General features: G+C 42.9%; 1 long non-coding RNA gene across 3 annotated transcripts; it reads left to right on the forward strand.

Annotated features, from left to right (window-relative positions):
* The first annotated feature begins 3,708 nt into the window (after window positions 1-3,708).
* On the forward strand, window positions 3,709-52,080 carry LOC138921527 (uncharacterized). Of its 3 annotated transcripts, none has more exons than XR_011434162.1 (4): window positions 3,709-3,841; window positions 4,201-4,435; window positions 10,025-10,134; window positions 10,523-11,456. It is a non-coding gene; the product is annotated as an uncharacterized lncRNA (long non-coding RNA). The 3 variants fall into 3 exon arrangements; XR_011434164.1 differs by lacking the exon at window positions 3,709-3,841 and adding an exon at window positions 4,836-4,962 and having other exon boundaries at window positions 3,979-4,435; window positions 10,523-10,805; XR_011434163.1 differs by lacking the exons at window positions 3,709-3,841; window positions 10,025-10,134; window positions 10,523-11,456 and adding an exon at window positions 51,393-52,080 and having other exon boundaries at window positions 3,963-4,435.
* Window positions 52,081-72,089: the final 20,009 nt, after the last annotated feature.

Here is a 72,089-nt window from a genome sequence, read left to right on the forward strand (position 1 = left end):
TAGTGAAGGAGGGGTGCTGTTGATAATCACGCTAGACCAAAACTGCCACCTATGGCCACACAATCTATCACTCATATTCAAAGCTCAAAGATAAGAGGGAGGTGCCCTCGGTATTGAAATTCTTCAGGAATCCTTGGAAGCTAGAAGAAAATACAGAAAAGGAACATCTGTTTTATCAAATGTGTATTAGTTATCTATTGCTGCTTAACAAGTCTCTTCCCCATATTAGTGGCTCAAAGCCACATTCATGATGTCCTGCAGGTTCCGTGGGTGGGGAATTCGGGAGCGGCTTAGCCAGACCGTCGGCCTCCATCAGACACTGCCCTGGCTGCCACCATCTGAAAGCTTGACTGTGGCTGGGAGGTCCACTTCCGAGCTGACGCACTCTCGGGGCTCCTTGGCAAGAGACCTCGGCTTCTCCCTCAGTTCTTCCCCACGGGGCTGCTTGAGTGTCCTCACCACAGGGCTGCTAGTGTCCCCAGAGACAGTGACCCGAGTCCCTCAGGCCTGTCCTGATCTCGTCTCAGACTCATGCACTGCCACTGTGGCCACTTTTCCTTCATTGGAATGCGCCACTGAGCCCAGCCCACACTAAGAGGCACGGAGGTGAAGCTTTCCTTGTGGAATGAAACACAGTCTTCAAGTGTTTGGCCATTGTTGTGAGGTCCCGTCTGCCTTTCTCCGAGCACTGCCTTTTCATTCAGCCTGCACCAGGGATCCCGGAAAAGCACGGGCGTGTGCAGCCAGGAGGGCTGTCTCAGAAGCTGCTGTTCTGGCCATGCTGGCTCTCCGCTCCTCCCTGGGGTTTTCAGTCACTTGGGGTACTTCAAAGATGGGCTCTCTTGGGAGGTAATGAGTTCCCCATCACGGTAGGTATAAAAGGGGAAGTGGGATGGTCAATCGGCAGGTGACACAGATAAGTAGAGATGGGGAGGATTTAGCCTAAGCGACCTCCCGTGTTCCTCCTGACCGAGAGCATCCATGAGTTCCTGATCCCCCCAGGAACATGCTTACTTTGGCATCTGGATGGGCCACATAAGTACCGAGTCTGTGCTGTGTGGTAACGGAGGTGTCAGAGCCAAGAGGGGTTAATCGGCCCAGAGGAGGCTCTCAGGAGCAGGTTTCTGAGGAGGTGAAGGCATAGATTCTTGAAGGGAGAAGATCTGGGAAAAGAAGTGGGTGCGAGGATCAGGAGCTTCAATCTCCCCAAGAGATGGAATTGACACGATTTCCAAAATGGTAATCATGGGGGGTTGTCCATTTCCTTTTGCAGCAAGCCTTGGGAGCTGTGCTTGGAGAGGTCAAAGCTGTTCTAGGAGCCCATGTCTGAAGCTCCATCAACAGGTGGAGCTACAAGGAGGCCGGCCCTTCACTTACACAGAGATCAGCATGGGCTGCCTGTAAAATCCTGGCTTAGGAAAATCGGCCTCCATTTTCCGCCTGCTGGTACTCAGAGCAGATGGAGCCAAATGTGAGCTTGGGTAAGAGATCAGTGCCCTGTTCGTGGTGAATGCCCAGGCTGTTGAACAAAATAGCACACAGGCACAGGGCAGTTCTGGAGAGGAAGGGACAAGGAGCCACCTATCTGAGATTTCAGGGAGCAGATCCTGGCCTCCGACCCATACCGTCACCTACCAGTCCAGGACCGAATGCCATGCCGGCTCTCACTTACTGTGAGCGAGGAGGTGGTTCCCACGCAGGGGCCCACCATCTGCCCCAGGGGAGGTCTGCTCTCGGCCCCGCTGGCTGTTACTGAGGAGCGTGGAGTCCTCATGGACATAGCGCCAGCCCGGGCTCCCTGCTGCACGGAGAGGGGGACTAGAAGGCTGAGGAACCAGGGCTTGTGGGTGGATTTCCCTTCCTGTCCTCTTCCCCTTGCACTGGCTCTTCTGTTTCATTCCATCAGGAACAAACCAAGGTCAGTGCTGGGGCACATTTAGCCCCTTGGAAAGAGCTCTGTAACTTCCAGGTTTAAAAAAAGAAAATTGGACTCCTACAGTCAAGGCTAGCAGCTGGATATTAAAGATGGAAAAGAAGTGGGTCTTTAGGAGGGAAAGTGTGTAATGCCCAGCACCTATCAGGTCCATTACGAGTGGACAACGTGACCAGTCAGGAGGATTCAAGGCGCCGGAGCTGGACTGTCCCCAAGCTGGTCCGTCCCCTTGACTTCAAAGGAAACAATGTTTAAGTTTCAGGAGCAGCGTTTCTGAAAGTTCTCTGGAACACAGGGATCAGAACCACCCCAGTCCCAGTGAAACTGTCCTTCTCAGGCCACCCTTCCTAGGGAGAATCACCACTGCAAACGCCAGGGCGGGAATTCTCATCACAGCTCAGGCGTCACATCAGCCTTCCATGCTCACAGCCCCCTGGAAGGTTTGCCTCTTACTTTCCCCTAACAGATGTGTCCCTGAAGTCTGGCAGTCAGAAACACACAGGCTGTGTCTGCAGACAGCTCTGGTGGGGGCTCCGACGTACCTCCTAGCTGTGTGACTATGGGAAAGCTACTTAACCTCTCTGTGCTGCAGGTTCTCATTCGGATAGTCAGGATTTTAAAATGAAATAATGCATGGGAAGCACTTTAGCACAATCCTACAATTATTTGAAGTACATAATAAATGATGTAGCAGTTAACAAACAATCGAATGCTTATTAAAAAGTTTAAGTAGCCAGCTCACACGGTTCGTTTGATAGTCGTGATTTGTCAGTCTGTCCTACCAGACAGAAAAGTCTCTGAGGCAAGCGGGGGTTCTCATTAGTTGGGTTTCTCAAGCCCCTAACACAGCGTTGCTAATTGCTGATGGAGCAAACGAATGAACAAGGAAAGGGTGTGCAGAGCAGGTATGTGGCAGGGCTGGACTGAAGCTGGGGCTGGACCCTAGCCTTGCTTCCAGGAGTGTTGAGATGCCCTGGCACTGACGGGGGCCTCTGGGCCAGTGGGTCCCGCTTTTGGATTGTGAAGAAGGCCTGCACCTTATTGAGAGGGTTGAGGGTTCCTGGGCACTGCAGACACGTGGGGGCAGGAGGCAGATGGAGCAACAGCCACTTTCCAGTAGGAAGGAATGGTGAGGGAGGGGGTTTCCTGAACTGCGGGCTCTTGGCCCCTGAGACTGGGTGGGAGGGCACAGGACAGACTGCGGCGGGGCGCTTGGTCCTCTGGCCTGCCTGCACAGTGGAAGCACCTGGGGTTTTGACTCAGGCTCTGCCCATTTGCAGGGATTCCGAGTTAATTAATCTGGGTGGGGTGGTTTTATCTCAACTCGCTTCCTTCTAATAAGTCGCCAAGGTTGGGGATCGCCATAGCCCCCCAAGGTGGGTCGCAGCCCCCCTTGATACAGCCAGCCAGCCCCTTGAGTCTGCGTAACCCCCTCGCTGAGCTCCGGATGGTCCCCAGAGGGCACTGGAGTCCTGACTTCACAGCTCAGGGAGGCTGCAGTGGAGGAGGCGGGGACGCCAGGAACCAGGATTGAGGGCAGGGCCCTCCACGCGCGGCATGCTGCCCACCCCCACCCCCAGCGGTCCCCTGGGTCCCCGGCCTGGAGAGTCCCATTCCAAGGGCGTGGGAGGGCGCCCGGGAATCTGTATTGCTCACACACAAACCCAGATGCTTCTCTGGATCAGGCAAGTTTGGGAAACATCGCCATGCGCTCTTTCCTGGGTCCAGGCCACGGGAAGGATACGGGAGTCAACCCGCCCCCGGAAACCTGAAGCACTGCGTCAGAACCGAACGCCCGGAGCCGCCCGCCCCTGAGTCCAGGCTGATTCCTCAGGCCGCCGCCGTCCGGGTCGGTTTTGAGACGTGGGCGGTGGACCGCTTCTCAGACCCGCCACCCGCCTTCTGCAGGTTCGCCGGGAGTGGGGGAGGGATCCGCGAGCCACCGCTCCCCGCCTCTGACTGGGAAGCTGGGCCGGGCCGCGGACCGTGCCGCTGGCAGCCAGCGCCCGCCCCCGCGGCCGCATCCTCCAGGGTGGGATGCGAGCGCTCTGGGCGCCCGCACCGCCACCAAGCCGCGTCTGCGACGCTGGGCGCGCCGCCCCAGGGAGCCCCGCCCCCAGCCGCCCCGGGCGGGACCATGTGCCCTCTCTAGAGCCCGCGGGACGTCGCCGGCAGCTGGGTGCGGGGGAGACGATCGTTTGCCCCTGGTAATGAGGCCGGTGACTGTTGGCGGGGGATCCAGACCACTGACCTCCTTCTCTCACCAGGGATCTTCCTCCTCCCGGGCTAAGGCTCAGGCTGGCTCCTGCCAGCACAGCGCGCGCGCACACGGGGGAAAGCTTTGAAAAAATGACGGCGTAGACGAGCTCACCGGCGGCGGGGCTGCGGAGCGGTTGGAGTTGACTCCCTGCAGCAGGGAATCCCTCGGTCCCACGCCCGCTCCCCGCCCGCAAGCTGCGGCACTGAAGGGCAGGGACGAGGGCAGCGAGCGCGCCGCCCGAGGTAAGTCGCCGAGCCCAGGCGGCTCCCCGCCGGCGCCCAGCTCTCCTCTCCCGCCAGCCGCCCGGGATCGTCCGCTGCTGGGGACCTCGCCCCGAGGGGCACCACGCGCAGCACTGGGGCGACGCCAAGTGGCGGGGCTGCCCCGCGAGGGGGCGCACTGGGGCGCAGCTGGGGGGGGGGCTGAGGCTCCTGGCGGAGGGGACAGCCCCCCACCAGATGCCAATTCCCGGCGGGAGGAGGAGCGCTTGAGTCGGGCCCAGAAGCTGCCTGCGGGTAGCCGGATGGCACAGCCTCGAGGCTGCTGCCCCATTGCTTCCCAACCCAACCCCTGGGGGTCATTTGCTAGGGTGTCTGTCTATGTCTTGACAGTTATAGTGTTGCCCTGGCTGATGCTCCTCAGGTCATCTTACTGACCCTGTCCCTGAGTGAACGCCCCGCCCCCCAGGCTCTGGGTCGGCCCTCTGGAAGTTTCCTTTCCACCCGTCTCCCCCAGAGATACACCTGGGGGACGCGCAGTAGCCACGCAGGTGAGCAGTCCCCTTCTCCGCAGGTATGCCAGGTGTGTTCCACGCTATTTGTAAAATAGACACTTTGGTCGACTTCTTTAGTTTTTCTTTCTCTTTTTTAAATTCCGAATTGCTCCCTAGTTGTCTGTGGCGGCCAAATTTAGCAGATTTTTCACGCCTGCCTCCACGCCATCAGTTTCTCACCTATAAAGTCAAATCAGCCTTGTGTAAAGCGACAGCTCATTTCGAAATTAAACTAAAGTGTGGCTATTATAGTTATTTTATAGATCTAAATTTTCCCGAGTTGTATCTCCTTAAAATTGGGCACCCGTGGATCCTTTCTTTTTGCATAATGAGCACTGACCCAGCAGGTGCCTTTTTAAAAGTTCAGAAGCTTCTCTGGATCTCCGCCACCGCCGCCATCGCCTTTCTGCCGCTAGAGGCGCTGTCGGTCTACCTACGAATGACTTGCGTTGGCCTCCAACTCTCAATTTCTGTGATTCTATGTAACAGGCGTTTATTTTTCAACGACAGGCCTCAGTCGCGAACTGTACCACTTTATGATACATTTTATTTTGCAATTGCCATTGCTGCCCTCCGCCCCCACCACACGTACAGTAATGTGGCTAAAACCCAGCTCTCATTAAAATCCACAGGGCAGTGAAGACTCACTTGGGAATTAATGATTAAGTAAGACTTGCACAAAGTAATGAAGGAGCAGTAAGAAGGCCAAGAAAGAATACTGCTGGCCATCAAAGAAGTCGATGACCTGCAAATGGAAATAGTGGTAGTCCAAAGTGTTTTGAAAGACTTTTCCACAAATTGGTCCTTTTGAAAGTGTTTTCAGAGAGACCTTTTCAAAACCTGGAACTGAATCTCAGAGTGTGCCTGAGGGATCTCCAACCGGGCACAAGCTCTCCGTGTAAACAGAAGTCCACTGACCATGGACGGTATTATCTGTTAGAGCCAATGTTTACTAAATCAAGCTAATAATGGGAAATTATTTAATAGAGGGGGACTTTATTATTTTACGACTGCAGCTTTGGTGGAGAGAGCTTTCCCTTAGGATAAATATGAGTCGAAATAGAAAACCAGTTGGGCCTAAACGTTTTGAGTGGGTCACAGTTTGTGACATCCCGGGATTCACTTGGATTCTCAGTATCAGCTCCTAGTCAGTGCACCAGATTGTAGCACTGAGATTATTTCAGAATCCAAGCATTTCATGAGAGATTCTTCATGTTGGCCAGAGACAAGGGAGGAGGCTACTTGTTGAAGGCAGAGCATATTCCTGGGTTTGTCTCTCTGTGTGTTACCCTGAGTCCAGAACATTCGCCTGCCTAGTGCCCTTCAGTGGCATCTCAGTCCTAACAGGTCCAAAACAGAACACTGGATTCCAGACCCTCCGTTCCTGAACCCGTTCCTCCCCCAGAGTTTGCACCTCAGTAACAACGTCCTCTGCCTCCTCAAGATGCCTCACAACACCTGGAAAGCCACCCCCGGGAGGCTCCCCTTTCCCTCTGTAAGGCACTAACCTCCAAAATGTGTTCTATCTACCCACCTTCCCCCATTTCTCCCATCTTGGCCACGTTTTTTTCCTTTTCCTCTCTTCTGCAGAAGCCTCTTACCCCTGTTGTCGTATCCTCTTAACTGGTCTGCTGGCTTTCTCTCTTGCCCTGCCCAGCGCATTCTTGCCAGCACCACAGCCAGCGTCATCATTGTCCATCATGAGTTGACTCTTGCCGGTTTCTTGTTTAAAACTCCCCGGTGGCTTTCTGTGGTTCTTAGGGCGATCCAAACCTCTGGATAACCCAGTCTCTGTTCTCCTCTATGATCTGCTTTCTGATCATTCTCCCCCTTGCTCATTCTCCTCCAGCCACACTGGCTTCTCTTCTTTCCAACTTTCCAGAGTAATATTGCCAACATTTTAAAAAAGTTCCATGTTTGCACTTGAACACTTTGCACGTACTGTTCACAGTTGAGCTGCAGTGTTCTATAATTATACTTCATCCCCTTACAACTTGTTGTTTTTCCTACAGTTAATAATTGCTTTCTGTTTTTGTTTTTGTTCCTGTTTGGCTTTGTTTCCTGTGTCCCAATCTTTACCTCTGGACTTTCTGGGAGAATTATTAAACTCTTTTCAGTGTGATCAGACACACAGGGAATTACCCATTATCTGTTTTCCTTGGCGGTCTCTCTCCTGGAGCCCTTTATCCACCTGCTCCAATATAAAACGGGGACTTTCAGGCACGCCATACAGCTGCCCTCTCTGGACTGCCCTGTCTCCGAGGTGCTAGGAATGCCTCTGTGTCCTTTCTGAGTTGCATCACCTGTTTTCTGAGCATCATAATTTTCTTTTTCTTAGTTTATTCCTTAATTTTGTGGAGCACATCTTCTAGTAACTACCTGAGGTGTGAAGTGTGTGGGAGATAAAAATTTTTGATAACTTGTTTGGAATGACTTCGAATGGAAATAATAGAAAACCTGACTACAGCAATTTTCGTTCCTTTTTTTCTTTGCCTTTACGTGAGAAGCAGTTGTGAAGTAAGCAGTGTGGAAGCTGGTGTAGTGAGTCAGGATCTGATAATAGCAGGGACCCAGGATCTTACTTTTGTTTGCATCTGCCATACTTACATGTTGACTTTTGCCTTTCTGCTTACTGACTCCTGGTGTCATGATGGCTGCTGTGGCCCTTGGCATTATATCTGTATTCCAGGCAGTAATAGGGCAGAAGAGGCAAAAATCAGAGTCAGTGAAATCTATTTTATCGGGAGAATAAGAACATTTCAAGAAAACTTCGTAGCAGATTTTTCTCTTGGCCTTACTGTGGCACAGGGCCACTGCTACCCACATGGGAAGATAGGAAAGGAAATAGCTGTACACATTGTTGTTTCAAACAAAACAGGGTTCTGCGAGTAAGAAAGAAGGTTGGGATGTGTGTCTGCTATACTTTGCATGCAAATATGTCTGTGTGTTGCACCCTTGACAGCTGGTTTGTTTAGGTATAAAATTCCAAGGTGGAAGTCGCATTTCCTCAGTATTTTATGACATCTCTTCATGGTCTCTAGGCCCATTGCTGCTTGAGAAGCTGGTGGCACTCTGCCAATCCTTGGAATCAGCCTGTTTGTTTCTTCTGGAAGCTTTTCTCCTCTTTCGATCCCTGGTATTTCCACATTTCCTGATGGTGTGCTTTAGCTAAGTGCTTGTCAGTGCTGTGCTGGGCACTCTGTGGCCCTTCCTGTGAAAGCTCACGCTGTAAGGTGCCGGGATAATTCCATGTATTATTTCTTCAGTTACTTCTTCCTCACTGTCCTTATCCTGCTTTTTCTGACACTGCTATCAGCTGGATGTCCCAGATCCCTGACAGCATCCTCTAATTTTCTTACGTCTTTTTCATCTTTGCATTTTTGTTCTACTTTCTGGGAGAGTTTGTTTAATTTCCTTTCCCAACCCTGCTATTCAGGTTATTTGCTTCTGCTACCAGATATTTAATTTCCAAGAGATATTCTTGTTCTGTGAATGTTTCTTTTTTTAGTGTTCTATTCACTTTCCTGGGTGCAAGAATTCTCTAAACTCTTGGAGTTGTTCATTTTTATTTTTTAGGCATTCTTTTGCTGACTTCATTCTCACTAGTAGCTCTGAGTTTCTTCCCCCCACCCCCGCCCCCCCCCACCGTGACTTTTCCAAATGTCTGAATTTCGGCTCTCTGTTTATATTTAAGAAGGAGACACCGAAGAGCTGATCGAAAGTTCTCTGTGCTTCAGAAGCACACATTTGGCACAGGGACCTTCATGCATCGCTGACCTTCTCTGTTTTCTTAGCCTGGTCTGGTTCCCCAAAGAAGAACCCTGAAGCCTCCTGCTGAGGATTTAAGCTGGATGCAGGGCCTGTGAGCTGACGGGATCAGAGTTCAAGTGGATGTCTCACCCTTAAGTGTGCTTTGTGGTTGTTCTTTAATCCTTTCGTTTTCTGGTTGGCACCTTGCTCCCACCCTCCCTCGAGCTATGACTGGGGTCCCTGAGTGCAGATCTTCCCTGCCTCAGTGTCTCCAGAAAGTACATCTCCTAGTCTGTGGGACACGGGGGTCATTCGGCCAGCTCTGCTGGCTTGGCAAGGGACCTGGGGCTCTGCTTCTACTTGGACAGCCCCTAAGCCCAGCCTGTGCTGGCCCCAGAGATGCCCCCAGTCTGCCATTCCCAAGCCTTTCTGGGATGCTGCTCAGCCATCTCACCCTGCTGATGGCCCCCCACCGGGAGACGGGGTTCCTGCTTGCTCTCCTCTGCTGAGTGGATAACCTCTTCCATCTTCCAAAGCTCGGTCGCTCTCTCTTCTCTCCAACTCTTTGAGTGTTTTATGGTGATTATTAGGATTCCTTATGGTAGGGTCTCAGGAGGGCGTGCAGACGACCCTGAGGGTCCGCCGTGTCCATGAGCGATCAGCCCTGCTGTTGTGACCGTGCTCCCCAGACGGACACGGTTCCTTCTCTCACTTCTCATTCTGCTCTTTCTGTTCTTTCCTGTGGAAACAAACATCACATCCATTTTTAAATGCTTCAAAACTTTCTTTTAAAAATCTATAAATACAGTTAACATAGACCTAATTGGATAGATGTTACAGCTGCGGAAAGTAAAGGCTCTTTTAAGGAATGCAACTACATCACCTAAAGAAGCTGAACGTTTTTCTTCCTGGCATAGATGATGTTGTAATGAACTCATTACAGTTGCAAAAAAATTTTGTTTTGTATCAGAATGTGTTCCAGAGGCCTTTTAAGCTAAATTGTTCCTATAGTATGATTTACCAAGACAGGTGTGAGAAACATTTTCTGATGTTTCTTCTGTACCAAATGGCTGGCCCTGGGGCCCTGTGACTCCCGGAGCTGTACTAACCAGCTCCGTAATCTGTTCAGTTTTCTAATTATCAGCTCTCTGGCATGGAGAAAGTGAAGCAGATATAATCTAGACACAATGTTTTAGGAAACAGTCTCCGTAGCTGTTTCTCTCTGTGTGTTTAGTATTTTATTAAACTTAACGTTCTTATCCCAGCACTTGTTACTTAAAAAGGCGTGTACTGATTGCTTCCCTGCCAGGAGCTGTCTGCAGACCTTGGCGGCACGGTCTCACAGTCCTGGCGGAGGAGTCCCGCAGCCTGTCCTGTTAGTGCCCTCACCGTGCGAAGGAGGGACGTCGGCTTCGGCGGGTGAGCCTCTGCTAAGAGGCAGGTGCAGGCGCTCCCCAGCCTGTGTCATGACGCAGACGGGGTCTTAACAGGCCGTGGTAGACATTTTGTAATCTTGTACTCTATCTTTGGGATACTTATCATGTCTATAGCAATGAGATTGTAATTTCATTGGGTTTTAAATAGAATGGCAAGGTGGTTCTGATAAACTTTGTCAATTGAACTGTGTGCACTGAATCTCACACTTTGTGACAGGCTGCCATTTCCATCCTCACACTTCCTCCAGCTCATTCTTCATTTGGCTTCCTTGTGCTTTGTTTAATGCCCAGAATACCTTGCCTCCAATTGCTAGATGGGATGGAGAAGCCAAATAATTCAGCATCATATTGATATTTTTTTAATCCTTTAGGCTTTCATGTCATCCCAAGGCTACATTATGAGCTCAGCTTCCAGGCAACTGCTTAAAAATTCAGGCCATCTCCTTGGACTCAGCCTGGACCTTCCAGCCGTTCACCTGCTCCTGGGAGCTGGGGCCGCTGGGGCAGTCTCGATGGGCCACTCTGGGGACTGCTGAGGGACCCTGCCATGCCATCCTTCCGTGGGCCGTGCTGAGTGCCACCCTGCAGCTTGACCAAAAGATTCCTCATTTTGTGTTTTGCTGTATTTGTAATTAAAGCCAGGATAGGATTTAAGCATTTCTCATGAGGTCTATGCTCACATGTATCTGAATGTCATCTGAGAACCTGGTTTGGCTCTTTTGCTTTTGTCTTTTAAATCCTGGGTTTTGGCAGTGATCTTGGGCGCGCGCACTGGAATCAGAGTCTGTGTTAACTCTCAGAGTGCAGCTGCGCCCGCGATGCGTTCCTGAAGTGAGGCATGCCAAGGAACTTCTGAACTAAAATCATTTTTCCAGCCAATTTCAGTATAATTTGAGATATTATCATGGAAAAGATGATTGAAAAACAATTTTGGTCCCCATCACCCATTGTCTTATAAAATGTAAAATATTTTAGAAGTTGAAAAAAGGACACTAACTGTTATACACATGTTCTTACCAACCAGATTTTACTAAATATATGCTTCAGAAGTACTAAAACTTAAGCTGTGAGATGTTAAAGATCTATTTATCAGAATCCCTGTCTCCTTCCCCACTTGATTCCTCCTCCTGCAGAAGCAACCACTGCTCCTAAGTTGGAAGGTTCATGTGCATATGCAGAGCCCTAATCAATACTTGATATTGTTCTTGTATTTAAATATTATGTAAATGTACCCTACTATATACAACAGCCTTTGCCACTTGTTTTTTTTAAATCGATATGTTTTTAAAGACTTATTCATGTTGATATATGCACTTGCTTTGTTCCTTTTTTTTTTTTTTTTGAGGAAGATTAGCCCTGAACTAACATCTGCTGCCAATCCTTCTCTTTTTGCTGAGGAAGACTGACCCTGAGCTAACATCCGTGTCCATCTTCCTCTACTTTATATGTGGGACACCTACCCCAGCATGGCTTGTCAAGCCATGCCGTGTCCTCTCCCCAGGATCCAAACCAGTGAACCCCAGGCCGCTGAAGCGGAACATGCGAACTTAACTGCTGCACCACTGGGGTGGCCCCGCTTCATTCCTTTTAACTGAATGACTAAGCCATAAAGTGTGCACTCCTCTGGTGATAAACATCTGTTTTCCCCAACTTTGTGGTGTTGGTGTGGTGGAGGATACTTGCACCTCTCTGTGTACACACCGGCGTGAGCTCTGGGGAGTCTGTTATAAATGAGTGGTTGAGTTGTAGCCCATTTTCTCCTTTAATGTATTTTGCTCTGTTGCTTTCTAAGTTGCTTGTACCAATTTAGATGCCTGCTGGTTCTGGTTACCCACGTTTTTTCTAACGTGACATTTTCAGCCCGTTAAGTGGCGCCAAGCTGAACTGAAATATTTCATTGTCCCCATTGTCATTTTCCTATTACTGGAGACTCGCAGACTCTGTGTTTATATTGTTCTTTGTGTTTCTTCTTTGAGTTACTTATTCTCATCATTTGCCCATTTTTCTTTTTAAATTTGGTTCAAGAAATCCTACTCTCTTTCCTAAGCTCCAAAAGAGATTTCTTATCATTTCTTCTAAATTTTAACTTTTCACTGCTCACGTTTAGTATAACTGGAATTTATTGTTTATTGCATGGGGTCAGCATCTATTTTCCCCCACATAGGTGAGATGACCAGTCATCCTAGTGACATTTGTTGAGTCCTTCCCCCACTGATAATACCAAGTATAGACAGGTGTGCTTCTGGGTTCCTAGTTCTGTTGGACTATTGATTTATGCCCTGCCCAGTATCAGTGGTTTCAGTGTTCTGTAATTTAACCTAAGCCTTAAGGGTTTAGATGCGTTGTTGTGTCGAGGGCAGGCACCGAGGTCAGCTTGCCAGGCTTTGCATATCAGCTCTGCCAGCTGGTTCCTGACATGGGGCCTTGGGGAGGTGATTAACCAGGCTGTGTTGTGGGGACTTCCCCGGTGTGAGCACTGAGAATCCCATGTCCCAGCACCCCATCAGTGCTGGGCACACAGTAAAGATTGGTCCCCCTAAACCTCAGACAAATGATGTCATCTTTCCCCCAGTGTCTCCCTCTAGGAAATGGCAATGATACTGGTATCTGCCCCACAGGGCTGCGGGGAGGATTAGTGAGGTCATAGAGGGAAAGGGCCGCGACCAGCACCTGGCCTGGGCTAAGTGCTGGAAAAAGTTCATTTCCCTTCCTCCTCTCCCTTCCTCCTCTTTAAAATTGTCTTCACTATTCTTGAACTGATAGAATTTCTTATGAACTTTAGAATCTTCTTGCTGAGTTCTCCATAATACCCTGTGGGAACTTATAATTTGGGGGAAAACTACATCCTCACAACATCAAAGCTTCATGTCAGGGCTCGCCCCGTGGCTGAGTGGTTAAGTTCACGTGCTGCACTTCAGCGGCCCAGGGTTTGCCACTTCAGATCCTGGGCGTGGACCTACACACTGCTCATCAGGCTGTGCTGTGGCAGCATCCCATATAGAAGAACTAGAATGACCTACAACTAGCATATACAACTATGTACTGGGGCTTTGGGAGGAAAAGAAAGACAAAGATTGTCAACAGATGTTAGCTCAGGGCCAATCTTCCTCACCAAAAAACTTTTAAAAAAAGCTTCATGTCATGAATATGGTCATTTCTTTCTTTATATGTTTCCTTTAATGTTACTCAATGAGTTTTAAATAATTTCCTCTCTAAAATTCTTGCACATCTTTGTAAGATACATTTCGAGGTATCCTAAGTACCTGATAGATTTGTTGTTATTCTGAGTGGGTCATGATCTATTTTAGATTTTAACTTTTAAAAATAGAAAATTTTAGGTTTATGCAGAGGGAGACAAACTAGAATAATGAACACACGTGTCTGTTACTCAGCTTCTACAAGTTCCAGCTCCTAGCCATTCTTGTTTTATCTGTGGAATTGTATCTTTTTTAAAAGTTCTAGTTGGTGTTATCTTTTCAGTATAAATGAGTGCTATTGATTTCTGTATTTTGATTTTGACTGCAGCAGCCTTGCTCCATTTTTGTTAGTTCTAACAGTTTGAGGATTGGCTTCATAGAGCTTCTAAGAGAACAATCACCTGAAAATGACAGTGAATCTTGTTTTTCCCTTTACAGTTCTTATGTGTTCTACTTCTTCTATTTTTCTTCGTTTGTTGGCTAGCACGTCCACTACAATGATGAGCAAAAGTGGTGATTCCAAGTGTCCTTGGGGCTTCTTTTAACTTTAATGAGAATAACTTTTGCTTTCACCACTGATCAAGATGTTTACTGCAACATTTTGTTTGATGTGTTTTATCATTTTACCATTTCCCTGTACTGCAAGTTTGGTAAAATGTTTGCTGGTTAATTTTTCGCACTTTTCCTCCCCATCTGTAGGTGTGAGCACTTGTTCATTTGGTGCTGATTCCCTACCCGCCCGGGTTCCTAGTGTGATGCACTTATGTTAGTGGATTTCATGTCGTTAAGCCATCCTGAATAGTTAAGGTAAATCCTCCATGACTTGGATGCTTTGTTAAAATACAATGTTGGATCCCATTTACTAAGATTTCATTTCAGATTTTAGCCCAATTATAGGGCAATGTTCATAACAACGTTGGTCTCTAATTTTCCGTTCTCCAACTGTCTTTGTTTAGTTTTCATTTCAAAGCTATACTGTTAGCCTCATAAAGTGAGTTAGGGAGGTTCCTTCTTGGTCTGTTCCTAGGACAGCTTATGGATAAGAGGTGATTGTTTTCCCAGCAGTGGTTGGAACTTGTCTAACTATCATTGGAGTGTGGTGCTCTTTCATCAGAAACCTGACACTTGATTCACTCTCCTCCATGGTTACAGTGCTATTCATATTTTCTCTTTCTTTATGAAAGAATTTTGTTGCATTTTTATTTTGTAGATCTCTTTTATCTTTGTTTTCTATGTCATTAAGTGTGTCCCTTTTTTCTGCTTTCCTAGAATTTATACTATTGTTCTATTTCCAGTTCTCCTTTCTTCTTTTGAAAGGTTATCTCTGTCATTTTCAATCATCCTTCTCTTCTGTTATATCCACACAGGGGGACATTTTCCCTCCAATTCCTGCTGTCACTGGTGCACACATTTTGTTTTTAGTTTTGTGTTATCCAGTCCAAAATAGTCTATAAACTGTATATGAGTTTACGATATAAAGTTATTTAGACACGTTTTGGTTTTGTTTTGTTTTGTTTTTCAGACTGGCACCTGGGCTAACAGCTGTTGCCAATATTTTTTTTTTTTTTCCTGCTTTATCTCCCCAACCCCCCCCATACACAGTTGTAGATCTTAGTTGCAGGTCCTTTTAGTTGTGGGATGTGGGACGCCGCCTCAACGTGGCCTGACGAGTGGTGCCATGTCCGCAACCAGGATCCAAACCCTGGGCTGCCGCAGCAGAGCGCTTGAACTTAACCTCTCGGCCATGGAGCCGGCCCCTAGACACGTTTTGATTGGTGTATATGTATGTGTTTCACTTTCCAAATACTTGGAATAAGGTCACTTATCTTTGTTATTGATCTCTGGTTTTGGTGCACTGCTGTCAAAGAAAGTGATCTGTGTCCTATTGACTCTCGTATGTTTGAAGTTTTCTTTATGAGCTAATGCATGGTTAATTTTTGTAGAAATTACATGTGTGTTTGAAAATAATGTATATGCACTAAGTATCGAGTCTAGAGTTCTACATATGTCAATTAGATTAAGCTTGTTACCTGATGTCAAATCTTCTATCATGATGAATATTTTTCATTCAATATTTCTGTTTCTAAGAGAGGCTTTAAAAATCTAATGTAATCATGGATTTTCCATTTCTCCTTGTAATCTGTCTGCTTTTTCATTATACATTTTGAGGCTGGCTTGTTGACTCCATTCAACTATATACAGCTTCAGATTTGCCTAAAACAAATACTGCTGTGTCGCTTTTATTTGATTAGTACTTCTCTGGTATATCTTTTCCTATATCTTTACTTTCAAGTTTTCCATGGTGTTATATTTCACATGTGTCTGTTATAAACAAAATAGGCCTGGAGTTTTTAATCTTTATAATTACTGCCTTTTAACTAACTAGTTTTATCCATTCACATTTATTGTGACCTTTAATATTTTTGAATTCTTCTTCCATTTTATTCTCTATTTACCATTGCTCTTTTTAAGTAACTTTTCTTTTTTCTATCTCCTATTATATTACTGAAGGACTATTTATGCCTACTTCTCTCTGGCTGTATTATCTTAGAGGTTAACTATTCTGTCTCCACATTTTCAGTAGCACTGTTAAAGTTTTAACATTTGCACTTCAGGTAACAGATCTAAAGGTAATCAATAATTCTGGCCTCCCCCCAAACCATTCTACAGGCTGAGCATGCTGGAGTGCCTTTATTGCTCCTGCCATTTATCATTATTGTTGGCTACCATTTTAGTTCTACCATTTTGAAACGTATCTCATCAAAAAACACACTGGACTGATGGTGCTCTCTGTTTTTGTTTCTCATGGTCCAGGCCTGTTTTGATTTATCCCGTGTAGCAAGCTCCTCTTCTCCACCATGGCTTCTGGGAAACCTCTTCTGCCTTCTGGATTCAGTTTGCCTCTCACCTAAGTAGTGTTGCATTGAGGTCTATGAGTAGCAAATTCTGTGTATTTGTCTGCTGGGACAATGTTTGTTCGCTCTTTCTCGTGAGTGTATACAGAACTCCAGGGGACGGTTATGTTCCTTTGGCGGATATGACCTGCGGGATCCCGGGCTCTGCTGTGACTGCTGAGTAGACTTTAGTTTAAGGATGGTTCTTGCACACTAAACCTGCTTTATTCGCTGCTTGCTTTTAAGCTTGTTCTTTGTTTTTTTTGTGGTTGTGTAGTTTTATTATTATGTTATTTGATGTGGATTAATTTTTAATTTATGTATATCTGGCTTTGTGGGGCTTCTTAAATACAACCAATTATGGAAAGTTCTTAGCCATTATCTCTTCAATTGCTGTCTTGTGCTTATTTTCTCTAAGCCTCCTTTGGACTTTTATTATACAAAATTGGACCTTATCATTTAGTCATCCTGTTTTTAACGTCTCTTTGTCTCTTTATCACGTTGCTTTATATTCCAGGTGATGTGTTCAAGTCTAAATGCCATTTCACAGTTCTTTCTTGAGCAGTGACTAAATTGCTGTTTAAACTCTGTATAGACTTACTTTGCATTTTTGAATACCTTTAATTTTTCATTTATAGAATTTTTATTTTTTTCTTTTTCAATTTTGCTAGATATTTTAAAAACAACATCTTTTCATGATCTTCCTTTATGGTTTCTATGTATTCTTCTTGGTCTTTAAAACTTTGGACATACATGATGGGAAGAGAAAATCTATGATAATACAGAAACAATGACCAACCCATCACTAGTGAAAGCTTCTAGTGTCTAGACTGTGGACTCCAAGCACCATTTCTCATTAACTGCAACCAGGGCTCCTGGGAGAAATGGCTGCTTCCAGGTCTGGGACAAGCAATGTAGCAGGTGAGCCTGAAAATCTTGTCGTATCCAAAGATAGGAAGCCATCAACCATAACTCGAGTCTTGTGAAAAGGTCTTAGGATCTAACCTGACTAGGCTGCCATTAGTCAAAGATGGAGCAATTTGAGCATCAAAACTAATAACAGTGACTTGAAAGACACCAAAATATTTGTACAGTCATGCATCACTTAACGACAGGATACGTTCTGAGAAATCCATCCTTAGCCAGTGTTGCCCTTGTGTGAACATCACTGAGTGTACTTACACTAACTTAGGTGGGATAGCCTCCTTCACACCTAGGCTCTATGATACTAATCTTTTGGGACCACTGATGTATATGTGGTCTGTCATTGATCCAAACGTCATTATGCCAGGTGTGACTGTATTCAGGAATTGACTAGCATGGATTAAAAAAGGCAAACAGGAAACATCCCTTTGGTGGCTCAGGATGCCAGAGAACCAACATCATCTGTGGAAAATGGGTTAATGAAAAGAGAGATTCAAGCATTTATCCTGACTTCTGTAAGAACCCTACCTTAGGGTATTCAAACAGTTGACGAGAGAAAGTCTCCTTATAGAAATGGGCCAGGTAATGAATGAAGAAGGATCCAATTCTTTATACTCTTCTGTTTTTTTAATACTCAGCCTTTCCATAATAAGATGGATTTTAAAAGAGTCTAATTCAGACAAATAATGTGCCAAATATAACAAAATGTTAATTATTAAATAGGTTGATGGATATATTAGGGTAGTTATTACCCTTTTCTCTCTACTTCTCCATGTGCTTGAAAATGTTTCTACTTAAAACTAAAAAGACTTTCACTGGGAAAAACTGAAGTAGGTGCTCATGCTTCAAATCATGGGAGTCACTGTAGAAAAGACTGACGTACTTGCTGTTACAATTATTGATGAAAGTGTATGTGCAGACACCATATTACACAAATTCAGATGTAATTACCTTGTTGTTAACACCAGTGTTAATCAGCAGGAAGTGAGGTCCAGGGAGCTGTCACCCAGAGTCACAGGCTGTGCCTGCGGTCAGTCCCGAGCCGATCTCTACCTATCCTGTGATCTTCCTGGTTCTGGAACATTTACATTTCAGAATCACATCATTTTTCCGGTTTATTGTTGATCATTCCTATGACTTGGGGATGCTTTCTGTGTTCTAGGATATCAAGTGATAACATTCTGTGCTGTGTGTTTGTTACTTGATTTTTGACTTTAAAATGTGTCATTGGGTTATAACATACATTCAGAGAATTGCGTGAATATGAAGTATGCAGCTGCACGAGTGTCACTTATGTCTTGTGGACAGGTTTCTGGAACCCCTCTCCCTGGTCCAGTGGGTGAATCTCACCCGCAAACTGCATAGGCGTTAAGTCAGTCCGATAACACCCACGCTGTGCTGCGCAGGAGCCGTGCAGGCCGTCTTCAGCCTGTGTCACACGACCTTGCGTCCCCACGTCTCATGACTGAAGACGCCAGTTGGACCTCTGCAGAGCAGGAAGAGGTGAAGGGCAGCTCGCTCTCACCCTCCCCCGCTGCATTGCTTAGAGATTGTGGGAATAATTAACGACCCTGGTCCTCGTCTCCCTCCACACGTAGATAACGTCAGCGTCTCTGAACTTGTTTGATGTATGACTGAAGATGCTTGTTTATGTCACCCAGATGCGCCGTATCCTTTTTTGACATAGATGAAATCTAGTGGCAAGTTTTTTCCCTCTTCTCCTCTTCCCTGCATGTACACTGTTGGTAAAAGAGACAGAAGCTGCCCTTCACCTCACACCCTCGGAGCAGTCCCATCAGAGCACCCTGTGGAACTGGTTCTCGGGGTCCCACTCCTCACCCCGAGTATTGAATGAACTCCGTCACCAATATCACCTGGAGCTTTCTCTCAGTTGACACTATGCAACCTGTGTACCACCTCCCGGGGCAGGATGTAGAATATTTCCCATGCCTCCACCCCTTGTGCCCCTCCCTTGTCACAACCCTCCTCCTGGGAAATGGCTATGCTGAGGTCTACCACCAGAGATAGAAGTAGGATCCTAGTGGGTGGTCTTTTCTCTCCTGCTCTTTCGCTCATCATGATGTCTGGGAGAGTCACACTGTTGCTGCAAGTGGCAGGAGCTTATTGCTTTTTGTTGCTGTGTAGTATTCCATCATGTGAATATACTCAAGTTACTTATCTATCCTATTTGATGGAAAGTTGAGTTGTTTCCAGTTCTCCACTATTGTGAGTAGACTGGCGATGAACATTCCCATAAGAGTCATCTGGCAGATGTGTGCAGCCACGTGTCATGGAATAAACCCCGGGTGGAATTGCTCAGTCAGAGGAAACCAACCATATGTTTACCTTTGGGAGGTCATGGGCAAAGCACTTCCAACAAGGTCCTCACAACTATGACTCCCGCCAGCAGCAAATGAGAGTCCCAGCTGCTTCATCTTCCCAGTGACACAGTTGTCACTGTCCTTGCCATTCTGCTATCAGCGTTTAGGAACCTCCTCCAAACTGTCCTGTGTTCCTCTGCAGAGTCAGTGTGCCCTCCTGTGGCTCGCACAGCATCTTCTCCATCTCTGCCACAGCTCTTGCCATCTCTGGTGGAGCTTTGCTTCCTCTGTGTCTCCCCTCGTTAGAATCTAACTCCCCAGGGGCAAGGGCGGTGCTCTCTTCTTCTTCTTGATATTCCAGGAGCTTACACAGGGCCAGGGACACAGTCGTGGCTCAATCAGAGTTTGATTCAATGAGTAAATGAATGAGTGGATGAATGAATGAATCAGTCAATTGGTCAATGTTCTGAAGAAATTAAAACCTACTTACCTGGCAGGACATGGTGCACATTTTATATAAACAACTAAGCTCTTTGGGCCACGCGAACCTCTCTCCAGAGCTGTACACACAGGGAGAATTTTTGGCCTGAAATTCAGAGAGCGCTCAGGGATGGGGAGAAGCTTTCATCTCCAAGGCCTCATTTGCACTGGGCCTGCAGCACAGAGGAGCAGGACTCGGTGCCAGGATGGGGCTGCCCAGGCTGTGCTGAGCTTGGATAGTGTGGATCCGCTTTGCAAAGCCCACCTCTTCCTCTCGAGCGACCGGATCCCCAGGATCCCAGGAAACAGCATGTGCACGCCCTTCCGTTTCTCAGTCGCTGCCGAGACCAGCAGGCTCCTCCGTGTGCGGGCTTGGTGGGCTACAAAAGCTACACCCGCCCTGGCCCCACCTCTGAGTTCAGGGATTCCCAGCCGTGACCTCGGGGTCCAGATGCACGTGCCCAGAGGAGAATGATCGTGGAGATGCAGTTTTGGTCTCCTCTAATAGACAGGTCTGCCTATTATGTATAATTTATTATATTTTTATATATATAATATATAAATTATATATAAAATATTTTACAAATTATATTTATATAATATATATAATTTATAATATATAGTAAAATATAATAATTTATATATAATATAAAGGCTGCCATTTGTATAATGGGAGATTGAGAGTGCCCTGCTGTATTACAATAACCTGAGCGCCTGTGGAGACAATTCTAACCACCAACAATTCAAAGGCAAAGCCCATCGTTCAGGAAAACATTTGGTTTTCATTGAACTTCTGCATTGTGATTGCCCCAGTGGACTGATATCTGCAACTTTTGTTATGAGCTGTTTAGGAGCATTTTGACATGTAGGGGGTGCTGCCGAATGGAAAACAAATGTTCAAAGAGATGAGCACTGAGAAAAGCAGAGTTCTGAGAGAGAGACCGTGGGCACTGGCATGAACGTCATTCTAGTCTCACCAGCGTTTCTTCAAGTCACACCAGCCTGGAGGTGAGAAGAGGCAGAATTCTTACTGCATTTATCTAAGGGTTTACTGCATTGTCTCTACTGGCTCCTGAGGGCACAAGACTCAGCCCTTTACTTCCAGGTGGCTCCTAGGACTGTCGCATGTACAACTTGAGCAAACATCCTTGGCCTCCGTTGTGCCCCACTTCCCCTGGCCCTGCCCTCAGCCCCATCTCCCTGAAGCAGTGAACAAGGAAACAGCAGAAGTGCCCGATGCCCAGGGCTGAGCTCTGGCAGCATGCACTGGGACAGGTGACCACAACCAGCCTGCCTGCTTTCCCAATGTCCCCTGGGAGTTTTAGTGAAGACAGCAGCTGTCAGTTCAGCCTGAAATGTCTATCACAGTGGCATACTCTCATGCTTACTTCCCCTGTTCCCCCAAGGAAAGACAGTCCTGTGTGGCTGTCCTCATTTCTCCAGGCTGCTGGACCATTTCTGCCAGGCAAATTCCCAGCTTTGTGTTACAAGAGGAGAGGATGGGATGGGGACGGCAGGAGAGAGGCCAGCGAGAGAGGCGAAGCTTCCTCCCAAAGTCCATTGATGCGATTTGTGTCCCAAAAAGAAGGACTGGACTTCCTGTGGGTCTGCTTGTGGCTTTTGAACCATGCTTCTTGAACGTCACCCCAGCTGTGGCCTGTTAGGCCCCATTCCAGTCCCCTCTTCTCCTAGGACTCAGACGTGAACAAATGTAAACCTGAGGCAGCCTCAGTCCTCAGAACAGCCCATCCTCTTGGGTGACCCAGGCCCCCTGAGCAGACCTGCAGCCTGAAGGGCTGTCTCTTCTCCAGGATGAGTTCCATGCAGGAGGCTGCCCGCCTGTCTGCCCACCCAGGTCACTGCCCCCAGGGAGCAAGGCTGGGGGTTAAGCTGGTATGGGAGTAAATGGCCAAGAAGGGCTTCCTCCAGCAGCTCTTCCCATTCCCTCGGGCTGGGTCCTGCAGCAAGGGGCAGCGGACACATCCCAGGAAGGCCGGAGTCACAAGAACTTTTTCCTGTCTCCAGTGACAAATGTAAGCGATCAAAGCTCACCCCCTAGTCAATTATTCAGATAAATCTGAACAACATCAGATGGCCCATAAAGGTTTGTTTGTTTCGTTTTACCCCAATTAGACTAGATTTATGGCACTTGGATTCATAGGTGCACACATCCATCAGTGTCGGGGAACATCACGGCAATATTCTCATTTGAAAACAAGATAAGCAGAGAAATGCATTTTACAAATATTATAGATAATTTGTCTTTCTTGAAAGCCAGGAATGTAAAATTATAATAATTTCTGATTTTGATATACATAAAACATTGAAAATTAAAATAATGTTTATTAATACATCTCATCTTTATCTTTCAATATATTTTCAGCTACTTCCATGTCATAGGAAATTTAGCATTAACAATTCTTGCAGCGGATGTAGGATTGCACACTTTTCCCTTTCTTCCAGGAATTCTGTAGTCTCCAGGCGTGTCCTGTGTCCCCAGCTCCCTCCCGGGAAGGCCCGATATCTTGCACATCCTTTCACGAGGGCACCTGTGTGTCTGAATCTGTGCAGGATTCCTCCCACAAACCTCACAAGCCTGTGACACAGTACAGCGGGCTGTGATCGCCCCATGAGCCCCATAAAGGACGATCCTGTGCACAACAGGCCTCAGGAACACACGCCCTGAGGGAGTAGAGAACAAGCCCTGGGAACAGTCCAGACCATGCGGCTCTGTGCGCATGACCGAAGGAGAGTGTCAGAGGAGGCACACAGGCCCCTGCTGGGCCGGCAGCGGGCAGGGAGCATCCTCCTCCCGAGGGAGCGGCACGTCGATACTGGGAACAGGAAGCTCTTGTCGCACTGGGGCCGGGCCGGGAACCTGTGTCCATGGGTGGCACACCCAGCGCCACACCCTGGTCTCTGGGGCCCCGGGTCAGAACAAGGTGGTGGTGGGCGCCCTGTGCCCCTGGCCGGGAGCAAGCTGGCTACTGCTAAGCAGGGACTCCTAAGCCGAGGCACAGCAGCTCAGTGGTCACACTGTTCAGTCCCTTAATTTCTGAAGTTCAAATGGAATGGGCACCGTATCACAGGCCTTGATGAGAGTGGATTATGATAACAAGAAGTACAGGTCAAAGTGCAACACGCGGTGCGCATCCTCTGTGCTGCTAATGAATGAGGGGGATTTAAAAGAAAAGAAAATACCCTTCACAAAAGGGTACAAAATCAAAATAAATAAAATCCTTACATAAAAATCTAAACAAGTAAAGACATATCTGTATCCAGAAAACTACCAAATGCTGTGAAAAGCTAGCAATGAAAACCTACCTAATAGGAGACATATTTCACTTCCATGATCAGTAGACTCAGTCTAATTAAGATGTCAGCTCTTCCCGACTGGACCTACAGAGTCAACACAACCCCAGTCAATGTCCCAGTCAGATACTTTGTAGACATCTACAAACCGTTTCTGCAACTGGAATATCCTGCACAACACTGAAGAGCAAAGTTGAGTAAGCCGCACTTCCCCATTCCAGGATTTAGAAAGGTACAGGGAGTGTGATGCTGGGGTAAGAATGTGCCAGGAGATAAATGGAAAAGAATACAGAGTCCACAGATAGACCCACAAACATGGGCAACTAATCTTTGTCAAAAGATCAGAGGCAATTTGATGGAGAAAAGTTAGTCTTTTAAACAAATGGTGATGGCACAATCGGGGGGCCATGTGGAAAAAACTTAAAGACGCCAACTTTTCACATGACACAAATATTCACAAAAATTGTTCATGGATGTAAACATAAACTGCGAACCTATCAAAATTCTAGAACTAGCAAAGGAGAAGATATGACCTCAGTTTTCATAATGACCTTTTATCTTCAACATTGAAAGAACGAGTCTTCAATGAAAAATCCAGTTAGGGGGGACTTTGTTAGAATTAAAATTTTCTGCTCTGTGACAATCACTGTTAAGAGAAGAAAAAGACAACCCTAGACTGTGCGAAATCTTTGGAAGAAGCCTATCTAAGAAAGGGCTTGTATTAAAATGTACAAAGCATCATAAATTCAACAATAAGAAAACAAACATTCCAATGAAAAATGGGTCAAGATCTGAACAGACACCTCGCTAATGAAGGTATAAGCATACAATAAGCATGCAAGAAGATGCTCAAAATCACTTATCATTAGAGAGAAGCAAGTTGAAACAAAGTGAGACGCCTTGACACACAAATAGACGAGATCAATTCATGGCTGGGGGGTAGGACAGCACAGACTCTCTGTCATCACTGCTGCCCATGCCGAGTGGTGCAGCCACTGTGGAAGACACTTGGGCACTTTCTTACAGGGCTAAACATCATCTTAACACGTGATCCCTCAACCACCTTCCTAGGTATTTACACAATGTTTTCAAATAGAACGTCAACAAAAAAGCCAGCACACATATATAGACTGCACCTCATTTATACAGGCAGGGAACTTGAATGAACAAAGATAACTTTCCATAAATGAAAGGACACCCAAATGAGGTACATCCATGCAATGTAATGCTATCAGGTGCCAACACTGAAAGAGCTATCAAGATGAAAACACATGGAGGAATCTCAAATTCACCTTTCTAACAGAAAGAAGCATCTGCGAAGGCTGGGTAGAGTACGGTCTCATTGATATGGCATTCTGCAAACACAAAGCTATCAATTTGATACACAGATCAGCTTCCCAGAGCTGTGCAGGGCTGTTGTCGGGGGAGAGGGATGAAGAGGTCAGGAAATCCGTGTGATGCTTTAATGGTGGATACTTGCCTCTCTGCCTTTGACAAAATCCCCAGATTTTTACAGTGGAAAGAGCAAATCTTGACTTACACAAATTAGTAAAATGATTTAGGTGGGTGGATCCTTGGATGGAATGCAGATGAGACTAGAGAGTCTAACCGTATTGAGAATGGAAGAAACAAACTCACTGCAAGTGGTGGGGGCAGTGGTGCTGACCTAAGGACCTTTGGAAATGACTGGAATCTGTACAACTACAGGAAAAGACACCGAGCAAGCAGAGAACCCTACTTGATAAAGTTCTTTCTCAACAGTTACTGGTTAATAACTGTGAGGCCCCTATGCATCTAGACCGGGATTGGAGAAATGACTGAGTGGTCGTCAGACGGCAGGAGACAGGGTTCCACTACTGCAGGGGCAGGTTTCGGGGAGGGCAGGGCGCGGGCTGGAGGGCTCCATGTGGCCATGCGTTCGACTGGGAAGCCGTGCTCTGAACTGACGTTGACCTTAATCTAAACATGGCTGTTTCCATATAGACACATATATAGCAGACAGTGTACACACGGTAAGGTCAGCACACCAGCCTAACTTAAGCATCCTGCCACCGAGAGGGCCAAGAAGCAAGGACACCCCGGAGCAACCAGCACACTGAGCTCACAGATGCACGTTTTTAATGCCATGGTCTCATACAAGGAGCCAGTGCTCCTTGAGGAAAAGGCTGATTCCAGGCTGAGGCTGAGAAGGCGCAAGACAATGCTGCAGAATCCTGTAGAAAAGTAAGGAGGTGTTCTATCCCCAACTAAAATACACAGGCGCCATAGTTTTCCATCACATTTATGTCGTAAGAATATTTAAGCATTAAAACCAACCCGGCGGTGTAGTGGCTGAGTCAAATGCTTCATCTCGGCTGCCCAGGATTCACAGGTTCAAATCCTAGGCGCAGACTTATGCCCTGTTCATCAAGCCATGCTGTGCTAGGTGTCCCACAGACCAAAGAGAGGATGATTGCCACACATGTGAGGGACGCTGGAGGCAGAAAGAGGCAGCAGAGCTCCGTCGGGACAAGGAGCGGTCTCATGCCCGCCAGCGTGGCTCTGAGAGTTTGAGAAAGAGGCCCCTTCAGAATCAGTGGGGGCATCAGATGGAAATTTGTTTAGTTAAGAAAATGGTCTATTCAGCTGAAACACTTCAAAATCAGGGCGATGTGCATGGAGCAAAGGTAGTTGGTGTTGGTTTCTGGCCCGTGTGCGCTCACGCCCCCATCCACTCGCTGAGTGACTGAGCTTCTCCACATGAGCCGCAGCGGCTCCTGGGCCCTTTGCACTTCAGGTTCCCCATAAAATGCACAGGTTAGCATGGGATCTCTGTGCATCCTTCCAGCTCCGTCTGCCTCATTGCTACATTCACATAAGGACACATTCCACTAGGGAGCTATTGTTGCCGTCGTTAGGACACGAAAAACGCATCCTGGGCCCTCCTGAGAGGTGCTGCCGGGCCTCACATGCCTCCTGGATGCAGGGTTCAGTGTGGTTGGCATGCCCTCTGTGGGCCATGGTCACACCAAGCCCGTGCTCAGCAGCTTTTCTCACATCCCGGTCCCAGGCCACAGGGCGAGGAAGGGGCAGCAGGCCAGCAGGCACTGGGGCCTGAACCACTCAACAGGTCAGCACTCCCGTTTGAATCCACGCTTGGGGTGGACACCAGGGAACAAGCACCCTAGGCTCCCCTGGGCTCCTGAGGTGTTTCGGGTGCCCCTTCCCTGCCCCCTTCCTCCATACCCCATGCCCTGGGAGCCCTTCCACCCAGGACATCAGGAGGCTTAGCCCCTCCAGCCTGGCTATGGGACCCCCGAAGCCTCGTGGTCGTGTCCTCCTGGCAGGGAGCCTCTCTTTTTTCTGGAAATGAACTCCAGTCGTGCTGGCTGAGGGCTCCAGCCCTGTTTGATTGAGGCTCCATCCGTCGCCCAGGCTGCATGCCTGCTGCTCTCTGAGACGGGGCCCCGTTTTCCTTAACGTGCCCTGTTGTTCACCACAAGCTCTCTGGGCCTCCAACTCCTGCCCGCTCCAGGCTGTGTACTGTCTGCTCCCACCCCTCACACCCCTGTTACTGGGCTCTACCTTCTGCTGGGAAGCCCACCAGGTGGCTTTGACTGGTCTGTGGACACTCAGCACTGCCCTGGCCTCTGTTCACCTCTGTTTCCATCACGGTGGACACCCAGCTCTGTGTGACAACCTCACCTCCTTCCAGCCATCCTCAGCTCCCCAGGAGTCCTGGTCCAGCTCCTTCTTTCACACCTCCTACCATCCAGGATGCTTTTAAACAGCCTCTGAGTACCACAGACAAGCTACCACTCCCCCAGGCCACCTGCTCTGATGCTAGCCTAGGGCCCTGCATCTCGGCTGCTTCCAGGAGGAGGTGCCTCCTGGGCAAGGCCCTGAGTGACCACCTTAGTGTAGTCATGCTCAGAAACTCAAAACCAGGTCCTGCTTCCTGTGAGCTCATGAAGATTCTGGAGACATGGTCGGAGAGCTGACGCTGACTTCCAAAATCTGCTCGCAGGCCATTCCAGAATGTCTGCCCCTGAGAGAAGGCCCGACTACCCAGCAGTTGTCCCCTGCAATGGGGTGGGATGGCACTCATGGCACGAGAACTGCGGGGAGCAGGGTCGTCTCCCTTGGTCTATTTCACTCTCTTGGCAAAAAGACCACAGACCAGTGAAGAGTTCTGATGATGAAACTTTGCCCAGTTCTGACTCCCACTCTCTGTGGTCAGGAGCAGCCTTGGGGGGATGCTTGTTAAGAAACAGCTAGTGGGACTACACGGCAGAACTTTGTGTCACTGAAGAACGTCGTAAAGTCTCACACCAGGACCATTTAACTGTGTGACGCTATTCTTCTCTGGCACAAAATGTGCCCCCAATCCAACAAGATTCCAGTTGCTCCTTCATCTCTGGGCCTGATGGTGGGTGGGGTAGAAGGAAATTCATGACTTCAGCCTCTAATCTGGTAGGACAATCAGGCACACACTGAGCTCTCTCTGTCTCTCACGGCCAAGGGAGGGGGCCCAACTCAGAACTGACCTGGGCCCTGGTCACATCGAGGACAACAGGTTCCCTGCGTCAAGATGGAGTCCCTGGGTACGCCATCTGTCTGAGGGGGCAGAGATGCGGTGGGCAGGCATTCTAGTTGCGGGCAAGAAGAGCGGAGGTGAGGGAGCAAGAGAGCCCAGGCATGTTTGAGGAGGACAGGCCAGATGGTGTGGGTGACAACGGCCAATTACTCCTCCTTTCTGTGCTTCCTCTACGTTATTAAAAACCTGGAATATTACCCACAACACTCCAAATTATTCTGAGGGCAAAATGAGTGGATACGCACAAAGACTCTTAACCTAGACCTCTTGCCTTCCCCGGCCCTGCTCAGCCCTGGGTCCTGGCGCTTCTCTTGCTCTTGGAGGTAAAGGATGGTCTGCCATGTAGCCAGTCACGTTCTTGGATGGCTGTGCCACAGCTGGCTGGGGAGGAGAGGAGGCCCAGACTCCTTCAGGAGCAAGGCCATAGGACACACAGTTGGGAAAGCCCTGTGAGGGCCCCAGGGGTGTGCTCAGATTTGTACCAGGGTTCCAGGCCCACCCTGAACATCTTGGGGTGGTGGGCGGGGAGACCCTCTGCTCCTGCTCTCACCTCAGACCGGCACAGGATGCTGCTGGCAGCCTGCTGCTCCTGCCCCTTGACTAGGGAGGGAGAGAAGTCGAACCCATCACGTAGCTCTTCAAAGGTCTCCTGCGTGGAGTTCTGGAAAGACAATGCCCGGCAGACGGGCCAGGAAGCATCAGGGGCCTGCCTGTACATCGCCACAGGGGGACACCCCCATGAGGAATTCTGTTCCCTAGTTCAGGCACAGAGGGACGTCTGCACAGACATCTGACCAGGGAGGGAACTAGATGAAACTTCTAAGGCTCAGGATTAACACAAGGGCAGAGCAGCTTGATCCCAGCACCCACCTGCTCAGGCTGCCAGCCAAGCTCCGGGGTATGAATATGACAGACTCACCTGGCTGACAGCACATAACATTCTCCTCCTGCCCAGGAGGGACCCACTCCTCACCTGCTGCCTTCCCGCACAGCGCCCACGCGTACACACACACACCGACACTCACACACAAACCCTCACACAAGGTGCAAGGGCTATGGGGCTGCTCAGGTGTGATCCGAGTTGTGTCCTGCCCTACAGTGGGCTGCCCTGGGCTGCCCCACATTACCTTTGGGTACCTCCTGGCAAATGGCCAGTGGCATTGACCATGAGGCTTGATCCGATGTCCACAAAAACACAACAGTCTCACACTCTGGGCTTTCCTGAGCCTAGAGCCTCTGAAAACTGGGACACACCAAGTAAACATGTTGTTCTCTGAAGTGTCTCCAGTCAAGTGAGCTGGCTAGGGGTCTGTCTCTAGAATTAACTGCCTGGTTACCAGAGTTCTAAGTCTGTTGGGGTCTATCGCCAAGGAAGTGAGGTCACTTTTTCAAGATTCCATTACCTGGGCTGCTTCCTGTAATCGGACCTACCCAAACCACCCCCATGTCTTCTTCTTAACTATACATGAGGAGCTTCCACAGCCCCAGCCACAGCTCCCTGGGAATGTGATGAGGGTCCCAGCTTTGAGGAGGCAGAGCAGAATTCAGACCTCCTTTATCTTACCAGTTCTCTATCCTGGAAAACTCATTGTGCCTCTCAGGGCCTCCCCAGTCTCCAAACCTGCACAAGGGGAATCCACCTAGAATCTACTGGCTAGGGACATCATCAGGTGTATATGAAATAATATCCATACCACCTGTGAGGTGGTGTCAAGTGCAAGTAATGCACAAACAAAGAGATGGAAGAATTACGAGAAGGGATGTAGCATGAACACCACTCAAACCAGGCCTGGGTTCAGCAATGCGCGATTGCAACAGGCACCTCCTCTCTTGGCCTCATTTCAATGTCAGCACAAGGAGAGGGTTGATGAATGAAATCCAGACACTGTCATCCTCTGGATTCAAACCTCTCCATTGTTTCCTCTTCTGTTTAGAAAGAGACCCAAGTGCCTCATCTTGATCTTTGAGGTGGGCAGCCTTCACCATGGCTCCCAGAGATCCCCACCCGTGGGACACACATCCCTCACACATTCCTGTGTGACCACTGAGTGCTTAGTGACTGGCTCTCACCAACAGAACACAGCCAATGTGGACGAGTGTCATGTCTAAATTTTAAACACAGAAAGTCTCTCACTTCTTTCTTATTCCCTCTCTTAAGTTCCGTCTCTCTCTCTTTCCCGTGTCTCTCTCTCTCTCCTGTCCCTGAGCTGTGGAATCAAGCACACACGTTTTGAGCTGCCATACACAGAGGCCCACAGGGGAGAGAACCGAGGCAGCGCCCAGGCCAACAGACAGAAAGGAACCCATGCTCTGAGTCCAAAGTGCACCTCGACTCCTTTGAGTGAACCTGAGAGGAAATTCTCTGCCAGTCGAGCATCACTTGAGGCCGCGGCCGCGGCCTTGAGGCATCTTGAGCAGAAGAACCAAGCTAATCTATGTCTGATTCCTCAACCACAAAAATTGTGAGATATGAGGCATTTTCCGTTTACAGATGCAAGGCACTGGAACCGTGATTTCAGGCCCCAGGATCTGGCCCTGCAGTCCTCCACCTCCTCTCTCCCCCCAGGCTCCCTCCAGCCACACTGGCCACCTTTCTCACATCCTCTGGCCAAGCCCCCTTCTGCCCATGAGTGTCTACAGCAGGCGTGCCTTCTCCCTGACACGCCGCTTCCAGACTTGTGCAGGGCTGGCTCCCTCTTGTCATTCTGGTCCCAGGAAATGTCACCCCAGTGAGGCCTTTCAGACCCCTACCCGGTGACCCCCGGCCCTCCCTCACAGGCCCCTGAATGTCCCCTCAGCACTGGCTCTTTCCCCTCTCATGTCTTTGCTTTCATGCTTTTGTCCTTGTCCCCTCCAGAGTGTGAGCTCCTGACCGGCAGGGACCACTCAGTCACTGTCAGCCCTGCACTTACACCCACCTGAGCACCTGTCACAAGGGTGAGTGCTCGGTGCACAGTCGCTGAGTGAAGAATTGTGAAACTCATGTCCCCTCCTCCTGCTCTTCACCAAGTCAGACTGTGGAGAGGAGCGCTAGTGCCAGGAGGAGTGAGTTCTCTCTGAGGCGGGGGACAGCCGGAAAGGCCTCTGCACGGCTATTCGCTGCTCCAGCAGCTGAGGCAGGCTGAGTGGGCGCCGTGTAAGTTTAAGAAGTCAGCACAGGGACTGGATGCACACAGCCTGCGCAATGACACCACCAGTTCACTTAACATCCGTCACCAAAAACAGAAAAGTAAGTGTTTGCTTGTGATGAGAAGTTTAGCTTCTTGGTTCTTAGCAATTTTGAAATGTACCACACAGCAGTGTTAACTTAGGCAGTGCTGTGTGGCAATTACATCCCAATAGAAGTGACAACAGTGAAAACCCAACCTCATTGGGCACCACTGACGCTGGATGCTGCCTGCCCCCTGGTGGCCAGCACCAGCACTGCAGCCCTGGCAGAAGCCACCAAACAGGAAGTTTCTTTGGGTGTCCTCAAGGCAAAGGCTCCCCACTGTCCCAGGGGTAAAGGAGCAGGACCTGCAGGCTTCCAGGCCGTGGGAGGAACCTCAGGAGCCTGCCTCTCCCTCATCTTTCTGTCCCTCCACTTGGGTGTCCTTTTTTCTCAGGAGGCATCCTGACCTCAACCAAGGCAATGATTCTCCTCTCCAGCCAAGTGAGGACCTCGGGAGTCCAACAAGGACTGGTCTTGTCCCTGGACTCTGGCCTTATTACACAGTGCTCTGGCATGTTCTTCCTTATCCCAAGTTCTCATCCACCCGAACCCCCAAGCCTCTCTCAGTTCTAAAGGATCTCCAGCAGGTGGGAAAGCATTTTCTCAGGTGCTCATAGCACAGGGCGTCATCGATGGAGAACCAAGGGCCACAGACCCTTCGTGAGCATCATACGGAACCCAGGGAGTCACCCACTGGACGCACTCCACTTTACACAGGAGGACACCAAGGTCTTCTCTCCTCTACCCAATGTCTACACAAGAGGAGAACGGCTCATCAGAGTAGCAGGTGCCCACAGAAGTGGACTCCAGCTCCCCAGTCCTGTGCCCTCCAGGCTGGGCCAGGGATGTCCTTGGAACAGGTACACACCTAGAAACCTTAGGGATTCTTCGGTCCGTCTCGGGCCTTCTGGGCATGTAGCCAGGAGGATGGATGCTACTGTTCATGGCAGAGCTGCCTCCGACCGCCTTCTCCTCGGCCTCTTGTCACTTCCCTGGTGTCTGCTCTTCCCTGGGGTCCCTGCATGGTCCACACAGGAGAAATCGGTGTGAGTGTGCCTGTGCATGATTGGATGCGAACAGGAAGATGACCCCACGTGTACAGGGGTGGGCAGGGCTCCCCTAGGACCATGAGGTCCCTGTTTCCAAAGAAAACCCGAAGGGAAGGGGTTGAGCCCTGGCCAAGGAAGCCAGAGCCCTGCCTGATCTTCTGGATTCTGACCCCCTCCTGAGGTCTGGGCCAGTCCCTCCAACTTTCTGGGCTTCAGATTCCCAAATGGACAAAGAACACGTTTTGTAAGAGCAAAGTCAAAATGGACCCTCAGCAAATGAAACAAGTACCATGCTTTGACCTCCCCCCACTGCTTATCCTCCAAGGAGACTTCGAACCTACACGGTGTCTACTACTGGGTAAAATCACCCTCAGCACGCAAAACTGATAATGGTTAAAATGGCACACGGTCAACTTTATCATTGACTAAATATTGACGGAAGAAGAAATACATCAGAATATATTTTGATATGACTGAGAAGATTCAGGAAAGTTAACTTGCTAGAAATAATAACACCTAAACAAAACTGAAAATGTCAGAACCTGTAGTCAGTATATTATGATGTAGATTAAAACAAATTCAGTCATTTGCATAGAAATTAATTGATTCTGAGAAAAAATAGATTCAGTGAATTAATAATAAAATGGATACACTGGAATTGTTTCATGGTGCTTATTTTATAGCAGCCAAGGAATTAATAATACTATATTGCATTTTGACAGTTGCTAATAGCGTAAATCTTAGATGTTCTCGTTACAAGAAAAACATTTGTAACTCTTGATGATAGATGTCAACCAGACTTCTTATAGTGATCATTTCACAATATACACACATATTGAATCATTCTGTTGTAGACCTGAAACTAATATAAAACAAACTTAAATTTAATATTAAAAATGTCTTCTTAGTTTTTCTCTGAAAAATACATTGTAACAAAAATTTTGAAGCGATTTGTTTAATTCTGATTTCAAGGTTGTATTAGGCCCAGAATGAAAGCATTTGTCTGATCAAAGTTGTCTCAGGTACAAGGGCTGAGACAAACACCAGGGTCAGAATGGAAGAGCACGAATGGCAACACTAAATCATACTCTGCTCATTTCTTTGTATTTCCACTTTTAACAGAAAATATATTTTTATTCGCTTAAAATACACACAATGTAAAACTTACCGTCTTGACCATTTTTCTGTGTGCACATCATTCAGCACGTTAATTTCATTAAGCGCATCTTCAGTGTGTTGACCAAAGTCACATGGTGGTGCAGCCATCAGCACAATGCATCTTCACAACTCTTGTCACCCCACAGAACTGAAGCCTTGTCCCCACTCATCGGTCACTCCCATTCCTCTGCTCCCACCCCTGACCACTGCATCTGCTGTCCGTCTCTCTGAATCTGGCCATTTCAGGAATTTCATATAAGTGGAGTCACACAAGGCCTGTATTTTTGGGACTGGTTGATTGTCCTAAAGGTTCATCCATGTTGTATCATATCGCAGAATATCCTTAGTTTTTGAGGATGAATAATATGCAATTGTGTATCTATATGCCCATGTTGCTTCTCCATTCACCCCTGGATGGATCCTTGGGTTGTTCCACATTTCAGCGATCATGAACAATGATGCCATGAACATGGGTGTTCAAATATGTCTTTGAGACCAAGCTTTCAGCTGTGCTGTGTATATATCCCAAAGTACAATTGAGGGGACATTTAGTGATTCTATTTTTTAATTGTTTTATGGAACTGCCATGCTGATTTCCACAGCAACTATACCATTTTACATTCCAGCCACAGTGTACCTGCGTCCAATTTCTCCACATCTTTGCCAACATTTGTTTGAGTCCTTTCTTCACTGTCTATTTTTTGGAGTGCCGTCACATGGATGTGAGGTGGTGTCTCATTGAGATTTTGACTTACATTTCCCCAGTGATTAGTCACGTTAAGCATCTTTTTATATGCTTGTTGACCATTTGCCTATCTTCTTGGAGGAAAAGTCTATTCAAGGACCTGGCTCGTTTTTGATTTGGGTTGTTTGTTTTGTTGTTAATTTTAGAAGTTCTATATCTATTCTGTATATTCAGCCCTTGTCAGATAGATCATTTGCAAATATGGCCTCCCATGCTGCATGGGTTGTGTTTTTACTCTGTTGATATTGTCTTCAGAGGCAGAAAAGTTTTAATATTCATGAATTTTGGCATGTGTACTCTTTTTTTTATTGCCCATGCCTTGAGTGTCATATCCATGAAATCATTGCCAAATCCTATTGTGGAAAGTTTTCTCCTATGTTTTCTTCAAAGAGTTTCAGCTCTTACATTTGGACCATGATCCACTGAGAATTAAGTTTTATATCTGGTGTGAGGCAAGAATCCAAGTTTATTTTTTGCATGAAGATATCCACTTTTTCAGGAACCACTTGTTGAAAAGACTGTTTTCCCCCTGTTGAATAACCTTGGCAATCTTTTTTCTGGGCTCTCTATTCTGTTCCGATTGTCTATGTGTCTGTCTTTACGCCATTACAATGCTGTTTTGATATTGTAGGTTTGTAGCAAGTTTTGAATCAGTAAAAAGAGAGTCCTCCAAATTAGTACTTCCTTTCAAGGCTATTTTAGACATCTGGGCATACTTGAGATTCCATACGAGTTTTAGGATGGGTGTTTTTCAGCACAAAATGTCATTGGGATTTTGATAAGGACTGCATTTAATTGGTTCATTTCTTTGAAGAAGTTGACATCTTAACAACATGGAGGCTTCCAATCCACGATCACAGGACACCTCTCATTTCTGGTAGTGCCGGGTGGTGTTCAGGTGGAGGGGACAGCACTCTTCCAAGTAGTCACGCAGGGTCCCAGAATTCCTCCACACTGTGCCTTTGCCATTTCCTCAGAACTTATCGACATCTGCATCCAGTCAAGGGAGAGAAAAATGTGTGTCAAATGCATGTGGGAAGTTTTCAAGGACCGGGTGTGGATATGGCACACGTCTGTGCCACCCTCTCCCCTTGCCAGAACTACACACGGAACCAGCAGACCCTAACAGTTGGGACTGCAGGCAGAATCAGCGGACCCCACCAAATTTGGGACTGTGGACTAACCAAGGGCTAGAGACTCAGCGTCCCAGGGAACCATCTGCCAACTCAAGCTGCCTGCTAAGACTCTGACTGGCACTGTGGACGAACCCAGGGCTGAGACAGATGCTCTGCTAGAGCATCCTGTCAGACTTGACTGGCCCGTTAACCTGCGCCTGGAAAGACAGTTAGATCAGGAGCTCAATGCAAGGACAGCGGATCTGAGATACACAAGATGCTTACCCATGGCCCTCAGAAACAGGAAAAAAGACGTAGAATCCAAAGGCTTTATGGCTACCAACGCTTGGGTTTCTCATCCCCGAAGCCATGAGAAGTCTCCTTCCAATCCCACTGCTGCCACCAAGCCGTTAAGAAACAAAATGCAACTGTGTAAGTCTAAAGAACTTCATTGCTTTATTCACCAATTCCTGCACCCAGAGGCATCCAATCTAGCAGATAGAAAGGAGCTCCAAGGAGCTGTACGGAATGAAAGACTTTGAAAGGCAGAAGGGAGAAGGAAAAGAAGTCACAGCAGGCGGGAAGGTGGCTGGCTTATTGCAAGGTTACTTTCCTCACGGGAGGGACAGCAGGAGTCTACGATGTGGAACACCTATCTAGTGCTGATTGGGGGATTCCTGATCCAGTGGTTTAAGATTCTGTTTCCGGGAGAGTCGAAAATCTAATGAAGTCAAAACTCAGTTTGGTGAGGTAGGACTTAGCATAAGAGGCTCCTTTTGGGGCCCGCCGTCTGGTTTTGACACATGACTCTGCTGGTCCCCTGCTGGCCCAGGTACACCCGGGTTTCCCTTCCTGACCGTCGTCGGGCCCAGATCCACTGCACCTGCCTCCAATTCTCCCCCTTCCACACCGCAATCCCCGCCATGACTCCCTCTGACACTATCACGACTTCTCCCACCACACTCCCCTGCTTTCCACAAGGCCAGCAAGAGGCTTCGTAAGCACCACTTCATCAGTCCAGTGGGCTGAGCGGGCTGCCCAGCCTCCGGACTCAGAAACTGTTGGGCCTGTCACACGGCTTTCAATCACCGGTACCCCAGCTGAAGTGCCTGCCCTGCTGAGATACTCAAATTTAGCCAGCTCCATCGAACAACATCTTTGCTGCAAGCTTCCCTTAAATATGCTCCACCCATTTTCTGCCCCAACTGCTTTTTGAGGAGTCGTTTTGGGGGAGACTTTGAGGCCACCTTGGTGATTCTGTGCCCGGGCACAAGCAGCTCTTAGCCCACACACCCTTTGGTTGCACCACCTGGAATCGTAGAGCACAGGAAGCCAGTGGATGGGCACCAATCACTGCTTTGACCCCCAAGAGCCGGTGAATATTTCATAGCAGGAACATCTACTTTCGGTCTTCCTGTGGGCGCACGTCACAAGGCGCTCCCTGGTACCCCGCTCTCCCCCACATCCTCTGATCAGCTTTCCGCAGGTGATGTTCTGCAGTACATCATTGTCTCTACGGACCTGCCCCTAGAGCTGTATCCCACAGACCTGGAGTCCCTGAGTTTCCTGCCCTGACAGGCTACCACCGACCCAAAGAGATATGTCTGTTCTACTAGGATGACTGGAGTGGCATAGGGGAGTGGCCCTAGCCACAGAAAATCAGGTAATTGAGGCCACCAAGAAGTGTGGACAAACATAACCCAACACGGACAGCAGCTCCATGAGACTCTATTCTACTCCTTGTGGGACAGTCGCCTAAGTCTCTGCCAAATGATTTTAGGAAACCACCTGCCCTCAGACTATCTATACTGGCCAAGGAAGGAGGGGTCGGGGCCCTCCCATGGTCTACCACCTGCATGTACATCAGCAACTGACAAGTTCAAACCTACCTACACCAGAGAGTCCAAGAGGTGAGAATACTGCCCAGTATTACTGAGATCTCTGAACAGATTCCCAGGGCCCCCAAGACCACTGAGCTATTTTCTTGGCTGGTCTTTTCAAGGTGGAGACCATGACTATGGACTGGATCTCAGACTGTTGCTTGTGAGATTATAGTACTTGCCTCTAGACCCTAATCAGCTGTTTACTCTCAGGGCTACACCGTGCCTTACCCCTAATAGCTTCATGAATTACCCTAATTTCAAATTTTCACTGAAGAAAATCTGCTCAACATAAAATACACCATTTTAAGTACTTGAAAGTACACAAGTCAGTGACGTTTAGGACAATGATAATGTTGTGTGGCTATCACTACTATCTAATTCCAGAACATTTTTAATACCTTGCAAAGAAACCCAGCCTCGCTGTCTCTGTGCTTTGCCCTAACCCAAGTCCACAGACAGACCTTATCTGTTTCCTCTCCCTGCAGATTTGCTATTCTGGGCATTTCATTCAAATGGAATCATAGAATCTGTGGCTCTGTGTACCACTTCAATTAGCACACTTTTTTAAGGATCATCCAGGGCCTAGCACGTGGCAGTGCTTTCTTCCTTTTTAGGGCTGTGTTATATCCCATAGTATCAATATGCCACATTTGCTTTATGTGTTCATAATTTGGTGGAAAATTGGGTTTATTTCATTTTTGGGCTACTGTGAATAATGCTGCTTTGAATGTTCATGGACAGGTTTTCCCGCAAACATATGTTTTCCATGTTCTTTTGGAGATGCCTCACAATGGACTGTCCAACTCAAAGGCAATGATTGCTTGAAGATGTTAAGAAGTGCAAAGCTGTGCTCTACAGTGGCTGCATCATTTTACGTTCCCATCAGTGATGTATGAGGGCTCCCCTTCTTCCTCATCTTTACCAACACTTGTGATTTTCCTTTATGTTGAATACAGCCTACACATTGAGTTCGAAACAGTAGCACATTGTGGTTTGAATTTCCCTTTCCCTAATCATGAATGACATCTAGCATCTCTCTTGTGCTTATTGGCCATCCGCATATCTTCTGGAGAAATGTCTATTTCAACCATTTGCCTATTTTAATTGTTTTATTTGTCTTTTATTATTGAGTTCTAAGAGATATTTATGTATTCTGAACACTAGATTATACAAGTTGAAAGTCGGCGAATTCAAGACCCAACTTTCAACAATGGATAGAACATCCAGACGGAAAATAAGGACACGGTAGAAATAAACGACATTAAATACTAAGAACATTTTATTGAAGAGCAGCAGAATACACCTTCTTCTCAAGAGCACACAGAGTATTTTCCAGAAGGGATCACGTTTGAGGTCACAAAGCAAATCTTAACAAAATTAAGACGATTGAAATCATACCAAGCATCTGTCCTGAACACAATGGCGTGAGACTAGAAATCAATATCGGGAGGAAACCTGGATCATTCCTGAGAGATGGAAATTAAACAGCAGCCTCTTACACAGACATTAGGTCAAAGAGGAAATCAAGAGAGAAATTAAAAAATAGCTCAAGACAAACAAAAAGAATTAAAAACACACCAAAATTATGGGATGCAGCAAAAATAATACTGAGGGAAGTTTGCAGTGATCAACTTGTAATGTCTTAAAGAAGAAGGACCTCAAATTGACAACCTAAGTGACAACACACAGAACTAGGAAAAGGGAAAACTGAATCCAAAGCTAACAGAAGGATGGAAGTCACAAAGGTGAGAACAGAAGAAAGGAAATAGAGGAGAAAGACAAAAGATCAAAAGGATGAGTCAATTTTTTGAAAAAATAAAATTGACCAACCCTTAGAAGACAGAACACCTGACAGAAGAAAAGAGAGAACAATCAAGTAAAGTAAATGAGAAGTGAAAGAGGAGGCCTCACAATCGATGCTTCAGAAATAAGATCATAGAGACGCTTCTGAGCTCTTGCTCACTAACACACTGGGTGACCCAGCAGAGTGAGTAAGTTCCTAGCAACAACCTACCCAGTCTCACTCATGAGGAAACAGACAACTGAACAGACCAGTGACAGATACGGAGGCTAAGTCAGTGATCACAAATCTATCATTTAAAGAAAAAGACCTTTCTAATTTCCACTAGACACACTTAAAACCGGTTACACGCCAAGCCAATCTTTATTTGAGTTATTTACTTAATGTTAAAATACAGCTGATAAAAATATTCATAATGCTCTTTTATGTAGAGAGTTTGAAGGTAAAGTTTCTTGAGAAAACTACAGGTTTTTGTACTTGGTACACAGGGAATGAAATTCTAAAGCACGGAGAATGCGCATTTCTTCACATGATTAGCGCCCCAGTTTTAGTGAATACCTCTGAGAGATGAGCAAATACAATAAAGTGTATGACTAAAGCATCGCACTTCACTCAAGACTCATTCTATATAGCCACCCTATCTGCAAATATTTAGTATGTTATTTCTAATACTTCACAGTATCACTGCCATCGATGATAGTAATACTAAATTTCCCTTTGAAAGCATCCTAACTTGCCAATTTCTTTGACTTTCTAATACTAGAACACTTACACAGGTAAACTGAATATGTGAAAAATGAAATGGAAAACAAGGTAAAATTAAGCTAGCATAACAAAATTATTTGACGTACTTGAATACTTGAAGAAGATAAAGTTAGATAAAATTTATTTGAAAAAGTAAAATGTCGACAATTTCAAAATTAAATAAGGTGATTGAAAAATGGTTATATGCATTTAAATATAATGTATTTAATATTTATAATTAATTTTATATTTGTATGATTTAGAGATGCTGCAAGTTTACATTTTTACCAAAGGAAATGGGTGTATATTAAAATTAATTCCGCATCAAAGCCCAGATAAATGGCAAATGTTGCTAAAAAGAATAAGCTTCTGAGATTAAGAATTAAATCTAAAAGTGGAAAATTTTTGTTATCAAATATAAATTACAAAAGTTGTTTTTAGTCAGATTTTTTAAAGGAAAATTATTTCTCAGCATTTCCGGATCTCATAGCATGCACAAGATGGCAACATTCTACATAATACCCACTTTCTCCAGAGGGGTGTGGAGAACCACATTAGATTTTGGTCAGCTCTGAAGTGGCTGCCACCAGGTTGTTTGTCCTAATTCTCTAATAGTAAATGAACTTGACAAAGATTTCTCTTTTTTTCCACACTTGGACTTGAAAGATTTCATTGTTTGTGGTCAAGTAGATTGATTCAAATAATCTCACAAAGTAAAAGGGTTCATAGCTCAGGGAAGATGCTTTCCAAACATTTCCTGAATTGAGTTTGGATGGTTATCCTCATTAGGTCTTTTACTTCTAGTGTTTCTCATACGCCTGCTGCCTGATTAAAACTCATCCTTACAATATGAATCAAGAAATGTGGCCAAAGAAGGATGTGATTGGTTTTCAAAATAGACAGATAATCTCTGAATTTTTAACTACGAAGACATACCTTTTAGTTTACACACATTGAATAATGCACCTTTCCTGATATAAAATGTTAAGGGCTCTTTAGAGCAAGTAGCAAATTAGAATCCCCTTGACTGTCAACGAGTGGTTCCAGCAACATATCGATTATGACTGGTTGTAAAATAAAATTTGTCCCTAGTTTGTGGTATTATTTAAAAAGTACAGTATTTGTTTTTTCGTGTGTGAGTAGAAATTTAAACTTACTTTTTGGATATTGTTGAAATCCTCTCTCTCTTTTTCTCTGTATCTCTTTTATTTATTTTAAATCACTTGTAATTCACGTATAGATTCCATGATACTTCATGCCTAGATAGTATATTTATGCTCTGAGTTTTCCCAACAATGACTTCATAAATATTTTTAGATATATGATACAATTTAATTTCACTCGTTGAATTTGGTTGTTATATCTTCTTAGTCACTTTTCGACTCTCAACTTGATTCAACTTTTTTATTTTGTGACATCAATTTCTTATGAACGAATGACAGTTGTCTTATAGCTTGTCCTGCTTCGGGATTTACTTAATGATTTCTTCTTAATTCCATTTATTTCCTATAATTTAGAAACAAGGTTTAAGGAATTAATTATATTTAGATTAAATATTTTAGCAAATATACTTCATGATGTATCATATCAGAAACACCATAAGTAGTTGCTTTTTCATTTTCTTTCAACATCATGTACAAGTTTGTGACAAGGCAAAAATTTTTTTCAGCTTTATTGAGATACAATTGCTAAGGTACATCTTAAAAGGTCTCATCCCCAGAAAAAAAATTGTAACTACATGAAAATGTGCTTTTAATATCATTTTTAACTAGTGTCTTGTCTTTGAGGAAAGATAATGAAAATGGGCTTCTTTCTTGCCCACATTCAGTAATTCTGTAACATTAGGCTATGTGATAGTCACAAATAAAGGGTTAAAAGAGTATTAAATTTTTGCAATTCTTTCCTCACTCATGGACTTCATCATGCTTGTTTCATGAGCTTTAACATTTGTGTGACTCAAATATTTCACCAATATCTGAAAGTCAATATATAGCTATTAGCAATAATTTTACCAACAAGCTTTGCTCATGGTATTGGTGTTTTATTCTAATTTGAAATGAAGGCAACCTAAAAGATTTCACAGTTATTAGTCAAGAATATGCTTGATCAGCAATAGCAGTGTGAAAATCAATAAACAGAAACCTCACTTAAAATAGAATTGAGAGGCCAGAAAGGAGAGCTCTCACATGTATTAACCATTGCAGAGCCCAACAGGAAGAAGACTTCCTCTTCCTGCCCAGTAATAGCCAAGGAGAGACTGTCACAACACAGCCAATGAAAAGCCGCCACGCTTTGATCTCCCAGTCTCCTCCAATGGACTTTTTGCTTACAATAGCTCTCCCAACTTTCTTTGCCTCTCTATAAGAGAGTTTCTCCTCCCCTTGTTGCTCAGGACTTGCATGTGGCTCGCCATAGTTGCAGACTCCAAATTGCAGTTCTTTGCTGATCCTAGGTGAAGCCATTTTTGCTGGAGAAATAATTGGCTGTCTGTTTCTTTAAGGTCAAGACCAGAAACAATGTTGAAGTCACCATGTAATAGAGCCTTCTAAATACTGACACTGAAATCAAATTGTAAATTAAAGCTCTTGTTGAGTTTATCCCTAACATGTGAATGCGTATACAAATGCAAAAATGAACAGTTTCTTATAGAAAAATGAAATCTAAAATAAAAGTCTCTCTATATCTTGAATCTAACTTACAATTCCCACTGTGTCATTCTATATCGGTCAAATGTTGCCAAAATAATATTGTGAAACAAACTACCCCAAAATTCTGGATCCTGAAATGGGAATCATTCATTTTCATCTGTGCGTTTGTACGTAAGTTTATTTAGGGTGAGCTCATCTGGGCTTAGCTCCAAGCTGGAGATTGCCAGTTTCTTTCATCTGTCTCCCATCCTCTATGTATCAGCAGGCTAGCAGAGGCATCTTCTTCTTCTTCTTCTTCTTTTTTTTTTTTTTTTGAGGAAGATTAGCCCTGAGCTAACATCTACCGCCAAACCTCCTGTTTTTGCTAGGAAGATTGGCCCTGAACTAACACCTTTGCCCATCTTCCTCTACTTTATATGTGGGATGCCTGTCACAGCATGATTTGATAAGTTTGTGTAGGTCCACACCCAGGATCGGAACAGGCAAACCGTGGGCCTCTGAAGCGGAGCATGCGAAGTAAACTGCTATGCCACTGGATGGGCCCCAGAGACATCTTCTTACTGTGGCAATACAAGAACCACATGAAGGAAAGTCCAACTGTGCAAGTCCATTTTAAGCCTCAATTTGCACAATGTCTGCTAGCATCCTTTGAATCAGGGAACCACATGCCCCAGTCCAAAGACAAAGGTTAGGGAAATAACCTCTGCCTCTAAAGGGAGAAAATGCAGGGTTATGTGACCAACTGCCTGGATACAGAAAGGAAAGAAGCATTTGTTCCAATTACTCAATTTAGTACACTTCTGATGTATTGTCCACTCTGGACTCATCAAATGTAAGAAGTATCTCCTGAACTTTCTATAAGCTTTCATGCTTTGGGCATTTAATTTCACTTGCCAATGACTTTTCCTAAATTTGTACTCTTTCCCTCTGTGTCTCCCTCTGTATCTGTCTCTCCCTCTTTCTTAGCCTATGAAAACAACATGAAGTGTATATTCTCAGTGAGCTATTTTTCAAAACATCTAAATTTTTTTGTCTGTGACAGAGAGCAAAGAGAACAGAAAAAATGTGAAAGTCGGTGAGATATTTCGGGGGAAACCTAAACTAACGAGGAGGAAGAGTACACAAAACAACCTTGGTTACCTGTCCCCCTTAGCGAACAAGTGTGAGGAATGTGCCCGTGCAGGGTTTCCTATTGACCGGGTCCCGGCTTCCTTTGCACATGTAGCGCTGTACAGATATCTGCGCTCATGCTCTCCATCAATACTGTGAATACAAAGTACACTGTAATTAAAATGCAATCCACTGCCAGGAACTGCTGAGAGGCTAATTAAGTAATTTCTACAAATTACTTTTAGATGCTTCAAGGAAAGTAGTTTATGGATGTCAATTATAGTATCGAAGTATTTGCTGCTAGTTATTGTCTGAAAAAAATGACTACTCCCATCTTTGCTTACTGTGTTGAATATTGTCCTTAGTTATATAACGTGTTGACAATTTTCCCTACTTTCCTTCCTAGAGAAGTAAAGTTTTGTTCAAATTAACTGTGAACATAGAATTTTTCAAACAAATAAATGGAAAATTACCTTAATAGAAATTAATAAAAATAATTAAATAGACAACAAATCACATGTGATTCTATAGCATCAGAATAATTGTAAAATATCAAAATACTTTATTGAGATGTTAAGGAAACTTCGAGCAGAACTTTGTGTGTCATTAATCATGAAAGACTCTGTTCTTCAAAAGTCGAAGTAATTTTTATTATAATCTTGCTAAGAGAATTTTTTCTGTAAAAACATTTCAACGATGCAATAAATAGACAAAGAATAAATCTATAGAGCTATGCACAGCTAGATACGTGGATAATCCACAGCTTCCCGGATGTGGGAGTAGTTCTACAACTTCATCATTCAGCATTAAAAAAGGAGTATTTTTAAAATATATTTTACAAAACAAAGATACGTGTATGCATCATTTAATGCGATTAGAAATCTACCAATCTTTTTATTATAGTGGGGGATTCTATAAACATTTCATAATACTGTAATGAAATGGAAAATGAAAATGACTATGAAAAGTAAGCCAGACGAATTATCACAAAAGGAGGAAAGTCCGCAGTATTTCTAAAATAACATTACCCCTTTTCATTTAGAAAATAGTAGCGAATGTCTTCATTAAAACAATTAGTAACTTTGAATTTGGGCACGTTTAAAGAAAATTTCCAGGTATTTCAATATTAAGGAATATAATGTATGCAGAATATTCATGTGTGAATCGTGAACAGAAAAAAATCAGCATATATAAAAAGGACATTTTGTCCTAGACTTATAGTCTCTTTTATTATATGATATTTATATATTTCTGCTTGTATTTTTCTATTGACACTTCTACCTAGACTTATCTAGACTTACTTTTAACAGTTTCAAGCTGAATATACCTACACTTATAAGTATGATAAAAATGATGTGATAATGTTTCTCATACACTTTAATGCAAAAAGCTTAATTATATTTCACATTATATCTTAAATATACTGACAGGCCAAAATACAAAAAATAAAATGTGTTTTCATGATATATTTTGCATCTCATATCTTAAAACATTTTACCTTACATGGATGAATATGAATAAACATCAATTGAAATATTAATTTTATGTACCAAATTAAACTAGTATCACTCTCAGAAGAAGGCAGTCTTTCTTTTGCTTTCTTTTTATTGAGGAAGATTCACTCTGAGTTAACATCTGTGCCAATCTTCCTGTATTGGCACAGCATGGCTGCTGATGAGTGGTGTAGGTCTGTGCCTGGGAATAGAACCCAGTCCACTGAAGCGTAGTGTGCTAAACTCAACCTCCAGGCAGTGGGGCCAGCCCCTAACACTTTTTTAAGATTGTAAAAATTGTAAGGGAAAACGAACTTTAGAATACACATACACACACACACACACATATTCACAAAATAGTTCATTTAATAAACATTTACTAATAATTAACAAATGAATGGAATAGTTAATAGATTAAAAATTCTCAGAATTCTCGAATTATAGCCATTTAAATCAGCATAGCCATAGATGTATTTGGAAAAATTAGCTATACCGTTTTTATGATTATACAAATTTAATTAGCACAACTTTCTCATTAAAAAGGTTATCCATAGCATCAGACTTCAGATGCCCCTAAATTGCTATTGTTATTGGCAAATGAAATTAATAAAATAATATAGGGCAAATAAGAAACCTAGATGTTGTTTCTCTCACTGAATTTAATAGACACTGGCAAGTGACCCTAACCTCCTGGCAAATCCCTTACCCTCTCTGCACCTCAGTTCCCGCCACTGTAAAATGAATGGCTGTGCTAAATGAACACCACATGCACTTCGTTCTCTGAGATTTCCTGCACCTCTGAAAAAGACTTCTGAATAGTAGGATGTAAAAACTCTGATTACCTGCTAAACCTTACATTTCTGTTTTGTAATATGTTCATTTCCTAAAAATTTGAAACTTTATTTGTACATTTCCATTATGTTTATTTATGGACTTTTCACTAACGGAATTTTGAGCATATATATCTTCCTAGAGCTTAAAACATTTCTCTCAACTTCACCTTCATCTGACTCACTTTTGCAAATAATTAAATGTCTCAAGGTGTCAAAACTAATTTGTTCACAGTAAGATGTAGCTTGGTTGTTCAGGGTTCTGAAAAGGGAAAGGCTAAAAGGGTTGGCAAATGGATTGCGCTGTGAAAAATGAAGAAACTATGCCCTTAAATTGTATATCTTTAAAACTTTCTTGAAAAAAATAGATCACCTCATTTGTACTTTCCTATGCTGTGTTATAGCTATGAGAATACACAAGTTGTAAGAGCGCTATCCTAGCAAAATAACATGTACTCTTTTTACGTTTTCTGTTACAGTTTTGATCCTTTAGCTTATAGTTGCTTAAAAACAAAGTAAGAGAGAACATTTTAACTAAGAATTTGCCCCATTAAATTTCTTAGTCTTGGAATTACACAATTGTCATTATATTAAATGCTGAGAAGTAAATAATATATAGTATATGCAAAAACAAAAGCAAACAACACTTATAGACATACCTGAATGTGGATATGGGTCGCTAACCATTCAAAAAAAATCACTGGCTTTGGCTTACAAGAGGTGAAGTAAGTAAATCTTGAAAATTGGAAACTAATTCCACTTTACTTTTCTGAAGTTTTCATATCTTAAATCCATGTTTCTAAAATCTATTTCACATGTATTAATTAACTGAAGTTCAGTGTTTATTTTATTTCTTAACTATACATAATATCACTTTCTTATTTTATTTATATACTAAAATAGTACATTTTTGCTTCAGATTATTGAATGAATTGGACTTTATTAAACCAATTTAATTCTAATGTTTCCTTCTAATCATATTAATATGGACATCCTATTGCTTTTCACTAGTCAAAGTAGAATATCATTACTTTGATCCTTAGACTCAATACACCTATATATAATTAATCTTATGAAGACAGAATTTTTAAGGAGTACTATTTACTTTTTTTTTCTGCTTTATCTCTCCAAACCCCCCCGTACATAGTTGTATATCTTAGTTGTAGGTCCTTCTAGTTGCGGGATGTGGAACGCCGCCTCAAAGTGGCCTGACGAGTGGCGCCATGTCCGCACCCAGGATCCGAACCCTGGGCCGCTGCAGCGGAGCGCACAAACTTAATCACTCGGCGACGGAGCCGGCCCAGTATGATTTACTTTTGACCGATCTGAGCGTAGAAGTTTGGTAGATTAGAGTCAGAGCTTTCTATCCCTTTTCAAGTTTCAAAACATAGGATCCCAACACTCAGAGTTACATCAATATTACAAATAGATTGATGATAATAAATTAAGCTACACAATGAGAAGTAGGATTCTAAATATGTCTCCTTATTGAGTATTTTAAACAAGCCAGGCACTGTGTTAATTATGTTATAGATATAATTTTTAATTCTCACAAGCCTTCAAGTTAGGTATTTTGATTCTTTTCATTTTTCAGTGAAAGTAATTAATTCACCCAAAATCACACAACTGAAGGTTGACCCAGTAGTCATGATTTCTCCAACTCCAAAGCATTTTTTGACTTCTTGATTCTACACACTAATACGTGACAACTATAAATAAGAGAATCGTGTATCCTGCTTTGCTCAAGTGAGCCCGTCTTTCCTCCTGTTGTCTTAGAAAAATAAATATAGAGCTTTCTTCATTATCAGAAAAATCCTGGCTTGGATGAAAAGTTATATGGTGTCCCTAAATATAGAAAGTATATAAGGGATTTTTACTTTAATATCTAATCAACAAGGCATTTGTGAAAATCATTAATTAGCTCAGTATAATCTGTATTCCAGTAAAGTCTAGCTCCTTTTCTGCGGTTCCTCAGCTGCTGTTTTCTCATTACGACTGTGCAAAGTGCCAGTCTGTTGTGTCAGGAAACTTATTACTGAAATTGTGATTGTTTATTACGCTGTTCAGTGCATAGTTCTTTAAGTGCCAAATTGTCCATTGATTTCTGAAGAAGGCTTTGCCAATTCCAGTCTGCCTGTTCTTGGAATTGAAGAGTCGGGGTAAAATTTAGTTCTGTTTAATCAAGCAACCAGTTCTATGGTTGAGCCTATATGGGTTTTTGTTTGTTTGGATTCTCTATGTAGATACACCTGGGTCAAAGTTCAACATGTTGGCAGGGTAGGAGGTGTATTTTAAATTTTTCCTGGCAATGTCAGTTGAAAAATGGATCTCTCCTCTAGTAGTGCCATAAGATCCTGAAAAACGCCACTAACCCTCACCTGGCCACAGCAGTTAGGGAGCAATTCTGATTAATGACGTGATCCCCTGCTTAGAGCAGGTTATTACACATAAACATCCATTTCTCAAAGAAGCATCGTGGACCTCTGGCCTTGAATAAAATTTGTAACTCCACATTTCTTTTTAAACTACTTAAGATCTACAATTTCTCTAACTAATGGAAAAAGCAGAATGTAGAGTATGAAGAATAGGTTGTGAGTCATATAGATGCAATTGTTAATCCATGTCCTGCCACTTATTAGGGTGTGACCTCAGATAAATCTCTTAAACACCTTCAGCCTCCAAGTTCTTATCATCATATAAAGATCTGAGTGCATAATACACTATGCTGTCCAAGGAAGAGGTGATTTATAGCTCAGACAAAGCGTTTATCTCAGGGCCTGGAGCCTAGTACTCACTCAGTAAAATATAGCTACTATGGTATGATTGTTACATTGCACATTCAGTTTTAAACATCAAGTTTGCAACTACCCAGAGACACAAAATTGTGAAAATCACAACATAACTTCCACAGTCTAGATAGATGGACTGTAATGCAGAGTGAAAATGCAAACTCAACAATTTTAATTGTAGATGTGAGAACATTTTATAACATTTGAATTCATCATTAGCATTTATTATCTTCTACTGGTTTCCATACAAAACTATTTTCCTCATTTTCCTAAAAATAGACTCAAATAAATTTTAGGTAAATTAATGACTTAAACAACAATCAAGGTATCTGCCTTCTAATTCCTAGACTGACAATGTGTTCTTTGGGGAAAAAATATCGAATTGATTAATTCTTATTCATAAGGAGGAAATGTGTAAAATAATCTGTCCACAACGATAAAGATAAGATTTCTGTTAACTCTTGGAGGAGATGGATTTGTGGCTGCTAAGTTTAATACCTTATGGGGAAAATATCTGTTAATATTCAGCAACTCTTAGGAATATGTGTTTGTTCCCTAAAATGAAATAAATATGATGGAATATTTACAACAGATAAAAATCAATAACATTTCACCCATGTTATTTCAGAACTAATATGACTCTATGGAAGATCTTCATTCCATAATTTCTTATGTTATAGAAACTTTTTAAAGACTCCTTCACTATATTTTTTTCTCAGTGGTATATTATTTCATGGTGAATACCATTCTAATAATAGTAGATAAAATTTATGATCCCCATATCAATAATATGATTATGTTTCCAAAGACACAGAGTTTCTTACATGTTTGACAAATAAGTTTTAAAATTTTACTTAATAATTTTGATCTGAGTAAATCATTTTGAAACTTAATACTCATTTTGTAATCTTCACCGTGTCCATGGTGACTTCACAACAGTCCAAGCCCTTTTTATAAATGCAGTTAAGCTTGGATCCTTAGCAGATCAAGTACAAATACTTCCACTCTGTTCTCTTAACTTTTAACCCACTATTTTTCAACTCCAACTTAAAATTCTCATTTTTCCCTCCTATTTTTTCCAGATAAAAGTGGCCTTCTATATCTAATAGAACAAAGGTTTATCTCAGTTCAGGGAAAATAGTTATTCTAATTGCAAGTGCCATAGAATATGTTTTCTGTAAAAGATGAGATTTTGCTAAATACACTCACAAATTAGTTCATCATACTTTTTTGATCTCTCTAATTTATACCAGGTAGTTCAGCTTCTGATTGTTTGCTAATATTCAGGGACACTGAGCATTAATAAGAAACCATATCCTTTAATTTGCATGAAAACATAGATTCCTATAGAAAGAACAGGAACCTGATTTACATTGCTATTCAGGAAGTTTTGGAAATTATCACGTGTGAAGATGTGTTGAAGAGTTAGGCGTGCACTAAAAGAAAAACCTAAACATTACTGTGGGACTTTGCCTTTCCAGCCTCAAACCTTGAACTTCATATCATTGTTTGTGTTCTCTGATGAAGCAAGAATGTGTTTGAAATCAAGAACCACTTTCCTGAGGGCAGCAGAGCTACTTCAGGACCCATGACCGCCTGTGCAAGTAGATTATTAGAAGAGGAAGAAATTCAGATAGACAAAGAGAAATATCAGACAGCATTGGTTAAGAGACAATTAGCAGCAGCAGCAGCAGCAATCCACGAAGAGAAAAATAATAGTAATGTAAAAGAGTAGTGAGTCCCCTCCACGTTCCTCCATAAAGATCCTTGTTTTCTGAGAGTAATAGAAATGATACTACGGTGGAAGATATTGGATTTGCATGGTAAAGAAACAAGACTACTTCTTTGGGAAAATGTCTGGGCGTACCCTCTGCCCATTTTTTGAGCAGTTTGTTTCTTTTTCTGTCATTGAGTGGTATGAGTTCTTTGTATATTTTGGAAATCAACCCCTTGATTTGCAAATATATTCTCCTGGTTGGTGGGCTGTCTTTTCATTTTGTTCATGGTTTCTTTTGCTTGCAGAAGGTTTTTAGTCTGACATAGTCCCATTTGTTTATTTTCTCTTTTATTTCCCAGGCCTGAGTAGACATGGTATTCAAAAAGATGCTGCTAAGACTGATGTCAAACAGTGTACTGCCTATATTTTCTTCTAGGAGTTTTATGGTTTCAGATCTTACATTGAAGTCTTTAATCCATTTTGAGTTAATTTTTGTGTATGGTGTAAGATAATGGTCTACTTTCATTCTTTTGCATGTGACTGTCCAGTTTTCCCAACACCATTTATTGAAGAGACTTTCCTTTCTCTATTGTATGTTCTCAACTCCTTTGTCAAAGATTAGCTGCCCATAGATGTGTGGTTTTATTTCTGGGCCTTCAAATCTATTCTATTGATCTATGTGTCTGTTTTTGTGCCAGCACCATGCTGTTTTGATTACTATAGCTTTGTAGTATTCTTTGAAGTCAGGGATTGTGTTGCCTCCACTTTTGTTCCTTTTTCTCAGTATTGCTTTGGCTATTTGGGGTCTTTTATTGTTCCATATAAATTTTAGGATTCTTTGCTCTATTTCTGTGAAGAATGTCATTGGGATTCTGACTGTGATTGCATTGAATCTGTAGATTGCTTTCACTAATATGGACTTTTTTTTTTTTTTTGGAGTAAGATTAGCTCTGAGCTAATGTCTGCTGCCAATCCTCCTCTTTTTGCTGAGGAAGACCAGCCCTGAGCTAAGATCCGTGCCCATCTTCCTCGACTTTATATGTGAGATGCCTAACACAGTATGGCTCACCAAGCAGTGCCATGTCCATACCTGGGATCCCAACCGGCAAACCCTGGGCCGCCAAAGCAGAACATGTGCACTTAACCACTGCACCCCCTGGCCAGCCCCTGAGCATTGAAACTATGTGTATTCTTCCAATCCATAACATTGAATATCTTTCCATTTCTTTATTTCTGCTCCAAAGGATATGAACAGACATTTCTCCAAAGAAGATATCCAGATGGCCAACAGACACATGAAAAAATGTTGAACATCACTAATTTTTGGGGAAATGAAAATCAAATCTATGAGATATCAACTTACGCTGATGAGAACAGCTATAATTACCAAGACAAAACATAAAAAATGTTGGAGAGGATGCAGAGCAAAAGGAATACTCATACACTCCTGGTCGGAATGCAAACTGGTGTAGCCACTGTGGAAAACAGTATGAAGAATTCTCAAAAAGTTAAAAATAGAATACCAAACAACCTACCTATCCCGCTACGGGATGTTTATCCAAAGAACTTGAAGTCAACAATTCAAAGAGGTTTATAAATCCCTATGTTCACTGCAGCATTATTCACAATAGCCAAGACATGGAAGCAAGCCAGACAGAGAAAAACCAATACTGCATGATTTCACTCGCATGTGGAAGACAAACAAACATGTGGACAAAGAGAACACATCAGTGGTTACCAGAGGAGAAGGGTTGGAGGGCTGGAAAAAACGGGTAAACGGGCACATATGTATAGTGACAGATAAAAACTAGACTATTAGTGGTGAGCCTGATGCAGTCTATACAGAAACTGATAAGCAATAATGTACCATGAAATTACATAATGTTATAACCCCCACTATGACCTCAATAAAATAATTGAAAAGAAACAAAATAGTGCTGATGTTCAGAGAAGTGTCTTTATGTGTATCTACTCACCAGCAAGTGAAGTATTCCTTCACTTCCAAGTTTTAATTCTAACTTAATTTAAAGTACTAACAATTTCTATTAGCAAACAAAGGGTTCTTCCATTTATTAAATTCTGAATATGTGCTATGAATTCTTTGGTGAATTTATGGCTAAATTTTTATTTTTATCATTATACCAATCTAAAGGCAATTAAAATTGCTATCACTCCCTCAGAGGAGGAACTAACTCTTTTCTTGTGTCACACAATTCTTGAGATGTAGAGCCAGGATTAATTGTTGCGGATGAGATACTAAAGCACAGGTTTCCACGATCCCATGGAAGAAATATTCCCATGATATTCCTTTTGTTGTTAAAAAAAACTATATCAAATGTAAAAATATAAATAGGCTTACATAATTTAAATATCATATTAAAATGTACAATTTGTCTCTAAATATAAAATATTTTTCTGGGGCAATTTAAACCAGAAAAGGAGAACAGGAGGAAATAAAGGCAATGGTGAAAGATAGCTCCCACTGGCTTTTAACATTCATTTTTATTGATTTAATCCTGAATGTGTACATAGGGTATTCTAGATAAGAGACAGATTTCTCATTAAATGCCTCCCAGTAAGTAATATGTCTGTTGGTGCCCATTGTCCTAGTCCTTACCCCTAGAGCAACCTGATGAGAGCCAGGTCAGTTGTCCTAATGAGTAGCTGGACACTTCATAGGCAAGATATGGGGGGAAATGACTAACTTCTGCTTATAAAGGGGAAGGGGGCAGTTGTTCCCTCCTGAAATATAATGGACCTGAATCCTAACTGAACCCTTTGGCATGTAAATAATCTCTCCAGGAGTCAGACAGCCTCATGGTTTTGGCTTTTACCAACTAGAGGTGTCTCCAACCCTTGGGTCTTATTTCTCCTTGAAACGACAGTCCCTAGGGAGATGTCTTAGTGGTCCACCCTGACTAACTTAGGTGTCCATCTTAGGGTGTAACTATTTGGCTTTGGGAGATAAGAGAACTTTTAAACAAATGGATATGGATTTAATCCTTATAGTACATGGATGTTTCTTAGAGAAGTGAAAGCAAATGTTCTCCCATTTTACAGCGCCTGTTTCTGTGGCTCAGGACACTAGGCCTTTTACAGGAGCACAGAGAATTTGCCAGCAGCAGCAGAACTGTTTTTGGAAATGAGCAAGTGGCAAAGTGTTGAGAAGGGAAAAGATCTTTTGAAAACCTGTGGTAAAGCATTGTTGGCTATATGATTTGGGGAAACTTTATAACTGGCATGACATTCTCCTCTACTCTTAACAATTGTTTGAAGATTTTCTCTTGTAAACTAAGCAAGATCAGGCTTAGATTAATTTGCTCAGGTGAAGAAGCATGCTTTCTCTTGTTCACTGTACGATGTGTAAGAAAGTAGAGCGTCCCTCTCCTCTTTTCCCCTTAGTGGGCCAATGAAAATGCCCCAGTGCATCCCCAGTTTACGAGTACTCAAGGCTACTAATTCTCAGTCCGCCAAACATTCATCACATATCTAAAATGCATGAAGTGTGTGAGGTTCCAATTTTTGAAGGTATCTGAATAATTAAAGTTTCATTATTCCAAAGATCATATAGTGAAATGTGTTGATAGGTTAACAGATTACTTAGGAAGAAAGTGCCAAAGGCACTGTCACGATGTTCTCTTCTGCAGGCCATGCCCACAGCCAGATCTGTGTCACAACACCATCTAAATGGCTATACTGGGATGGGTTTAGGTACCTACCACATCATAGGTCAAGAGTGCTAACCACTGACTCGTGGATCTGAAGCTTCTTATTACAAAGCTAATGCATTGTACAGATTGCATCATGCCGCATGGGTCTAAGAAAAAGCACAGTGCTTATTGTTTTGCTCAAGATTTTGTGGAAAATCATAATGCTGGATTTTGTCCAAACTTTAATTCTTTGTGAATCTTCTTTCCATAAAATTGTCCACTTTGTAAAATGAATCTAGAATCTGAAATACAGGGCCTTAATATCATTGTCTTTGAACTTCCTTTTCTCAGCATTATCCTTGGAATTAGAGAAAAGAATGATTATTTTATTGACAACCTCTAATAAATCTCCTTTTATTGCCCCTTTTCTTCTGTGCAAAAAACTGCCTGCATTTTATCTGCCCCAGCACTATAAAGTATTCTGCAGGATCATTTCTCATTCTTCATAAACCGGCAGCATGCCCCAAATCAACAGTGACTGGAGTTGCTTGTCTCTAGGTCAGTTTGCTCAAACAGTTAGAACTTGTTTGTCATAAATCAGTTGAGTCCACACGCAGAGATTGATATTAACGCTTTGTTAAGAGATTTTCATTATGGTTATTTTATACATTGCTGGTTTTGTTTGCAAAATTTAACCTGTGAAAATTGCTCCTCAAGACTCAGAAGCAGGCAACGCCACAAAGTTTTCTGTCCTAAGTGGAAGTAATTGCACTCAAATTGACCCAACCTGGAATAGAAAAACATTTAGTTACAGTAATGTTCCGTTCCCTTCTCCTCCCACATGATGATCAAGGCCTTGATGCTTACCACGTCAGAAATATTAAGGAAAGGCCTATGATCTTTTCTATTGGTGTCAACCATTTTCCTTGTGCCAAGCTCAGAGCTTAGTCATGCAGATATTTGTCATATCTTCCAAGGTCAACTCACATTGTGTTCTGTCTCCAGGTCTCATGCAGCCTGTAAGAGATTTTCCATTTCTCATGGTCCTTGTTTGAACTCCTCAGTGACATTCCACAACTGGCATCTCTACATTGGTTTGTTCCGAGGGCTTACATATTCATTTTGTAGAGAAGTGACCCCTCTGCTTGAGCACAATATTAAGAAAATATTGTGAAAGTTTCTCACAATATTTTCTTAATATTTCCACAGGCATAATGGTAAAAATACAACATTCAAAATGGTTGAAATCCAGATACAGTAGTGTTTACAAGGTAAAATAAAGCCATATATGATAATATTGCAGAAGACAAATGTCATAAAATCAATGGTCTGACATTCCTGGTTAAAATACTTTAAAAAGGGGGGGGGGGAAATTATACAAAAGGTAAACAAATAAAAGAAACTAATAAAGAACAGGAATCAATGGAATAGAAAAGAGAAAAACAATGAAGAAAATTAATAAAATGAAAAACTGATTATTTAAAAATATCAATAAGAGGGATGAACTTCTAATTAGGCTAATACAAATAACAGCAAAGGCAAAAATTAATAGTATGGAGAATGGAGGAGGGAACTTCCATAGTTATTAAGACATCAAAAAGATAATAAAGAGATGGTATTAAATTTTATGCCAGAAAATTTGACTACTTGGATGAAATATGCAAACTATTTGAAAGATACAAATGGCCCATGAAGAAATAGAAAATCTGAATATCTCTATATGCATGAAAAATAATAAAAAATTTTTTGTTGAGTAAGCAACTTCCCACAAAGAAACTTCTAAGGTCTGAAGAAAGACAAATATAATTCTTAAAAAGACTCAGAAAATAAACTTGCCTTGTTAGAAACCTTAAAAAGTTCTTCAGAAAGAAGGAAAATGCTGTGAGTCAGAAAATGGGTCTTTCAATAGACGAACGGATGAAAAAACTGCGGTACATGCACACACTGGGATATTTTCATAGAAAAAAATTAATGAGCTATCAAGCCACAAAAAAAAACATGGAGGAACTTTAAATTTATATTTCCCAGGGTAAGAAGCCAGAATGAAAAGTCTACATATTATATCACTCCACTTAAATGGCATTTTGGAAAAGGCAAAACTACAGAGACATTAAAAAGATCCGTGGTTGCCAGTAGTTTTGGGGAGAGGGGAGGAGGGATGAATATGTGGAAAACAAAGACTTTTAGGGCAGAAAAATTACTCTGCACACTATTGTAATCGTGGATACACAATATTATGCATTTGTCAAAATCCATACAACTGTACAGCACAAAGCATGAATCCTAACAAAATTAATTTTAGTTACTGATAAAGTGTCAATATTGGTTGCTCTTCACTTGTAACAAATGTACCATACTGAAAGAAAATGTTAATCACACGGGAAACTATGAGTTTGGGAAGGAAGTACACGGGGACTCTCTGTACCATCCACTCTCATTTTAAATCTTTACAAAAGTAACTGACCAAGTTAATATGGAGGAAAAGAACTATCTTGACCTCCTTTACGCAATATCAGGTCAAATCAGTCGTTGATAAACTTTGTTTTAGCCTGGTTAAAACAGAGTAGTACAGCTTGAAAAAATTGGGTGTTATTCCAGGAACGCAAGGTTTGTTTAATATATGAAAATTAATGCACTTCACTATATTAAAATAATATATAAGAAAAGACATGATCATTTTAATAGAGGCAAAGAAACCATGTGAAAAAAACTTTTAAAAATTCATGGAAAACCTCTCAGCAAACTAAGAATAGAAAGACAAATGCTCAGTGGTGAAAAAAATAATAATAATGATTTCTACCTAAAATCTTAAACAATGCAAGTATATACTTGTCACCATTCCTTTTCAACTTTGACCAGATATCAGTGTAAAAAGATGAGAAAGAAGAAACGGAACATAAAATTCGAAAGGAACAAGTAGAACTCTCTTTTTCTAGAGATGATGTGATCATCTATATAGATAATCCAAAGGAATCCAAAACAAATGAATACTAGAAACAATAAGTAATTTTATTAAGTAGCAAGACACAAAGTTAATACACAAAAGTCAAATTTACTGCTGTACCTCTCAATGGGCAGGTAGAAAATAAAATAAAAAGTAACATCATTTACAAAAGCATAAAATTAAAATTCTAGGAGTAATTTAATTGGCAATTTATAAGATGTGTCCACTGGAAGTTAAAAGTAGACTCAGAGAAATTAAAGATAGAGTAAAGAAATAAATATACAAGTCTATCAATTGGAATACTTGACATAAAGATGGCAATTCTTCCCTGAGTTCATCTATAGATTAAATGTAAGCCTAATTGAAATTGAAATTCTAGCAGGATTTTTAAAATATATAAGAAACTGAATCTAAAACATATTTGCTAAGTCAGAGGTCCTAGAATATACAAAATGATTCGATTAAAGGAAAATACTTGAGGACATAAATTTCCTGTGTTTAATATTTACTATTAAGCTGTATGGAACAAAACAGTGTGCTGCTGGCATATGGATTCGTAGACAAAGGAGTTGAACAAGCTAGAACGTCTGGAAATACATCCCCTCTTACGTGATAAATTGGCATTCTACAAAGATACTAAGATTTGTATGATAAAATGAAAATGACTGTTAATATCAAATATCTGGCAGTTTTTATAATGTTAAACAAACACCAGATGGCCCCACAATCCCACTCTAGGTATTTAACCCAGTGAAATGAAAACCTCCGTCCACACAAAATCTGTTCGCAAATGTTTATACCAGTGTTTTCTCACAGTTGCCCCAAACTGGAAACAACCCAAATGTCCTTCAACCAGTAAGTAGATAAAGAAATGATGGTGCAGTCGTACCATTGGATACCATGCAACATTAAGAAGGAACCAACTGTTAATGCTCACAAATACTTGGATGAATCTCAAAGGTAATAAGCAAAGTGAAAGAAGCCAGACTCAGAAAGCTGCACACCATGTGAATCCATTTATGTGGAAACAGAGAAGGCAAAACTACAGGATGGAGAAGAGACCAGTAACTTCAGGGTTAGAGATGGGGAAGGCATTTGACTATAAAGAGCAGCTCAGTGATATTCTGGAAGACGACAAACTGTTCTGTATCTTGAGTGTGGTGGTAGTTTACACAATCATATGCATTTGTCAATTCTCACAGGGCTGTGCCTCTCAAGAGAGTGAATTTCACTTTAGGTAAATTACAGATAATTTTTTACAAACAAAGAATAATGCACATTTCTGCCTATTTTCTTTCTTGGTGTGTCTTCTTTGCACCTTCCTCCCCAGTTTCTGTTGTCAAGAGAAGGCAAAGGTAATATATACGATTGTAACCTGTGGTGGCTTGCCATGAGAAAACATGTCATATACAAACTGGAACTAGGGAGCATTAAGGTTCTTTCCAAAATGATGGGCAGAGTTTAGGTCAAACAAGATTTAGTAATGAAGAGATCCATTACTGCCTCTAGGCCTGAAAGAACAAAGGAGGGAGCAGTCTCCGGACTTGGAGAGAAAGTCATCTGGTGAGGGCTGCCTGGGGCCCTCAGTCCAGGGAAGCACCCTACCTGCAGTGCCCAGCCCAGGGACCAGAGGGAATAAATATCCTGAGGGCCCTCTTCTTCCTGCAGGTGGCTGACGCTTGCAAAACTTAACCAGAAACTGTGAAGCAAGGGTTCCCACCAGTGCAGTCCATGCACGTCAGCCTCACTGGGCACAGAGCCAGGCAGAAAATGGGGACATATATCTGGATGGGCAAATGGAGGCCATCCAGCAAAACCACAGCATTTCCAATAAGGAACTGAAGGAATAGAATCCATATTATTAAAAAAAAAAAAAGAAGAAGCCGAAACACCTAATGTTAGTTATCCCATCTTTTGTAGCTTCTAAAAAGCTCCTGTTATTTCAGGATTATATATTCACACTAGCCTTTGTATTACTAGGAAATCATGTGTAACGATGCATACTACAACATTATTTTTCAAATAAAAGTGAAATTTTGTAAATATATACTAAAATGATCAAATATAGATAAATTAGCTAACTTTTTTTTTTGCTGAAAGCTATTCAAGGAAATTCCTTGTACTTTTTACAAAACAGACTATTCTTTTAGATATTTTTTTCAGGCATAAATTTGTATCTAACAACAGATATTGGGTCTCGCATTGTCTTTTCTCCTTTTAGTCTGTCACTTTTTATCCTATATCCAGAAACTCTGAACATCTCATCAAATCCCATAGCTTCAACCGTAATCTGTGAGTGTGTAACGACCACATCTTCCCCACTCGCCTTCACCTCCTTCCATTCTCCAGTCATACATGTCCTTCATTGGATGACATTTCCACCTAAGGTACTGAAGTCACATTCTCATCAAAACAGTTCAATACAAAGCTCATCACACCCTCTTCTCCATGAAGAGACATTCTTTTTCCTTCATCCCATGAAGAGACAACCTTCTTTCTAGCTTCTCTTTTCATTAATATTCCATAAATAGGGCATGGGGTATTTATCTATGGTACCTTTTCAGAAAGATTGTTGTGAAGGATAAAAAGATAAAGAATGTGAAATATTCTGCTAAAACGTTAAATAAAAATGTTTTGAGATTTTATATTCCATATTTTCAATGTATAATAAATATTGGCGTGGATTAGGAAAACTAGATTTATTTTTCAGACACACTCAGTGTCTTCAGTGATCTATTTTTATGTTATTCATGTTTAAGACGTTTCAGAATTTAAATTTCCAACATTTGGCATTTACTTGAAAACATATGTACTGTCTATAGTAATTTGCTCACTAATAGGTTGGGTACCTTTTTATACATATGTCACATTTCTAAAATTTATTTGGCCACTTCCTATATTAGAGGCTTGCTAAATTTATCTCAACATTTTTAATAAGCACATGCTTATTTGCAGAATATCAGCATCCATATAAATTGCTTACAAAATATGGCTCTGTAAGTATTTTATATTAAAACATAAATATAGGTGATACCTTTGTTAATGATTCAAATAATATCCAGTGATATTATAAATTTGATATTTTCACATTTAATTGATTTTTTTACATTTTAAGATTACATGCTGTAAAAATGTCACATTCTATTTATTCAAGTGACTTTTGATTTCTCCATCTTGATTCAATGACAGATGCTGTCAATGTTTTCTACATTCTGTCACTAAAAAATGTTTTGTTTGAATTACCAATGCTTCTACTTTTAACGTGACTATCATAATTTAACAGCTAGCAGAATAGTTTCCACATTTTCAATTTATTGTGCCCAGTGCACTAGATTCATTTATGAATACCTTTGTTAATGTCAGCTCCAGCTGAAAATTCTCAGAGGCTCAGTATAGTTTTAAGATTAAAATTGAAGCTCCTTCCATTAGTTTTTTTTTTTTATGGCTGAAAATATCTTCTTTTTTTTCATTTTCCATTCTTTTAATTTCAACTTCTATCTTTTTTTATCGTGGTAACACTGTTTTATAAAATTATATAAATTTCAGGTGTACATCATTGTCTTCTGATTTCTGTGTAGATCGCATCATGCTCATCACCCAAAGACTAATTACAATCCATCACCACACACTTGTGCAAATCACTACTTTCACCTCCTCCCTGTCCCCCTCCCCTCTGCTAACCACCAATCCAATCTCTGTCTCTATGCGTTTGTTGGTTTTTTATTTTGTTTTGTTTTCCCAGTAATCTTACTGAGATCACAATGGTTTATAACATTGTGTAATTTAGGGTGTACAATATTATTTATCAATTTCTGAATATACTTCATCGTGCTCATTCTCAGCGGTCTAATTTTTATCCATCACCATACATATGTACCCCTCTGTCCCTTTCGCCCACCCAGCAACCTCCTTCCCCTCTGGTAACCACTAATCTGTTCTCTTTATCCATGTGTTTGTTATCTTCCACATATGAGTCAAATTATTCAGTATTTATCTTTCTCTGTCTGGCTTATTCCACTTAACATCATACCCTCTAGGTCCATCCCTGTTGTTGTAAATGGGACAATTTTGCCTTTTTTATGGCTGCATAGTATACTATTGTGTATATATATATATATATACTACATCCTCTTCATCCATTCATCTGTAGAAGGGCACTTGGGTTGCTTCCACATCTTGGCTACTGTTAACAAACTTGCAATGAACATAGGGGTTCATAAATCTCTTTGGATCATTGACTTCAGATTCTTTGGATAAATACCCAGTAGTGGGATAGCTGGATGGTATTGTATTTCTATTTTTAATTTTTTTAGAAATCTCCATACAGTTTTCCATAGTGGCTGCACCAGTTTACATTCCCACCAGCAGTGTAGGAGAATTCCCTTTGCTCCACATCCTCTCCAACATTTGTTGTTTTTTGTCTTGGTAACTATAGCCATTCTGACTGGTGTAAGGTGATGTCTCATTATAGTTTTGATTTGCATTTCCCTAATAATTAGTGATGTTGAACATTGTTTCACGTGTCTGTGGGCCATCTGTATATCTTCTCGTATTTTCAACCTAAATGTCCATTCTGGCTTTTTCTGCCCCTTCTGTCTAATAATAAGAAGAAGGAGGAGGAGGAAGAGGGGGAGGGGGAGGGGGAGCGGGAGGGGAGGGGGAGGGGAGGAAAAGAAGAAAGAGTGCCAGTTCACTTGAACTGCACATTGATCACCAAGTGCATTATTTCATGGCCTCAGCTTTGTGGTTTTTTGTATTGCTGTTTCTTGGAATACGTACTTCCACACTTTCTATACCTATGAAAACCCATTTTATACTACAAGGTCAAATGATACCATGTCCCCTAATAAATTCAATTTTCCTTCTTCGAAAAACCGGGATCATTTTCTACTACTGTGCATCTCATCATATATAACCAATTCTGTAAGAGCCTCCATAACAGCTTATTGCCTAATAAAGCTTAAATTCCTTCAATGCAAAGTTTTTTCTATTTACATATTAAGACAAACCTAAATACACCCACACATAGCTATTCAACACACCGTGATTTGATTTGACGATACATCACCATCTAGACTATCATTTAAATGTGTATTTGTTAGGATCCTACTCTCTCATATTGCTTCTTCTTGAAAAATACTGCTCTTTCAGATGACTGAGCTACACAGTGATGGTAATAACTCATACATTCTCCTGAAAGTCTTAATCACGGAATCATCTTGATTCTCTATGCTTTTGACATTCAACTTTAAATGAAATTTGACAATTATACCTTTCTATTTTGTAAGAATCCTGTTTATTTTTAGTCCAAAGTGACTCATAGAAGCCATCTCTTTGTTTACTTGTCATATCTGAGAGACTATGTCTACCGTTTAGGAAATTATTCCTTCTTATGATTACCACTATTGCATCCCCACAGCCGTGCACTACATTCTATAACTTTATTCCAGAATACAGTAAACATTTACATAGAAAAATTTGTATTAAATATAACCTTCAAGTTCTTGCAAACTCATGAGTGAGATACTTGCAGCAGAGGAAATAGAAAGTACCTTTAGCAGACATCATTTTCAAAAATACTGCCCTGGGTTTTCTTTGCTAGAAGAAATACTATTGTCTGGAGGTTCTGTTTCTGTTTTGTTAAAACACCTGCACAGCTTTCAAATTCTCCTCTGAAATCCCATGCTACCAGGAGAGAATGCTGACCTTTTAGCTCATTTTTATTTTCTGGCTGACTTTACAGAGGGTTACTTATTATATCTACTGTTGATAGCTATAATGATCAGTAATGCCAGGTCATCTTTCAGACTCTTTTTCCACAATACCAGGATTGTTACAGCGATTTAGAGATCTTGGAATACCTCCCACATTACTTTGACTTTCTCTCTATTCTACCAGCACTAGACCAACAGCTGCTGGGGTGCGTATGTCTATCCATAAAATGTAGATTTTTCCATGTTGGTACTCAAATTATTTCATTTCACTTAATTACACTCATTCCTGTCTGGCTGTGGCCACCATGATATCTCCCCAGACATGCTCTTCTGCACTTGACCTTGCCCTTCACCCATCAGGAAGGAGAGTCAAATTCCATGACCACTGAATAAGAGAGAAAAAACACATCATGAAGAAAAAAACATGCTAAATAAGTAAAAGCCATATATACAACAAAGAATATGAGAAATAAAGCAGGGTAATAAATTACATAGTCCCAGGTGTGGACCTGATGCACCTTTTAAATAAGGAGATAGGAAAGTCTTCACTGAGTGGATGACATTTAAATAAAAACTTGAAGAGGGGGCCATGTATTCACTAAATTTTATTAATTCTGTTTTTTCATTAAATTCCACTTTATTTTCTGTAATTAATGTTTTCCCTCACCTTTTGGGTAACTTTTTAAAGTTACTGTCTTTTTGATATGCATAATTGTTTATGGTAAAGTTTATTTATGTACATGTTCAATAAATATTTTCTTTTCCCCATTAATCAATTCATTAGAAATATTATAAATTCAGCTATTTTGTGTAGATATGAATTCCAGAAAAGAAAGATAACAGCAGAATTATTAGAGCTATTACAGCAGCTACAAGGTGCTCTCTCTCTTTGTCCAATGTGACTCACAACTTTAGAGTTACTCTTTAAAAAGAGAGAGAATAAATTCTGATTTAAAAACTTACCAAAGAAAATCAGGCTTCGTTTTTCCTTTTTCAAATATCTTGGACAAATCATATATGTTTAAAACTTGTTCTTTTATTTATTAGTTTTTCAAAAGAAGACATCTTATTCAGTAGTGTATATAATTAAAGGAAAACAATTTTCTTAAAAAGACAGTTTACAAAAAAATATATTTGGGTTTTTTATAATTCTCATTGAAAGAATATCTAGTAATTTAAAATGGAAAAATGCAAAAAGCCTGAGTGGAGCATGTTTTGTATGTTTATGTCATTGCAAGGGGACCTGTGTCATTGGAGTAGCATCAGGAATGATGAAGAGTACTGGGAGATAAGATCAGGACGGAGCAAAAAGCTAGTTTCTGCTGGCCTCTGCCAGCCACTGTCAGGAATCTGCCTGCATTGTGAGAGCGACTGAGAGCCACGGGAGGAGGACTGAGCTATAGAATGACATGATGTCAACTATGCTTTAAGAGGACCACTTGGGCTTTTATCTCAAGAGTAGACTACATGGAAAGGAGAGATTGAGTTACAGATTATCACAATAACACAGGCAAGAGAGGCAGTGTCTTCATCCAGGGGGCCAGCAGTTGAGTGGTGAGAAACTTAATAACAGAGAGAACAGAACTGAGTGATTATATCAGAGTCACGAGAGAAAAAGAGGCGGCAGAGAGGACGCCCAGTGTTTGTCCTCAAAAATTGGAAGGATGAGGCTGTCATAAAAGGAAGCATACATACTGCAAGAAATAAGGTGATATAACATTCATCAATACTGAAATTAGTGTCTACCCTAGTAATATCAGAGACCATCAGTTTCCTTCACTAAATGAGTTTATGAAAGCTAACAAACTTTGGTATAATAGTAAAGAATAGGTAGAAAAAACTTAAAAATAAAAGAATTTCATTTGTAAAGCATAAGCTATTCTCCCATACATAAATCTCTAGTTCCTATGAGGACATTTTACCCATACTATTAAATTAACTAATTAATCTATGCACTGATTTATTAACTTAATCAATACGAATGAGCACCTACCATCGGCTACTATTCTGTGATCAAGTAGTAAAAAATGTGTACCTAAATTCTAATGAGGATAAGATGTTAAGTAGATAATTTCTTTTTTTTAAGAGAACAGGAGGTTGAGCCTTCTTTTTTGTTTTTAAGTAGGCTTTTTAATTTTTTTTTTTGGTGAGGAAGATTGGCCCTGAGCTAACATCTGTTGCCAGTCTTCTTTGTTTTGTTCCCCCGGAGCCCCAGTACCTAGCTGTATGTGCTAGTTGTAGGTCATTCTAGTTCTTCTATGTGGGATTCCACCACTGCATGGCGTGGTGACTGGTGTGTAGGTCTGCGTTCAGGATCCGAACTGGGAAACCCTGTGCTGTGGAAGTGGAGCGCACAGACTTCACCACTCGGCCACGGGGCAGGCCCCCAAGTAGATAGTTTTAAGGAGACATTTATACAGTGATTTTTGATACTTACATTAATTCTTGGAGTGCTATCTTTAATTATTTTAAATATAATGTGCATGCAAATATGGCAAGGAGATATTTTTGATACTGATCATTAATTGAACTTTAGTATTAATTGGGTATTTAGGATAAAACAAGAGAGAAAGGAAAATAATTATGATAGACGCTGTGTATCCGGAGGAATATCATGTTCCAGAAGTTGCTTTTATAAAGAAAGCAGAGGGGGAAGAACTGAAGAGGTGGAAATAGGAAGCAGAAATGAGTAAAATTACGTTTAGAAATCATTTTACTTAATAGTGTGAAAATGAGGTGGTAGAGATTGTAGCAAAACATAAAACAGGGCTTCTGCCTAAAAGATTGTTGCAGGGACCAGCCTGGTGGTGCAGCGGTGAAGTTCGCATGTTCTGCTTCTCCACGGCCCGGGGTTCATGGTTCAGATCTCAGGTGCAGACATGGCACCACTTGGCATGCTATGCTGTGGTAGGCGTCCCACATATAAAGTAGAGGAAAATGGGCACGGATGTTAGCTCAGGGCCAGTCTTCCTCAGCAAAAAGAGGAGGACTGGCAGTAGTTAGCTCAGGGCTAATCTTCCTCAAAAAAAAAAAGAAAAGAGAAAGAAAAAGATTGTTGCAGTAGAACAGACAATATATTTTGGAGGTCTATACTGTCCCTCAGTGATTGAGTAGCCTGGAGAAGAGAACACCAAAACCAAATGGAGAGCCAACGTACCTGTACAATTAAAAAAGGCATTTTCTTTAGCAAAACATTAGGCGTGAGGCATTGTGAAAAATTCCTACATTTTGGCATAACTGACAGTCTCTAGATAAGGTTCAAAGGAAGAGGCATACATTTTTGGAGAGAGTGGAGAATAGAGACAATCTTTTTCTCACCTGGTATCCTTCTGTCCATGAACTGAAATCCATCTCATAGTGGCAAATTCTATGGGTGAAGAAAAAATATGGAGGCACTGTGGACAATTAGACCGGAGCAGGCTCCGGGCAGATGTGACTCAGCATGTTGCTGCAGGCAGCGTATGCACCACCATGTATATGAACACCTTATGTAACCTACATAATGTAAACATCTGCTGGCTGTACGCCACTTTTGTCTAGTGGTCATATAAAAGCAGCCACAAGGGGAACTGCTGCGCTCCCACTATCTCTTGGCCAAAGTGAATAAAATGTATGTCTACCTTGCCCTCGGGTGCTCAGACCTTTTTTTCAACTCCTCGAGCACCGAGCCCCATGGTCCCTTCATCTGCTGTTTCTCTCCTGCATACACTTGGCATAGTCAAAAGGATTCTGAGGTGTATGGACCTATGGCTCCTGAGGCTGCCGGGACAGACATGTGGCCACCCCTGTGGAAGGATGGGAGTCCGTGGAGGGTACCCTGGTCAGCACTGAGATGGCTCTGCATGCCCAGGGGAGCAGGTGCCAGAGAACGCCTGGCCTGCCATGGGGCTGGCGGGCCGGCTGTTTTTGACAGCCTTAAGCTGGAACATGGATTCTGCCTTGTGGGATGCAGCTGGCATCGGGGAACTCCTAGCCGAGGAGGACACCCTGGAGGCACGGGTGCGGCAGTTGGAACAGGAGCTAGAAATGCCGCCTCGCAGCGATCGGCAGAGGACACTGAGGACTGGGACGTAGAGGAAGCACGCCCTCTCCACGCTTCGCCAGTAATCCAGCCAAAGGTAAAGCATGAGCAGCCCTTGGGTCCAGGCGATGTTGCCCACGGAGCCCTGATGGTGACAGAGTTCATGGCGTATACCACCTATACGCCAAAGGAACTGCGGGACTTGCGCAGGCAGCGGCTGGGGGAGCCCATACCAGCCTGGCTCCTGCCGCTATGGGATGAGGGGGCAGATCCCTTCGGCAGCTGCTACAGCCGCTGGCTAACCCAAGGGCAGGGAAATTACTCCATGACGGAGTGGGTGACGGCTGCCGCCTGGGACAGTGTGAGAGAATGCCGGGGAGCTCCCGGAGACTGTAAGCCCATGGCAGACCTATGTGGAACTGGTCCAAGTTATCCGCGTGTTGGGAACGAGATCCCGTCTGATTCTTTTGGGCCAGATACATGAAGTAGCCACTACAATGGCCACTTTGGGGAACGTAGAGTGCCCAAGGAAGGAGAAAACCGTGCATGTCTCACTGCGGGGGAGGCCCCCAAGCCTAGAGCATTTTCGGCAGAGAACAGGCCCAAGCAAGTGACTGCATGCAGATGTAGATTGAACTGTTAGCTGCAGGCATTGATCAGACGAAAATAGACAGGCACCCAAACACTGTCTTGATGGCACTGAGGCACTGGTTAAACCCTGAGAAACAATTCTAGACGACAGCAGGAGTGGGGAAAAATCCTGGCAAGAGTCACCAGGCAAGCCTTCAGGATTTGTGAAGCCCTCAGGTGAGGAGCTCATGTACCTCTTTGACTAGGGGGAAGGCTGAGGTGCTCGGCTTAGGGGATCCCCAAAGGACCATAGGACTCCCATGGAACTTGGGATTTACTGGTCCCCCAGCAATGTACATTGTGTGCTGGTATTGGTAGATACTGGAGCTGATTACAGTCTGATTTACGGCAACCCGGTTAAGTTTCCAGAGAAGCTGGCATATGTTGATGGCAATAGAGACGGTAGGTGAAAGTAAAGCCAGTGTCTCTGTCCTTTGGCATTGGCCGTTTACCACCCTGAGTGTACACAGTGTATGTCTCCCATGCTTGAGTATGTTCTGGGGGTGGACGTCTTGAAAAGACTGCACCTACAGATGACCATGGGTGAATTCCACCTACAGGTGCGTGTGGTTGAGACTGTTGTCCTGGTGGACATGAGGAGATCACACAGACTACTGCAAAGTTAAAAGAGGTTGGGATGGTACAATCCACCCACGGTCCTTATAATGCCCTGGTTTGGCCCATGAAGAAGCCTGATGGCACATGGAGTATCACTGTGGACTACTGGGAATTAAATAAAGTGACTCCTCCATTACATGCTGCTGTGCCCTCAATGCATGACCTCATGGATCAGCTGACAGTCTGATTGGGACAGTACCACTATGTTGTAGACCTTACTAATGCCTTCTTTTCCATTGATATTGCCACTGAGAGTCAAGATCAGTTTGCTTTCACCTGGGATGGCAGGCAGTGGACTTTTCATGTTTTTCCACAAGGATACTTGCACAGCCCCACTATTTGTCATAGATTTATCACCCAGGACTTGGCTGCCTGAGTTCATAGTGATGCAGTGCTTGTATTTCACTACATTGATGTTGTGTTAAACTCTGACTCTCTTACAGATCTCAAACAGGCTACCAACTCCCTGCAGAGACATCTGGCAACATGTGGTTGGTCTGTGAATGACACCAAAGTCCAGAGACCAGGACTTGTTGGGATATTAGCAAGTGTTTATCTCTCTTTTAGTCCAGGTGGTGAGACCCCGGTATGCTATGGAGAAAAAGCGGGCCCCTTGAGACTGGACACGCACTGCGAACCAAGCATTTAAGGTCACCAAGCATGCGGTGCAGCAGGTACAGGCTCTGCAAGTGGCTGATCCAGGACGGCCATATAAATTGGGTGTCTGTGTTACCCAAGAGGGTTTTGGCTGAGGCTTATGGTAGTGACAGGACAGGATATGAGCCCCTGTTGGGTTTTGGTCCCAACTTTAGAAAAGGGCAAAAATATGATATTCTCTACTAAAGAAACAGTTGACAGCTGCCTATGCTGCCCTGGTAGCATGTGAGGCCATCACACGAATGGCCCCTGTAAAGCTCAGAACTACATAGCCTATACAGGGATGGCTCAAACAAAGGAGTTCAGTGAGCTCCAGCCCCCTGAATATAGAGTTATAACAAGTGTTGGGGCCAGCTGAGTTCCTTGCTGTGGAAGAAAAGGCCCCAAAGTCTCCTCTAGAAATAGAGCCCACACCCTATGCTAAAGAAAAGTCCCTGTCCTAGAGAATGCTTGGTATACTGAAGGTACTAGTAGAGGGCATGCGCCCTTGGTCCGATGGCAAGTGGACTACATCGGACCATTACCAAAGACCAAAGGCAATGTGTGCGCCTTTATGGCTGTTGATATGGCTACTGGTTTACTCTTTACATGGCCCTGTACGGCCATAGATCAGAGACAGACAATTCAGGCCCTACAGGTACTCTTTATGATCTTTTTGGTTGACCCTTGGTTGTAAAAAACGACAAGGGGACACATTTTACAGGACAAGAAATCCAACAGTGGGCCGGCCCCAATGTGCCTCAACATGAGACAAGTACAAGAATAAAAATGGTCATAAAATATGAAAGCCCCCACTGCAGATGGTTGGTGCTTTTAGCTCCATGGTGACTTGAAAAGCAGCGAGACTTACATGTCACCCCGTGGGTGACTAGTAGGTGGCCCCCTTGGGTAACTGTCAGGCTGCCACAGACCAATGCTGGTTCTATCCTAAAGGAAATGCATGTGATTTCTTTGCGGCCGATAATGAGTTCCCCTCTACTGCTCCATGTGGAGCCCATGCTTGCAGCCTCTCTACAGACAAGAAAAGTATGATATCAATGGCCGGGAAGGCCCCTGTTGGTAGCCACCCTCCTGTCCCAAGATAAGTGACTAGCATACATTTTGCTTAAAGAACGTGATTTATCTTTGTTGGCTCCTATCACTACCTTGTCCTTTTGCCCATAGATAAAGTACAGCGAACAGTATTGTAGAATGGGCATACACCTATACTAAGGTAGCCAATGTATCTAACTGTTGGGTGTACACGGAACTGCCCACCGGAGCAGTAGAAGGCTTGCCATGGCACATCCACCCCGCTTCGGAAAGAAACGAGACCTGGCTGTATTCCTAGAGACCATCTCATGCTCAGAGGTGCCAGGTGGCTCAACAGATATGCTGACAATGTGGACATAAGCAGCCCCAGCCAACCCCAAGCCTCTGAGATGGCTATGGGTGGTTATCCGGGGAGGCTGTTGTGCTCCACACACCTGTGCCATTGTACATAGAACAACAAAAGGGAGAATACGACAACAAGGTGGATACCCCAGGGGCTGTGTCAAAAGGTTACACGAATGACCTGGCCCAAATATTGGTGAAACGTCCCTCCCTGTGTGGGGGTGGCCCCCACAGATATAGTACCCTTGGGCAGCTTCTGGGTCTATGGTAGTCATGAATGGCCTTATCTCCCGACTAACTTGATAGGACAACATACTTGAGGGTGGCCCTAAGCTGTCCTCCCTGAGGCAGTGGGTTCTCACCACGCTGGTGGGTGTGGCTTGTCTCTTGGTGGCTACTTACTGATCATTGTATTGTTGTTGTAAAATGTAGCTTTAAGACGTGCTGTGTGCACGTGCACACACCTCCTACAAGCCCGCGACTGCTGCAGTCTAATGGGTGTAGAGTGAAAGAAAAATATGGAGGTGCTGTGGACAATTAGATGGGAGCAGCTTCCGGGCAGATGTGACTCAGCATGTTACTGCAGGCAGCGTATGCGCCACCATGTATATGAACACCTTATGTAACCTTCATAATGTCAACATCTGCTGGCTGTATGCCACTTTTGTCTAGGGTCATATAAAAATGGCCACAAGGAAAACAGCTGCACTCCCACCGTATGTAGGCCAAAGTAAGTAAAGAGTATGTCTACCTTGCCATCGGCGGCTCACCTCGTTTTTTCAACTCCCTGAGCCCCGTAGTCCTGTCCTCGGCTGTTTCTCTCCTACTTACAATGGGGCAGGACAAATATGTCTGTAATTAACCTGAAGTAGAGGCTCCAGAACCTGCTTGTCTGGGAGGAACAATAAAACCGGAGTATAACCTTGAATTTAAATGTTGACTCCTTCATATTAAAAGACCCTAGCAGCCCTTTATTAAGAGGTTCTAATCGTGTCTTCACATAAAGAAATCCGCACTCTAGATTGTAACGCTGTCCCTTCCAGCATGCAGCTGATGAAAGAGATATTTCTAGAGTGTCAAGTATTCGGTGATTCTAGAAGGCTTGAAAATGGTAGGTTTTATGTAATGTCAAAGCCTGTGTTTACTCCAGTGACCACTCAGATTATAGCTACAGTGTGTTTAGGAAAATGAACAGAATCTTTAGACTATATTTGCATATGTAGATGCAGCATGCATAATGGTTTCAACAAATATTTTTAAACCACTCTTCAAATCAGGATGAAAGATTGATCTTAAAATGGTTGACATTTTAATGATACAACACTAATCAAATATATTTAGAATTTTATTTCAGATTACATAATTTCACGATGGCTTTTAAAACTTGGCTGAGAATCACTGCATATAAATAAATGAAAACTGGTAAGTATAGATATGTACTGTTGTGTAATCCCTGATTTTCATCACAGGAATTTAGTCGTTGGTATTTTCTTTGTAGCATTAAATTGTTTTGTTTAAAAAGCTTTGTATAATTTGTGTTTTTAATTTTGTAAACAGTATCTATGTTGTAATGAGAGGTACTTAGAAAAATCATTAAAAAATTGTTTATTAACTTGCCTTGCCTTTTTGAAAATGCCTCAATATTCTGCACGTTAAGAGTGCTCAGAACTATCGGCCAGCTGCAAGCATTCTGTTGAAATATTAGAGGACTTGTCCTGAATATCTTAAAGGAGACCTACTAATTAATTTAATCTTGATTTTTATTTTCAAATTAAAACAGCTGGGCTTTACCAAAGCTTATAACTGAAAATTTTTGTTTCCCAATTTCGATTTACATTTGTAATTACACAGTACCTGATACGTCCCGAAACTGATAGGAACAAAAACATGGTGCTCCCCATTCATTAACTCAACTGTTTGGATTCAGGTAGTTATAGGGGTGAGTAACACGTGAGGACACAGACATTAATTAAAAAACCTCACAAGTAAATGCAAAATCTTAACTGGGACAAACACCCTGAAATATAAGCACACAATATCATGAAACCATGTTTTGGGAGATAGGACTTAGGGAATTTCTGAAAGGGCTCCCTAAAGAAATAGAAATTGGTCATAGAAAAGTAAAATGAATAAAGCCGGGATTAAAAAGATCTCCAAACAGAGGATACAGGGTTGCAAAGCTCTCTGGCAGCACGAGCGTATGCAGCGCTGAAAGGAGGTCAGCATGTCTTGAGTTCATAGAGTGAGGGGGGAGATGGTACAAGACGAGACAGGAGGGCCAGGGAGCAGTCAGAACAGCAACATTTTGAAGGCCATGATTAATTTTTTAAAAT

Source organism: Equus caballus, chromosome 2, assembly GCF_041296265.1.
Source record: "Equus caballus isolate H_3958 breed thoroughbred chromosome 2, TB-T2T, whole genome shotgun sequence".
Classification (NCBI taxonomy): Eukaryota; Metazoa; Chordata; class Mammalia; order Perissodactyla; family Equidae; genus Equus; species Equus caballus.